This window comes from Leiobunum rupestre, chromosome 2 (assembly GCF_980474605.1).
Source record: "Leiobunum rupestre chromosome 2, qqLeiRupe1.1.hap1, whole genome shotgun sequence".
In the NCBI taxonomy this organism is placed as follows: domain Eukaryota; kingdom Metazoa; phylum Arthropoda; class Arachnida; order Opiliones; family Sclerosomatidae; genus Leiobunum; species Leiobunum rupestre.
In genome coordinates, this window is record NC_143385.1 from 8372234 (window position 1) to 8444322 (window position 72089).

At 36.7% G+C, this 72089-nt stretch overlaps 2 long non-coding RNA genes across 3 annotated transcripts; both read right to left on the bottom strand.

Moving 5' to 3' along the window:
• Window positions 1–10569: 10569 nt before the first annotated feature.
• Window positions 10570–11864, bottom strand: LOC149956013 (uncharacterized). Of its 2 annotated transcripts, XR_016478144.1 has the most exons (5): window positions 11605–11864; window positions 11181–11285; window positions 10981–11094; window positions 10771–10926; window positions 10570–10649 (listed from the first exon to the last, which is right to left on the bottom strand). It is a non-coding gene; the product is annotated as an uncharacterized LOC149956013 (long non-coding RNA). The 2 variants fall into 2 exon arrangements; XR_016478143.1 differs by having other exon boundaries at window positions 10578–10926.
• A 13587-nt stretch (window positions 11865–25451) lies between these two features.
• Window positions 25452–26028, bottom strand: LOC149956014 (uncharacterized). The gene is made up of 3 exons (XR_016478145.1): window positions 25875–26028; window positions 25751–25804; window positions 25452–25597 (listed from the first exon to the last, which is right to left on the bottom strand). It is a non-coding gene; the product is annotated as an uncharacterized LOC149956014 (long non-coding RNA).
• Window positions 26029–72089: the final 46061 nt, after the last annotated feature.

A 72089-nucleotide genomic window follows, 5' to 3' on the forward strand; every position in this document is an offset into this window, starting at 1 on the left:
CAGGGAATATTGAATCTGATTTACCAATTTCCCCGTCTAACAATCAAATTGATAAAACAAAGAAAACGCCATCAGAATCCAGTAGCGCCACATCCTCGACAGCATCGAAACCAACGGCTGAACAAACATCAGGAGTAGAAGACCTGAAAGCTCCTTCATCAGAGAGTAAAATTGACGAATCAGAATTTAGTACTGCCAGAAAGGATTTTCACTAAACCCCTCTTCGACATTTTCATACGGAGGGGGGTCTTTAACCAAAAAATTTGAAACCAACGGTTTTGGCTCGGATTGCAGCTTTGCGTATGGGATGGGTAAGAACTTAAAGTACAATTACTCTAGAGACGAAAGGCGTAGACGAAAGTTTGCAAAAGTTGACACTTTGACCCAAAACATTTGTGACTTTTTTCCCACTTTAAACAAGATAGACTTACTTCTACATGAAAATAGAGAACTTAAAAAAAACACTAGCTACTTCTTTAACCTCGTCTTTAACTCCTTCAGACTCGGAAATAGATATCACCTCGGGTAACACACAAACCTCGAAGTTCCAATGTGGAAGTCAAAGTAATATGAGCAATATGTTAAAACACTTGTGGGAAAATGCAAGGTCCAAGGTTAAACGACACACCGAAGTCATAAAAAAATTCAGTGTAGCACTATTTATACTGTCGGGATCTTTAGCGTATTCGCTTTTATCAATAAATCTGCCATCAACTTTGCCTTCATTCAGACAGGTTAGAAGATATTTAACCGAAGATAAAAAACCGATTCAAGAAGGTGAAATCAGGGTCAAGGAGCTTAAAGACCATATTGCGCTTTATAAAGTTCCACATAAATTTGTATCTATAAGCGAAGATGCCACTAGAATTATTACAAGAATCGAATATGACATAGTTACTAACTGCTGCGTCGGATTTGTACGGCCAGTGGACGAAAGCGGGTTTCCAGTTGTCAATTCCATGGAATTCAAAGAATTTGTTCAAGTTGAAGAAATGTTTCGAAATGAACCTAAAGTGAAATATGCATACGTGTACATGGCTCAGACGTTACATCCCAACGTCCCTCCCAATTGTTTAAGCGTTTTTGGAACGAACAACAAATTTACTAGTATGGAAGTACTTAAACGTTGGAAATGCATATCAGACACTTGCTCCTCCAATGGAATTAGTGTTATTGGCTATTCGAGTGATGGTGATCCGAGGCTGTTAAAAGCCATGATATGTCAAAACCAATTAGGACAAATTCAAAAGCTTCAAAAATCGGATTCTAGTCTAATTGCCGTACCATGGTTCCTACGCATTGTAACCCGGCCACCTGAATTAAAAGGCTTTAAAAGTCGCTCGATGAATTAGGCCTAGGGTGGTGCCTTGGGTAATAGCCTAGCTGATTATTATAGCCTAGCTGATTATTAATTACGATATAGCTAGTCCACTTTCTTTTCAAGACGCAGTTCATGTCGGTACAAAGTTAAGATGTCGTCTATTAAAACCTTCTATAGTTTTACCGATGGGAGACTTCATTTGTAATATGGCCCACTTGACGTTCCTGAAAGACAACTTACCAAAAGCCGTTCATGGCTTAAAAGAATCCGACCTCAACAACAAAGATAAACAAAACTTTTCCGCTGTTGAATCAATCTCGTCTTTGACCGTTGAAAACTTACTGAAACAAAATGTACTCGATAGCGATGCCACCTTAGTTTATCTAAAAATTATGAGGAATACAACGGAGCCTTTCTTGTCAAAAACAATGCCAATTTTGGAAAGAATAAAGTCTTTGTGGTTTTCAGTGTTTTTTTTACGTTTTTGGAGGTTATGGATAAAACGAAGTGGGACCTACACTGTGTCTGATAATTTCCTATCAAAAAAATGTTACCAGTGTATAGAAATAAATGCCCATGGGCTAATCGCGCTTTGTGTGTTACAGCGTAGTCACCATCACGAGCAAATTTGTTATCCCGAATTGTTAGGATCTCAGGCTTGCGAAAAGATTTTTCGAGCGGCTAGAAGCATGACCCCAAATTTTTCAACGATCACAAACTTTTCTTTACACGAATTTTTGAGAAGAATACATAGGCTAGATATACAATTACAGCTTGCCAAAGAAGAAGCTTTTTTACATCCGAGTCAGAAAAAGGACGGAAGGCGTTTTCAAACTGAAAATGCCCGAGCACTACAAGTTCCTGAGTGGAAAGAAATTGTCGAAGTCGTTGAAAACGCGAAAATCGAAGCTACAAAATACGTAGTAAAATTAGGAATGGCATCCGTTACAAGCGCATCAGATAAGGACCTTTTAGGAGAAACCTTTCCTTGTTCTACCAGTCCTATCGGTAATCAAGCGCTTACTAGAGAGGCAAGTGATACCGAAGATGAAAATACGGAGATTTTGGAAGAAGCCTATGAAACGTTTTTGAGAGACAACATGGATGAAAATACCATTATAGAAGATGTTATTGCTATTACACGCAATGAACTTTCCACCGAAAAAAAAGGCCCAAGTTTAAACGTCAAGTTGAAAGCCAAGGGTCGTTGCCAGTGTATGAGAGCGAAGAGGGTGACATAGTTTTAGATTGCAAATCCCCTTTCACGACGTTTCTAAAAGATGGTAAAAAAGTATTTATTCGGAAAACTACAGCATTATGGCTACTAAACAGTAACGAAAAGCTATCGAATGACCGCCTAGTGCGAGTAATGGAGCTTTCAACTGCAACTTCCACGCGAGTCTCTAACAACTCTAAAGATTCCTGGTCTCCTTTTAAAGCTGAAAGTTTGAATATTGGAGATTTGTGCGCATTTAAATATCAAACTACATTCGTGATCGGTAGAGTTTTGCAATTTTGCTATTTAGAAGGGAAAAATCAAAGAGAAAGGAGTTACCAAGGAAGCTACGTAAATATTCCCACTAAAAGGTCAATAGGAGTGTTATGCAATTGGTATGAGTTAGCAAAAGAAACCAGCAAAGATTCCATAAATTCAGAGACTAATTCTCATTTATATCTAAAGAGATCAGATTGGTTTACCCACGGGTATTGCGATATAAAGAAATATATCTGCACGATCCCCGATAGATTATTCTCAAATAACCGTCAAAAATTATCTATCGATAAAAACATTGTAACAAAAATAAAACAAATTAAATTAAAAGCTAAATAAATACTTAAATTACAGTATTCTAATGTGATTGTGATATACATTAAAGTATAAAGTGTTACTAGTTTTTGATGAATAAAAGTTTGAAAAAAGTTTGATGTATTTTTAACTTTAAATAATAGAGCCCAGTTCACACTATACAATTAATTTCGCCACTTAATTGAAACCAACTAATTGTAAGCAAGAAAATTGTATAGTGTGAACAGAAAAAGTTGGAACAATGGTTACAATTTATCTGTTCACACTATTCAATTTTCTTGCTTACAATTGGTTGGTTTCAATTAAGTGGCCCAATTAATTGTATTGTGTGAACTGGGTTTAATTGTAAAGTATCTGAGAGAGATTCACGCTCGGAAATTCATTACAGAAATAAATTTCCAAATTGTAAATATAGGATTCAACGACAGGATTCAGTTAAGTGACTTTAAGTAGAAGATTCACAGAATGCTTTTTCGTAAATTCCTAGCTTTAATATAGATGATTTTAAAAATCAAAATGGTCCTCGGAAATGATTTCTAAATAAGTAAATTACGAACTAAGTAAAGTTATACTACTTTTGAAACTAGAGAACGTTTCATCTCGGCTTTCATAAACCCAGAAAAGCTTTCGATATAAAGCCCAAAATAGCTTTAATATTCAAAAAGCTTCGGGGACTTAAATTCGATAACAAAGCCTTAGATATCTTTAAATCACTCCGTAAATCGCGTAAAATATCCCCAAAATCTCGAAATCACTCTTGAAATCGCGAAATCATTCCCGAAATTGCGAAATCACTCTTGAAATCGCGAAATCAGTCTTGAAATCGCGAAATCATTCCCGAAATCGCGAAATCATTCCCGAAATCGCGAAATCACTCTTGAAATCACGAAATCATTCCCGAAATCGCGAAATCATTCCCGAAATCGCGAAATCACTCTTGAAATCACGAAATCATTCCCGAAATCACGAAATCACTTTAAAGAACTCTAGCGATTTCAAGAATTCCGAAATCAATTCAAAATCTCGAAATCAATTCGAAATCACGAAATCTCTCCGCGATTTCGAAATCCCGTACACAATTTTGGTAAGTGTCCGACCCCTCGTTATTTTGTGTGTAATAATAAGTTCGTTTCTGTGCATTAGTTGCCTATTTCGGGTGCATTAATTGGGTATTTTGCGTGCATTTATTGATTATTTTGCGTGCATTAATTGTTTAATTTCTTTAATTATTTGATGAAAAAGTGCACATTTCACGATGGGTTTTCGTTTAATACTAGATAGAATGAAGTTTTGGGATACATTACATTTATTGATTATGTGTTATATTCATAAATAATTTTTCAATAGTGCATATCTTAACTATCATTCTCTTTAGGACTAGAATGCATAAGAGGGTTAAAGAGAATTTAATGAATATCAACAACATATTACTATGGAACAACTACTACCTCTTCAATGCAGTATTTCTTCAATAGATCTCCATTCTCTATAATTCTGCCCAATTATCTAACCAAATGTATGTGAAGGATATACGCCACGAAATTGTATTTTAAAATTTAAGATTTACTTATAGGTAATTTCATTAAATTAATGAATAGACCTCAGAAAAGAAGTTTTCAAAAATATATTTATAAATCACTTTTGAAATCAAATTAACCTTTGTTGATCTTTTGGGAAATTGAATAAAGATATCCCTTCCAGGCCTTGACAATTCTGAAACTTTAAAAAAGAACATTTTGCACCGTAATAAGAACGTGATTTTAATTTTTCTGGCTCTCCAGCCATCTCGCTATCAGACTTCCCTTAAGCCTTGGCGAACAGCCGCGAACTAGCTAAAAATTTTCAAGTGAATTTAAAGAGCAGACAGAAAAAAACTAGCGCCATCTGGCTGTCGTACATGACTAAATTATTAGCAGTGCTACCAGCCCACCTTTCAAGAAAACGGCTGAGTCGACCCTCCGGTTATTCCTCCATGATAACACCGAAAGATAAACTAAGCCTAAACATTAAAATTTTCAAAACGCGTTGCTTAGCAACGGAAAGCCGAATAGGGGGAAAGTGGTGGAGAATAGTATATACGAAATGTTAAGTTAAAAGGAACCACCTACCCAGGTAGCACCATCACGTAAATATACACTCAAACATATTATTGATATATACAGTGGTATGCACAGTACATCAAAAGTAACAATGACCAATTGTAATATTGTTACACCAAAACAAAAATAAAGTTCAAATGGAAGAGGTAGTCTTCCAAAGAAGCACCCGGCCGAAAAGTGCTCAAAACAGAGGCGGCGTTTCCTCTTTGAACCGCAATCGCGATGCGTTGCACCAGATACTCTACGGAGCGCGGCTCGGAAGAGATATCTCGAATCCCACGGCCTATGGCGTGAATTAACGACAAAGCATCGCGACCGAAAGCGCCAAGGGTTTCAATGGCCACTGGATGGAAGATGAATTTGCTGTCGAGATCCGAATACTTGGATCTCTTCTTTGTTTCAGCCTGGGTAGCGGCCCAGAGAGGGGCTGAAGATGAAGAGACCAAATAGGAAGGTGCTAGTGGGTCCGTGCAGGTAAAATCCCAAACGATGGCTTTACCACCCGACCACGGTACCATTGACATGCCATCGGGGCGTTTTCCGTCATGGCGAGAAAGTCCGGGTGGCTCCAGAAGGGAATGAACGCCTGCAGAAACCAGGGCACGTTTTAGAAGGTCATTTACGGCACCGTGGCGCGACAAGCGACCCGAACTTCGCTTACAACTCAAGCCGTGGGTGCCCAAAGAGTCCACCTGGCCACCGCAAACACACGTATGAGGGACGCCAATTTGGGCTCCCAAACGTAGACCGACAGCTATCCTAAAAGAGTCATCGTCTAGAAGAGTGCCCAAGGATGGCGACGGAAGGGTGTTGAGCCAAGCACCCGATTCTTTGGAGCTCACTGACAGTAAGCGAGCCTTGTCGCGGTCGCTAACAGCGCAATCCGACAAATGCTGCACGGACTTGTCGATGATCGGAGCCTCCCAAACGCGTTGGTAACCCCGCTGATCCGGAGATGGAAGGACTTCGCTTGTGGATAGGCCCCACTCGCTAAGGGCATCGCGAACTACCGAAACTGGTGGGTCGACAACAAGATTAGGGAGAATATCTTTCACCAAATCGGTCACACTGTGGATTGAAGAAAGAAACGCCGGAAGAGCGAGTTTGGAAGAGTGGCGAATGCCTAGGCCCCCTTTAGCGACAGGGAGAGATACCTGTTCCCACGAAAGCTCGTCCATCAAGGTATTGGTGACGTTTTGTAGTGCCAGCCTGAGGGTGTTATCAAACGAGGCTAGGCCTTCCTTGTGGAGCCAAACAGGAGCGCTTCTCAGGAGAAATAGCAACTTAGGGATGGCCAAAGAATTTTTCAATAAGAAAAAGCCGTGATGTGCCGAAACATGCTGGAGGTTCGAAGACATGACCTTCAAAGATTCTGTTTTAATGGCGAGGCATTGCGAGATCGCCACGGGTGGAGGGGCGCGCCCAAAAGGGTGTAATTGACCCGATCGACAACTTTTATACCTGGGGCAGCTAACTCGAACATAGATTTCAACTGATGATCTTCAAACTCTCCAGCATTGAGGATAAGGAGCTCACATTTGGAGGGGTTAAGCTCGAGGCCGAGAGCAATGGAGAGCTCGTTGAGGAGGCCCAGGTCCTTCAAAACAACCTCAGGGCTGTCACCCAGAGAGGAATCGTCCAGGTACCATACATTAAACTGAGAATCCATTTTTAAAGCCACTTGATGGACAATTAGACAAAATAGGGCGGCGCCTAAGGGATCGCCCTGTTGAACACCCGTCGCCGAAGATATTAGAGCGTCGCCGAAGGTAAGATGGGACGAAAACCGATAACATTGGCGGAGAAAAAGATGTAATTCCGGGAGCGACTTGAAGACAGCTTCGAGTAAGCGATCTCTACGCACCATATTGAAAGCGTTGCGAAAGTCGACTTTGAGTAATACTTTGGCATCGAGGTGGGAGTGGTTGACAAAACTCCAAGCGGCGTGGGCCGCGGCTTCGGCACCCCCGCGAGTACCGAAACCCAGCTGCACTGGGCGAAAGATGGGCCCGAGCGATGGCATGATATGCGAGCACCCTAACTTAGCGACAAGGCGACGGAACGTGTTACCCACAGCGATCGGGCGTATGCCCCCGTCTTTTTTCTTCAGGGCGCATAAGGAGGCGCCGTAGAGAATCGGGCAGATGGATGGAGGAACGCGGCCCGCGAGCATCAGGTTGCATAGGCTGGTTAAAGATGTGAGTAAGGACTCGCCAGCCGTTCCCGTACCGTTGGCGATTAAGTCCTTCAGGTGCTGAGGTTTAATGTTGTCGAGGCCGCCCGCTGAACCAGATGGAAAGGAGAGAATAGCGGATCGGACGGCAGACTCTGACACGTTAATATGCGGTATCGAAGTTAAATCGGAGGGTTCGAACTCAAAATCCTGGTGCGTTGCGGCGGGCGGGTGTTTACTTCGCAGGACAGCGAGAGACGCCGCGTCGTTGGGGGCAAAAGAATCGTCCGAAGAAATGACACGAACCGCACCTGTAACATCCCCGTCGGCGAGTTTAGATTCGACAATCTTGCCGATTTCATTCGGCTTTGAAGGTTTCTTCTTGGATTTTGTGGCCCGTCGTGAGATAGCGGGAAAGACCGAATGATTTGACGTTAGCTTTAACGGCAGTGGCAAGAGAGACTGGTGTTCCCTCACACCTGCCCGGGACCTGAAGACACATGGCAGAGAAACAAAAAAGACCCTTCCAGGCTTCCGCCGAATTATCACGAACTACCCTCCCGAGGGCATTGGAAAGGGCCCAAGCCACCGTTGACCTGGCCGCCTTCGGGATTCGACCAGTAGCGGCGCTAAGGGTGGGCTGAAGTGGGCTTTAGCCCCCCTGCATTTCTGAGAGGGGCCACATATTTATATTAAAAGGGCCACTTATTTATAATTAAGAGGCCACATATTTTAATTTATTACTTTTCATTATCTCTAGAAATCTTTTTTATTGCCAAAAAAGGTTTTTCTGTAAAATTTTTTTTTAAATCAATTTGTTTACTCAAAAAGGTAGTAGACCATAAACATATAGATTCGGGAGGAAGGTAGCGGAAATTGAGCGAAAACTGAAAAGAAAGGGGCTTATAGACGCATTCACATATTGCCTACAGGGAAATATGCAAAAAGGGCGAAATCCACCCGAGGTACCTTCCTATTTAATCATGTTTGAGGTAGATGGCGACACTATAAATTTATGAAAAATATACTTTTTTAAAAAGTTATTAATTAATGACTTAATTATTGTACTTTAAATTATTATTATAAATATATAATTTTTGTAATTTAAATTAACAATTAATTTAACAGTGGTTAACACTCTCCGCCATAGATGGCACTATAATACAATTTTAAACTATCCAATCCGGGAAGAGAATTTGGTATTTTAAATCTCGACAAAACCGTTCTCCACTAAAAACTGAAAACTTTCAACCAATCGTTGAAAATCAAAATTATGACGTCATGTTGCTATCAGAGTGCCATCTACTAACAAATAACGCCATCACCCCGTTACCTCGGAGGAGTTTTACCCCTTTAAAGTCGTTTTTGCCCGTTAAAAATTGTAAATCGGTCTATAAGAATTTAGAGAAATATCCCAGGCATGCCCGTGTCCCCTCCAGGTCAGATACAAGGTCAGTAGGGGGTCCAGAAAACGCGACGAGAGCCGCAACAATAAAACGACCTTGCTCTTCTCGCTTCCTGGAAAATTTTGGGTTTTTTCGATTTTACCACTTTTGTGAAATATGGTCAAACCAAGGGTCCCGCTAAGGGTCACAAAATTCTTAGGGGCCACAAAATAATTAGCCCACCTGTGAAAAAACCTTAGCGCCGCTACTGGATTCGACGTATAATGCGCCGGGTCGATTTGAGATTTAAAAGCAGACCAATGAGATCATCACACCCTTCAGACGGGGACGATGGGTCAGAAGGACCGTTCTCTTTCCCGAGAGAGGGCTTGACACAGGTTCGCGAATGAGCAAAATGTCTGTTTAGACTAGTAAACGACTGACCACACTGGGGGCAAAGGACTTTATCGTTTTGCGAAGGCATAGTGTAGACGGCACGAAAAAAAAAAAAAGTTTACTTAAGTTTAAAAACGTCGCGGATCCGGCTGCACCGTGTAAATGCCAAAAAGAAAGGAAATCATGACCGTTTACATAGGTCTAAACCATTTGTGGCAACGACGCGGGTCCGTATGCACCGAAAGCGAGAAAAATTCCGTAATACCGAAGGAAAAAGCAGCCAAGGCCCGAGGAAAAACACGAGGCACGAGATTGATGATAAAGCGCAAGTTTAAAAATACTGAAACAATTACAACGAGTCGTACGACGTAAGTAAGCCAGAGGCATCATACAACAAATTTCACGACAGGAGGATAAAAGAACAGGGGAAAATAACTGGAAAAATTACCGAAAAAGCGGAAGCAGCGCGCAAGCAATCTTATACCGACTTTTCTTTAGGTCAGTAAACGTTGATCATGTCACCAGCAAAGACTATATAACGCTTCGCTTACTAGACAGGCGTGTTCCTAGGAAAAACCTGTTAACACCTCTGTAGCACTGTAAAAGCTGGGGTAATATTTGGACCCGCGGCTAGAGGCGCCACTAGTAACACAGCTCAAGCTAGGGGAAATTTTGGGCCAGCGTCGAGATGGAGCCACAATCGGTATGTAAGTTGAGCCATAGAACACGCCTGTCTAGTAAGCGAAGCGTTATATAGTCTTTGGTCACCAGTTACACGGCCAACTTTGATTTCGCGCTGCCGCGCTATAGCGGCCATAACAAAATTTTCAAATCCCATGTAAATAAGCGAAAGAAAATTGTCCCGCTAGGGCGCTACGTCTCCTCACAAAATATGTAAATTTTATTACAGGCAAAGGCGGGGGACTCGAATTAAATCCGGAAAAAACGTTTTCTCTCGTAATAACATAATTTTTTCGAAAAAAACACGTTGGCATAAATGAAATGAAAATAACATGTTTTAGAATTATGTTCGGGTAAAATTGCCAGATAAACTAAACTAATTAAAGGAAATGTGTTTTTTAGTCAAAGAGGGGAGAATTTCAATATAAAGAGACGCGTAATTGATACAAGGCGCCATTTTTGAAAATCGGGCTTAGAAACATCTCGGTTAATTTTAGATTTATTGTTAATAATAATAATATGAAACCATACCGTCTTGTACCTCAAATACAAAAAATATGACAGATTTGTCTTTTCACGAGTTCCCAAGCTATGAAAATCTTCGGTTATTATGGTTCAAAATCATTAAATGAAAAGATTTTCAAATGAGTGAAAATGGTAAAGATGTAGTCTACATTTCAAGGACGACGATTATATTTCAGGTTTGTATCTTTATTTAAAAAAATATTTATCAGTCATGTTGAAAGTGCTAGTGCAAGTTCTTCAGGAAAAAATATTTCTGAGGTGGCTGAAGATGAAATCGAAAAAGAAATTGTAGAAATATAAAAACTCAATAAAAGTCACCATAAATAACTTGCAATCAAAAATTTGGCGTCAAAACCTAAAATTACAGGTTAATTAAAGGTTACCAAATTTCAAGGAAAAATGGTTTCCTCAAGCTCCCATCAAAGATGACCCTGAAGAGATACGTTGGAAAAATTAATGGTGAAACGGGAGTTACAAAAGCCATCTCCTTGGTGTGATACAAGACCTTCTAAATTGTCCGACAATCAAATTCCTGAAGACTATAAAAATATTTTAGATGCCCTTTTGATCACTCCTGAAACTCAATGTTCTACCTTAAAATTAGCCTGTGAAGCATACTTAGCTGGGTATGTTTTGAGGGAATTACAAAGAAGGAATTTTGTGGCTGCTGCGTGGTAAACATTTCCCAGCCATGTCACAGCTCTCCACTATTGGATTTGATTAAAAACCAAGATAGAGGAAATCTTAAATATCCAAGTCGTCCATTGATATTAATTGTATCAAGAATAGTCACCTTTGTGCAACATTTGCGGGTCTCAAGGTGTTTACGATGAACTTGAGAAATGCATTTTGCCAAAGCACGAACTCTGTCCACTATTTTATAGTTGTGATCCAGAACCTGCCAAATTAATTGCAGGAATAGTCTGTCAGAAAATAGTCCCTCCAGTTATGGATAACATAACGCGCACAATTTCTGCTAAGCATGAAAAAGTAAAAGAGCTTGTATATAAGCCAATATCTAGAAAAGGATACAAACTTCAGTAACATTTACTTTGTTATTCAAAGATTCACTTTACAACTATACTAAAAATATATCTATTTAATATCAAGAATAATTATCAACAACATTATTTTAAAGATGTAGGTAAATAATTACCTAATTTAAAATATTTGAATTATTGGTTTTATAAAAAATACTATTCATAATTACGCATTACCGTGATAAGGTGTTGACCACATCTGCCGGAGCAGAGCCGGAGATACACATTTTTTATTTTTATTGTCGTAGAATATAAATAGAGTATTAAAAATATTTCAAAGCTAAATTATAATTTAAATATAACTAAAATATTAATTTACTCTTTCGTTAATAAAATAAAAATATAAAACCTGGGAAAAAACGACTTTTTCTTTGAAGAATAACAGCTGATTGCACTGGAAGGCGGCAATAAAAAGAGAAAATATGTGAGGAGTTCTAGCGCTCCTTCTCCCTGGCGGGAAAAATCTTATTTTGCAAAAACACGGCGATTGTTATGGCCGCTATAGCGCGGCAGCGCGAAATCAAAGTTGGCCGTGCCAGTTAGCACGTGTTTCACCACGTAGTTTTTAAGTGTTAAATTACGCGTACATTTAGATAAAAAAAAGCGCCTATTAAGATCAAATAGCATTAAGATTGAAAACAACAACCGTGTTTATTATTAAAATTATACCGTATTAATCAGCGATTTTGCGTGTATTAAGAGTTATTTTTTGGTGTATTTAGCGGTTAGTTTCCGTGAATTCAGGTTTTATTTCGCGTATATTAATCGCAATTTTTTTGTGTGTCAATCGGTTTTTTTTTGGTTGGTCAATCAGTTATTTTGCGTGCATTAATTGCATATTTTATGTACATAATAGGTTATTTGGTGCGAATTCATTGGTTATTTTGTGTGTAATAATAAGTTCGTTTCTGTGCATTAGTTGCCTATTTCGGGTGCATTAATTGGGTATTTTGCGTGCATTTATTGATTATTTTGCGTGCATTAATTGTTTAATTTCTTTAATTATTTGATGAAAAAGTGCACATTTCACGATGGGTTTTCGTTTAATACTAGATAGAATGAAGTTTTGGGATACATTATGTAACCCTTCAGGTTCATTTTCCCCCGTATACTTTTTTTTTACTTTTACTGCGTTTTATTTACTTTTGTTATTACGTTTTCCCCGCACTCTTGACCCTCTAAATTTACAGTTTTTTTTAAGTATTCGTAAAGCCCCATACGTCAAATTTCTTAGAATTCCGAGCTCTATTTAATGAAACTAATCCCCGTGTTAAATATAAATTTAATTTAATGATAAACTAAAAACTTAAATAACTTTTGAACCATACATACAAATTAATTATTGTTTATACGCCTTATAGAACTCGATCAAACCCCACGATAAAATATAAAATTAAGATAATTAATTAAACCATTCTCTCAATATAAATTATAAACTAAATCCCTGACTTCGGCAACGTTAATATTAATCCCTCGCTAATGAAAATGTTTTTCTCTCGGTCACAAGACCGTGTTGCAATACATTCAGCGAACTTTCCCAGCCCAGATTTCCCTAAAACTTTCCGAACTAAACCAGTAAAGCTCCCTCAGCTTACAGCGATCCCATGAAGTCATTTCAAGTCCACAAGCTTCATATTAACTATCGGGTAGCAAGATCCCAAGAAAAGCGGACGTTTTCCAAGGTTGCCGCCATAGGGTCAAGAGGGCGCCCGGACGTTTCCGCTTGGAGACAGAAAATCGGGAACCTCGAGACTCTCTGGCATTTCCCCCCCCCCCCCGCAATCCCAAGCGAACTTTCGTAAATCGGACAACGTCACCACCGCATGACTAGACACGAGTCTTAAATACACCAATGACCTAAGTAAAATGAGAGGTCACCAGTTGCTTTTTGTTTCAACCCCACCCCCCAATAATCCGAACAGAACCAAGAGACAGAGCCCCAAAAAGACAGAAGTTGAGAGAGCTTGAGAGAACGGTACAGAACGGTACAGAACTGCACAGAACTCTGCTTCTCGGGCAAAAGAGAAGAACCATGTCGAAATAAATATAAAATAATGTGCGATGAAGTCGCGCTTAAATATTAATTAACCCTCAATGCAAACCACATGATCGGAACAACCCTCCATGATTGCCTAGATGACCCACAGCCAGGACATTCCGACCGGAAGAGTATAAGCCGAACAGTAATGAATCCGGGAAGCGTAATGCCCTCAGCACCCTCGAATCACCTGTTGATCACCCAATATCTAGACGTACCGAGGGAAGAAAACCAGATGACCGAGACCGAATCCCTAGCCTAGCCGGACATTTCAGACTGAAACCCGAAGTACCTACGCCCCCGTTAGCTTGAGAAGTAAAAGAATATAGGAAGAAACCCGCAATCCGGCCGCCAAACCGAAGACGAGTGAATAAAGAGAATAAATAAAAAGTGTGAATAAAGAAACGCATATACAAGCAGCCCCCAAAGACGTCCCGTTCTGTGAAGTGCGTGTGTCGGGCATCTTACGTAAACCGAGGAACGAGAAAACCCGGAAACGGAGAGACGACAACGTAGCGGAGGACACCGAAACCAAGTGATGAGTAGAATTTCCATCATAACCCCCCCCCCCCCCCCCATTGTAGAGTACCCAGGGTCGAAATACGAAGTAGCCAGTGAAAGTAAAGAAAAAGTTTTAGAAAGAAAGTTTAACCCCTCGCTATTGTTCGAGAAAAAGGTTTAAAGCAAGCCCCCTCGAGGTTGAGAGTTCATTTCGCTTCGTGTATTTATACAGTTCGGACTATATATTTCCGTTCGCATTGTACCCTCGTTGTATCCATTTTTGTTTAGTTTTATTTTGAGTTAACATTGCCATTGCTTAATTGTCGAATCTCTAATTTTAGTAGTTTAATTGTAGTGTTTATTATTTAGTATAAGTGTTTATTTGTTTCTGCCCCCTCCATCCTTTGAAACCAAGATGCCTGAGAGTAGGGATACCGGAACTGATCCCATAGAAAATAGTAAGAGATAGTTTCATTAACAAATTTAAGGTCAAAGAGTGTATTTTAGTGTTTAAATTCCCCTCGTATATTGGAAAAAGCTAAAAGAACCATAGTAGAGACGGCCTAACCATCATTAGAAGCGAAGTAAGATTATCCCCTCAGTTCCCCCCGCAATTTTGTTCATTTGTTTTTGTATTTTTGTGTTATTTATAAATTTGAGTGTTAAATAAAGATTTTGTGATTGATTAACGACAAAGGGTTTCCATTCTGAATTCGAATCTCCCCCTCATTTTTTTATTTTTTTCTTTCCCCTGTATGTAACCCCCTCTCTCAGATTTAATTCACTCCACGATAAGGCCACGACTCGCATTTTGTCGCCATCTTCCCCCCCGCCTTGGTGAATTAATATCTTTGAGCAAGGGCTAGGAATATTTCTGTGAACGATCGATCATCACGATTCAGTAAATTTCCATAAAACCTTACAATTACATTTATTGATTATGTGTTATACTCATAAATAATTTTTCAATAGTGCATATCTTAACTATCATTCTCTTTAGGACTAGAATGCATAAGAGGGTTAAAGAGAATTTAATGAATATCAACAACATATTACTATGGAACAACTACTATCTCTTCAATGCAGTATTTCTTCAATAGATCTCCATTCTCTATAATTCTGCCCAATTATCTAACAAAATGTATGTGAAGGATATACGCCACGAAATTGTATTTTAAAATTTAAGATTTACTTATAGGTAATTTCATTAAATTAATGAATAGACCTCAAGAAAAGAAGTTTTCAAAAATATATTTATAAATCACTTTTGAAATCTTGAAATGGAGACCTTTTCAGCGTTTGAAAGTCAAACAATCCTTCGGAAAACAGTACGCCATAAATAAAAAACCACTTTCTCGAAAAAAAAGCTTAATGCATGCAAAATAATAGATTAATGTATTCGAAATAATTTCTTCTTGCACGCAAAATAAGTGCTTATTATTATTGCTCGAAAAATAACGTCTTATTGTATGCCAAATATCCGCTTAATACACGAAAACGGAAAACTAACAGCATAATTTACGCCAAATAACCTATAAATACACGGAAAATATAGCTTAATACAAGGAAAATAACCAATAAGTTCACGCAAAATAACGAATAGGTTCACGAAAATAACGAATTAGTTCACGAAAATATCGATTTAATGTACGAAAGTAACTTATTAATGCACGGCAAATATCCCTAACTACGTGAAAAATAACCAATTACTGCACGAAAAATTGCAAATTAATGTTCTCGAAATAATCTCTTAATGCATGAAATTTAACCGCTAAATACACGCAAAATAACTCCTTACTACACGCCAAATACCAGCTTAATACCGTATGATTTAGTGTAATTTAAACTTAATAAGCGCATTGTATAATCGGTAAGTAAGCATAATTTAACTCTTAAAAATTCCTGGTGAAAGTTAAGAGAGTGTAAGGAAGGTTATAAAAATTTATACGCCCAAGGGAGGTCTTTTAAAAGGAACCATTCACTTGTCTACGCCACTGGTTATTTGTCGACTTTTTGTAACCTCAATTACCAATCTACTGATATATTTTGGAAATATATCCGGTATAGCAGGAGCACGTGTAAATTAGGAATATATCTACGTAAGCACAACGTAAAGCTTAACACTTTTCCAACCTAGTTATTTATCTACTATTAATATTCGAAAAAACTACCTGTCTGCGAATCTAGTTATATAATCACCATATCTATACGTAGGAAACACGTGTAGTGAAACACATGACCGAATAAGTGTCTTATATACTAACTTACCACGTTGAAATGACGTATATATTTTACTCAACACGGAATATAAACGATGAATACTAAATATCAACCTAATATACACGTGCTCGTGCTACCTGGGTATGGACTGCATTTGTAAAGGATGATAAAATTAGCGAATAAGTAGATTAGTCCATTAAGAAAAGGGATCAAAAAGCTAAACCCTAAACAAATTTGAAGAAATTTAAATACTTACAAAAGCTCGTACCGATAGGTCTTCGAGCAAATAAAGTTATGAAGTAGCACTTTGTTGCCTTGGTGAAAGTCTTTGACCTGTTTAGCTACTAATATATAGAAAGGTCTATTACCTCAGCAAAGCTTACAATTCTGTGTCCATAATCTGTCATAATTATAAAAATAAACTCCATCCATTTTGACCATTTCAATTTCTTCGGATAACACTAGTTAAAAAAAAAGATCCACAAATTGATTTGAATATGTTTGAAGTAGAATCGTGCTTCTTAGCTTTATTTATTCCCATTCAATAATAGTAAATAAACATTGTCTTGTAAAATATTATAATATTTGTGAGTTTGTTGTTACATTTCCAAAAACGTACATCAAAGGAAAGTGATATGTCCTTTAGATTTAATCATTTTTCTAGCCTTTGAGCGACAACTAAACTCAGTTAGCGATAACAAATAATTTTCGGAAGCTGAGGTAAAGCCTTTTAACTTGATTCAAGTGAAAATCAGCCGGTTATTCTTTACTGGCTGTTACCTGGACGTTACAAGCAACGTCAAGTTCGTTTGCGACGTCCACTTCATGATTAGGTTGATAATTTCTTTAGGTGTCGGAAAGGTTTAATTGTACAGAGTTCAAAGAACTATTGTGGAGCTACTTGATATAAAATTACAGCCATGCTAAACGCACTTGTGCATAAATCCTTAAGTGAGCTATTGCTTAAGAACTCGATGTCGGCAGTATGTAGCATAATTTTAGCGCTAAGAAAGATGTCTTTATAGTGCAATAATCGACGACTCACGCTAGGGTCGAAACAGGGAAACAAGGCCATTTTACCCAAATTTAACGCAATTTCTCGTTGTCCGTTCCCTGCAATCTGAGAAACGCGGACAAATTTTATGTAGATCAGAGTGAAACAGGCCATGGTCATGAGCATCAACTGACCGAAAGCGTTCATCTCAGTGTTGAGCACAAAATATATCACTGGAAATGTTATTCCGATTCGGAAACAAAAACACATGAAGAACACGTCGAAGGCGTGTACATGCGTAAAACGTTTAAAGTGATGCATGCACGACAAAAATTTAAACTTCAACTCTAGAAAGTCAAAAGTGTTCTGACGATTCACGGCTAAAGATATGCAATTACGCAATCCCATTAACTCGTTTAAATGATCACTGTACGCGTTTATGATGTTTAAAACGGCAAAAAATTTCACAAAAGACGTGATGTATATTATAGGGAGCATGACCTGATTAAGAACATCAAGGCATCCCAAGATCGTCTTACTTGGTTTATCGGCCAACACTTCCGAAATGTAGTTATTGTAGTCGACAGCGAATACGCGTGGGATGACGACGATCGAACTAACAATGTAGATGCACAAGCTCAGTAAAAGTAAAACATTGCTTTTGCGAAAGAGCCGAATAGTGAACCCCTTTTGACAAACGTGCCCGGTGTTCTTCTTAAATTGCAGCAAATGCAGGAAGAACATGTGGCACACGCAGTACGAATACACCACGAAAAACGAGCGAAGAACGACCAAGTGAAATGCTGGTTGGTAATTGAGCAATATCACCGTGAGAGTGAGCTGGACAGCCAAATTCACCAGAGATACAACTGAACTGAACACGGATATAGCGAACACAGGTTTCATCGTCTTTTTAATCCTTGGCAACTATAGAAGCTCAGACTTTTCCGTTCATATCATATTAACCTTATTTATTAAATACTCACTGCATAATAAAGACACTGCTACTTTTGAGTTTGAAAACCAGATAGATATTGACGTGAAGGCGAATAGTCTCACACACATTGGGTGTACTTCCATTCCCACCAGAGGACCTCGCGTGCTTAGCGTGAGGGGGATGACAGTGGGTGATAACGGAAGCACGCGACAACACGTACTGACAGCGCTTTGTTTGCGAAATGTGTTTTGTTGTCCTTTTACGTTCGGTGTTAAATATAATTGCTTATACACAAAAATACCTATGGGATATTTTCACATGGAACGAGGCAACCGTACTTTAATTACTCGTAAACCGTTAGGATTAAAATTGTAAATGATTAGTGCCCGTACTTGTGATGTCGCAGCATTCAACTAAACACGTCAAGCGATAATGTTAGATGACACATCGTTAAGAAAACCAATTGGAAATTTTACGTGCTTAAATCAAGTATCGGCTCGACGTTAAGTAGCTTATTTTCAACAGATGTCGCTAGCGTCAAAATTAAAACAAGATACTAAAGCTTAAAGTGGTAAGTCGGAAAATTCAATGTGGAAAATGTTTCGGAAAATTACAAACCTTCTTTCCAGAAAATTTTCTTGTGTACAATTTTCATTGGTTAGACTCTTTAGCGCCTGCTGCCGTCGGAAGGGGAAAATTCGGAAATTGTCTTTCCCCCTTTCCGTAAAACGTTCAGCGTTAACGTTCGTCCAATGAAATTTGTACACAACAATGTCTTAGCGTGTTTAAAGGCTAGCTGCGTTCTCTTTGTGTTTGTTGCTCCTAGGTGGCACCATGAATGTATTCCATTCTATCATGAGTCACGGTGCGTGAAGAAAGTCATAAAGCTAGCTAGTGCAGTTCGATATTCCTGGGATAAATTAATATCTTCATGGTCACGCTTTTATATTTTCTTTATTAAGACGCAACGAAAGAAAGTTCTAACATTAGACCGAGATCATCACGCTATTTGATTAAATAATAAATTTTTGAGCAGTTGTTTGGGAAAACATTTCCGCACCTCTTAAAATTTGATCTTTTGTAAAGCTTGAAATTTATCAAAAATCTTTATTAGAGTTTGATTTAATTGCCAATTATGATTATGAACGTTTTATTTATAATTAGGAGCTAGAAATCCTGGTTGTTAGATAAATTGTGAACTAGCACTAGCTCGTCAAAATCCTTTATACCTTTTTCCATCATTACAAATTAAATGGCGGTCAAAATGCATATACTCGATATTTAGGGTAAGCCTGGGATTATAGTTTTATATAGTAAGTGTATTTTACCTCTTACTATCACGCGAGCAGGCATAGTTACGTGACCGGAACCTTTGCGCTCTTAATTAGATATAGTTGGTCCTTAACGTAAACTGTTATTTTCATTGTCTTGATTAGATTCTTATTCGATTGGCAATATTTAGGCTATTTTATGGATAATTCGAATTACTCATAGCTGTGTAAATAAAGTAGTTTTTTTGTAGTTTGTAAATTGGATTTACGTATTACTCATTTCAATGTTAATTATCGAACGTTAATAGAAATTAATTTCTGTGTTTTATAAATTATTCGTAATCGCTATTTTTATTTTTTACGTAAATATAACAATACAATATTGCTATATATTTATTTGATATAGGTTTTTTTAAATTGAAATCAATGGTAATGTAATTTGTTTTTCAATATTCAAATCACGTCAGCCCTCTTGTTCACAAGATTAGGCTAAGCCAGCCAAAGGGCAAATAAAAATAGGGTAACAATTTTATTCAAGAGTCAAAATTTGTTCTCAAATCAGGTCCAATGATACCGCTTGCACAACCCAGTTTGCACTTGAATTTGTGAGCTTTCTAGAAACCTTCGTGCCTTATTTTCCGCTAGCCCCGAACTAACGTACAGGTCGATTTACTTTACTCTCACAAAGACTAGATAAATCACGGTGGCTCCTTCTTTTATTGAGGCCTTTACAATCGCAGAATCTTTTCTTAAAATCCCACTGCCTAAAGATAGATTCTTAGTCGTTTTAGTGGATTTAACACTATCCACGCGTTAATGGGCATGGAGATAGACAGTAGCTCCCAAGGTTCCTAGAACAAGCTACGCTTTCCATTAGGTTGGCGCATATCGCCCCTTTTCAAACGTGAAAACCTAAAAACTCTCGGTGAAAAAGGCGATACATCACCTTTCCCCTCTAAAAAGACGTCACTGGATGTCAGGAAACAAGTCGTCACATTCAATCTCTTACTGGATTATTCCTTTTGTTCAAACCGGATAAGTCAGGGATTTATTTGGCGAAAAATGTCCGGGATAAGTCAGGGATTTTCTTAGTCAACAAACTTGGCATCGCAGAGAAAATGAAGTCTCTTCTCTTGCGTGCTCATGTCTGGCACATTTTCCCGAGAGAGGAGAGAGACTGGTCTCAGTATGCTCTTTTTGAATATAATTCAGTTAATGATATTTAAAAAATATTGTTTCACTTTGTACTTTTACATATGAAACCATGAAATTGTGAAATTTAGCAGGAACATTACCAAAAAGGTCAGGGGTAATGAAAAAATTAATCAGGGATAACCTGGATAAGTAAGGGATTTGAAATCCGAAATTTCGTACGAACCTTGAACCGGTTTCACTCTCTAAATTCCGAAAGGGATAAGTCACCCTGGTATTAAAACCTATAGCCTCTTACACTTGACAGTGGAATTTTCGCCAGAGTAAGTTCTTTTCTGCTGAATTCCAAAGAGAACCAAGAAAAGTTTTGAAAGAGAAATGCAAAAGAGAAAACACATTCATTGTTCTTAAAGGCAGAGGGGAAATATGAAAAGTCAGAGGGCAACTAAAATAACGGGCGGGAGACAAATAGCGACCGTATAGCCATCTATGAAAGAGCTGAAGAACTAATATCTATTTGTTCTCGTTTGTCATGCAGTCATATTGAGCGCGTTTTCGTGAAAGTAATTTTGGATTGACAATTTAGGTTTGATCTTTGTAATGGGTAAAAACGTAAGCGTGTTGTATTGAGTGTTGTTCAGGAGAAAGATTGTCATTTGAAGACGTCAGTATTTACCGGATTCAACGTTATACAAAACCAGGGGGGGAACAAAACAATTGTCATTTGATAGGCAGCGCCTTTGGGCCAATAAACTAAGGCTAAAAGCAACTGTCGGCTCTATCATTGCCACCTGTATTATGAAAAGGCCCCTGTTATTAGGGATGGCTATAAATCCATCCGATTCTTCGAAAAACGCGACTTAACTGGAGAGCGGGGTGCCATCTACTTACAGCAAAGAAAGCTAAAATTAAAAACAGCCAAATGATAACGTCGTCAGAGAGCCATTGTAGAGAATTATATTTAGACAAGTTATACTCTAGTTAGTCGACTTTAACCTAAATTATATATCCCGTGTAAAAATATTGTTTAAAATTACTTTAATTTATGTTATTGACAAATTTACAAACGATCCAATCAACGCGCGGGGTACCTATAAGTATGGGCCTTTTCGGTAAAAATGTAGCTTAACTGTCTTGTTTTGATATCGGTACTAGCGACATCTGTTGAAAAAAGAGCTACTTCACTTCAATTCGACACTTTCTTTAAAGGGATAGTTCCCTAAAAAACTGTTAATACTAAACCAATTCGTGATTTAACATAAACTACAATATATAATTACTTAATTTATAGGTCTTTTTAAATAAAAAAGGTTAATTTTAAGAAAAACCGTTTTAAGAAATATAAGAGTAACGAGAACAATTTTATCCGGCGACACTGCACCTCATCTAATGACGTTATTAGATTAAAAATTTTCATTGGCTTTCACCGAAATAGTAAGAGAAATGGAGAATTTTTCCATGTTCGACTATCGGTTGTCTGTCTGCTACTCTGTTTATAGTGCAAAGGCTTAAGTGACGCTCGTTTGTAAATCAGCGTTTAAAATGTCAGATAGTAATCCGGAAATAAGCGATAATGATTCGGTTGAGGCATTTGCAATTGACGATGAAGATGGAGTTGGGCTTAGTGGAGAATCTGATAGTTCTGATTTAGGCAACGAAGCCGAGGAAGTATTTGGAATACAGCCATATCAATTTGGACCACTTGTCCCTGAAGAACAACAAGATAATCATGGTGATGAAAATCAGGGAATTGCACAAGTATTAGTCGATGTACAACATCGTTTGAACAATTCAAACTGGTGAGATTTTACATTTCTCAATATTATATAAAAATTAGAGTTACCTTAAAGTTTGTTACCCGAAATCTCCAGTTTTAATACTGTTGTAAATTTATAATTTGAGATTCTCAGAACGCTGATTTTTATTCTACATTTGCACTATTGAACTAATTCAGTCTACCAAACAGGTGTAATTGTGGAAACTGCTTCGTAATGCCTACGATTGAAGAAAGTTTTTGTTGTTGAGAATATCCACCAAAAATCCAAAAATGATGGCCAAGATTGGTGATAATCAATGCATTATTGAAGTGGAAACATTAGAAGATATTTTAAGGCGAAATATCTTGGAAATTTTACTAGATGAGTTTGCGGAAAATAATTTAGAACCAGATCCAAACAATGTAAACAAGTCAGTAACCATAATATATAATCTCAATGCGATGTAATAATTTAATATTTAAATGTATTGGTAGAACCTACAGATATATTGTATACAGACTATTTACACGATGGGTATACAGAAAATTAGGACGTAGAGTACGAAGACCCATACCTAGCTGCGTCGTAAACAGGGTTCGTTGAGAATTTCCATCAGATGTTTACCATGGATATAGAGAAGGCTATGTACCTTAATAGTTCAAATTTAAATACTCATAGTATTTCAATTTTACTCCCAACTACTTTGAAAATCAACTTCTGATATGATAGAGATACATGAGTGAACCAGACTCCATTTTAGTTGATTCAGAAATTTTATTTTGTGTGAAAACTAATATTGGTGAAAATACCAGAACGAAAGATTGTAATAAAGATGAGTTATTTTTGTTATACAATCAATCTGACCGATTTATTAAAAATGTGCAAATTTTAAATGAAAATAATATTTTATAATTTAAATAACAAAAATTTAGTATCTTTCAAAACTGAAGAGTCACCAGATCTATTTTGAGAATCTTCTTGCACCTTAGTAAGAATTAACAGCTTCTTGTTTGTCCGGATGTTTAAATTGAGAGGCTAATGGTTTTGGAACGGGTGGTTGGCTTTCAAATGATTCTCTGCGAGCTTCTTCATATGATTTGGAGGACTTTTCAATTAATTTAACAAATAGCTTGTCTACATATTCTTTGATAAAAATTTTAACTATTATTTAATTACTTTTAAAATGAGACGCCAATCTCACCATATGTCGGTACATCCATAATTGGTTTGAAAGAATATTCCCCCTTCTTGGCTTTAGGAAAATAAACATTCCATTTGAGACTGCCATCTGCTTTTGTAGCTTGAACTTTCTCAGAGTTTTCATTGTAATGTCACGCTGCTAATAACATTCTGCAATTTAGAAAAATAATTTAGTTTTGAGAGTTTCCACAGAAATTGATTTTCGATTACCTGGCCTGCATTCCGAGATACGAATAATGTGTGTTATTTGGCGCCAAATGAATAACTACTGAATTTGTAAGCTTCTACACTTGATGTTTGTGTTTCAGGTGATATTTGAAGTATATCCTTTTTGTAACCATTGACAATTTTTGACAATTTTTCAAAAACGGGAGTTCCTACAAAAAATTGTTTTTAATAATCAGTACCGGAAAATTAATTATCTCTATCCGTACCTGGAATAAGCCAATTTCTCTGTTTGCCATCTGTTTCAAGGTTACCGTGTATGCATTTGGGAAATGGTTCACCGTGTCCAGAATGATTATTTGTGACATGACGCAACACTGATAAATATTTCGCTTGTATCAATTGCGCAACTCCATCACTGGATGATCAATTTTCGGTTGACTTTCCCAAATATGACCCTGTCCTTTCACACACACTGTCTCTACTTTTACCATTGAGCCCACTGTACTGAGGGTAACAGTACACGGTAAAAGACATTGGCAGCAAAACTGAAAGAGCTGAAGTAACGCACTTTCAAATACCAAATATTTTTTCTCTGTATAAGAAGTTTTTGGGTCCACAGTAAAAGTTCTTGCTCTGTTAGTTTTAAGATATTTAAAAAAAATTAGTTTTTACATTCATCAGATTAATATAATATTAAACCTAATTCTTTAAATCATCATCTGCTACTTAAGAATGGGTGTAGCTAAGGTCCAATAAATTTTCACATTCCCCCTCATCCGGTTCTTCACTTAAAAACTGTTTAACTTCTTGGCTACAATTGACGCTTGATATGGGAGAGTAAAAATCTGTTTGACAACCTTTATAAATCATAGGTATGTTTACTTGACAAGCTATTGGTTTAATTTAACCAAAAATTAGTACCTATTTTATATGCTTACCCTAAAATAAATACTAACCTGTGTTTTTTAATCTTACGGCAACCTGACCCCTGTAGCACAAAACAGTCGGGCCGACGTCGACTAGGCAGAGTCGCATAGTCGGTTAAGTGTCGAGCTGTCAACTCCGATTCAAGGTCGGGAGTCTCCTGGAAAAACAGTCGAAATGTCCTACCTGAATTGCAGTCGGCCGACTGTTTATAGTGTGCTTTTTGCCGACCGCCGAAAGTGTGGCCTACCGACATCCTTATGTCTAGTTAATTACCTAAAAATAGTCCTATTAACCGACACCTTTTTGTTGGCCTATTCAGAGTCGGTCATTATAACTTTCCCCCCTCTTCTCCAATACCAATTCAAGAATGATACAGAATTTTTATACTAAAAAGTTGTTTATTTTTGTAATAAAATGTTTTGACCAAAATTTAATTATACTCGATTTGAAGTATTTATTTATCTGAAACTTCAGGTAGTGAAGTCTGGAAACAGTTACCAAACATTTCTGCAATTTTCCAAAGTTGACAGTTTTTTTCCAGACTACCTGGTTTAAGCCCTAAAATAGGGTAAGCTGAGAAGAAATAATTCACTTTGATTTATTTTAAATTGTAGAAATATATACCTTTGGTAAATTATTGATATATCTAAGTCAATATTTTTGGGTGACAAATCGAATATAAATTATAACTTGTTTCCCATTTTTATACTCATTTTTACAATTAACTAAAACATTATCACAATTACACAAGGTATGATTGTGTTTACAACTTGTTATAAAAATATGTTGAAAGATCATTTCTGATTAATTTATCAGATATACATTGAAAAAATCTTAAGGTTTTTTGAACAGTATGACTAGTGAGTATCAAACAAATATATTAAACAGTTTTTTTAAAGTCTCTCCGCTCTTCATCCGTCTCGGTCCATTTTGTCTATCACTGTCATGGAACTGGCAAGGGCCAGCTTGACACTCATTAGCATTCGTTCCAACCGCAATATTATCCTGCAAAGCATTATTGATAAACTCATTTGTTATTCTTCTTTTTTGTCTAGAGAAAATGTCATCTATAGCCTTGTAAGCCTTTCGCTTTCCCGCCATAACTAAGCCTTAGCTAACGTAGAACTACTTAAATTTTATAATTTTAATAAAAATTACCCTTCTTTTTCTTCCTTTCAAGTTTCCTTCCGGCTAGGTAGCGGTTTATGACAACTAAAATCACGGAAACTTTAAGAATTCTACTTTTCATACGACAAACCACAATAAATTATCAAACACTAACCAAAATGAATCCCATCCGCCGATCCGAACATGCACTTCTGTTTTTGGTTACGATAAAAATCATGACTTAGCGTCACTGTAGGTGGCATGGTTGTCGCAATTTTTTTTAAATTTAAACGGTTTAAATAAAAAGAAATTATTATTATTATCATAAATACTTAACACATTTTTTAAGTTTCATATGAAGTTAAATGCATTTAAGACTATCGTTCAAAATATTTTATTTAGATGACTATGCATGATTCCCGGGAAAATTTAAATGGGTATTTTTGATGGCTAAAAAATGGATAGTCGAATCACTAGTATATTGGAAGTTGTACTATATAAAAAAACGGACGTCATAAACTACGTAACCGACTCAAGGCCGACTGCATTTCTTGAACAATTTGAAACAGTCGGTTTTGCCGACTTAATTTCGGAATCTTTCTAAAAATTAAATAATCGTTAATTTTCCGACTCTAATCATTATTCTGTTTCGTAGTACTTTTAATAGTCGCAATCTCGACTACATTTTTCAAAAAAATCATATCGTCGGCTAAGAGTTGAAATGCCGACTGCGACTCCAAAACGACTGTTCGACCCGTAACCGACTCGTTTTCGGAGGCATTGTGCTACAGGGGGAGTTACTCTGTCCTTGTAAAATCCCATAATTTTAGGAGGAATTGTTTGAGTTTGAATATTTTTGTTATTATCCTATTTGTGAAAAGGTAGTGATTAACTCAATTTACTGGTGCTTATAGATATAATAGGTGGTCCTTATATGGGTAAAAAAATTTAGAATTTTTCAAATAATTGTTAGGGGTCGCTACCAAGGTTAGAATTTTAATAAAAAAATTAAAACACTGTATTAATCGCAAACTTTTATTCCTTGATATAAAACATTTGCATGCAAAATTAATGTTAATAATACAAACAAGGATGGACTTTTAATATTAAATTCTTTTATATTCAGGATATATAAGCGTTGATTTTTTGGTATTTGGATATTTTTCTCGGTACTCTTTTACCAACAAAAGTAAATACTGCTTTTGCTCTTCATCGACTGTCATCAATTTATTATATTCCTCCATTAAGGCAACGCCACGCTCAGCAATATCATTCACTACCCGTATAGAATGGACGATTTTCTTTGCAGCCTTAAAATCAGAGTCATCATCCCAAGTTTCAACATCTTTATTCAAAAACTGTAAACGCGTTCTATGCTTTTTTCGTTGATGTGTTCGACCTTAATGCTTTTCCTTTTTGGACAATCCTCTAAACCTTCGATTCTTAGTGCATCTACCATATTTGTTTTATCTTGAACTGAAAGTTCGTCGTCAAAAAATTCAAATGACACCAACTCTTCAGACAAGTACCATAAATGGTCAAGTATTTTTTTCATGGCGACTTTGGCTATTGTTTGGTTTATACTTTCAAAGGATGCAAGGTCTTTTAATAATTGTAAGTCGTTTCTCTTTGCCGAATATCCAACAGGGGCTTGAAACCAGAATTATATATATATGATGACTGTGAAAATACATATATCTTTCACTGCTTTCTCTTCTCTTTTCGTCATTTGAAACTGATGTTTAAATAGGAAAATCTTCAAGAAATACATAGCTTTAGCCATCCATCTAGCACGGTGAAGACCAGCAGGTCTCCTAAATGAAACTCCTTTTTCAGGAACTCCTCCCAAATAAATGATCGAACGATTCAGCAACTCTTTATAGTCATCTCGAGCTTGATATACTAGAAGTTGTTTTTGAGCAAAAGAAATCAGATCTGCAGCGAAATTTTCTACGATTTTTGAAAACGTGGTATCATAAGTTACGGTTTCATAGCCACTTTGATCAATTGTATGCCAGTTCTTCTTAAACCTTTTAAACATTTGGATATCAGGACCACTAGACGGACCGAGCGATTGACTCACTACAGTTTCTAACATAATTTCCATTATATGATGGTGACAAGCCAGCCAAAGCATGTCTTTACCATTTTTTTTCCAGAAGAACACAGGCTCCATTGATTTGATTGTGTTTGAAGTAGGATTGTGCTAAACAGCTTTATTGATACGTAGTATATAAGAATTATTTTGTACAATACTATATTATTTGTGAGTTGTTACAAATCCAAAAACTTTATATTTAATCATTTTTTGAGCCTTTGGGAGACACCTAATGTCAATTAGCGAGAGCGACTAAATTTCAGAAGCTGAGATGAAGCCTTTTAAATTGAGTTAAGTGAAAATCATCCCTTGAATGACAATCCTCGGCATCGTCATCTGGACGTTACAGAGCAGTACCAAGTTCTCTTGCGGCGTATGTGTCAACTTCATGACTAGTAGACAATATTTAAGGTGTCGAGAAGGTTTAAAGGATCTTCAAGTGCGCATTATTTCAAAAACTATCGTGGAGCTACTTGATATAAAATTACAACTATGCTAAACGCATTAGTGCATAAGTCTTTAAGTGAGTTATTGCTCAAGTACTCGATGTCGGCGGTATGTAGCATAACTTTAGCGCTAAGAATGCATTCTTTATAGCGCAATAATCGACGACTCTCGCTTCGATCGAAACCAGGAAACAAGGCAATTTTACCCAAATTCAAGCCAATTTCTCGTTGTCCGTTCCTAGCAATCTGAGAAATGCGGACAAATTTTATATAGATGAGAATGAAACAGATCATAATCATGAGCATCAACTGAGCGAAAACATTCATCTCTTTGTTCAGCACAAAATATATCACTGGAAAGGTTATTCCGATTCGAAGACACAAACACATGAAGAACACGTCGAAGGCGTGTACATCGGTAAAACGTTTAAAGTGACGCATGCACGACAAAAATTTAAACTTCATTTCTAGAAAGTCAAAAGTGTTCGGACGATTCACGGCTAAAGAGATGCAATTACGCAATCCCATTAATTCATTTAAATGATCACTGTAAACGTTTATGATTTTTAAAATTGCAAAAAATTTCACAGAACACGCAATATATACTATAGGGAGCATGGCCTGGTTAAGAACTTCAAGGCATCCCAAGATGGTCTTATTTGGTTTATCGGCCAACACTTCCGAAAAGTAGATATTGTAGTCGACAGCGAACATGCGTGGGAGGACGACGATCGAACTAAGAATGTAGACGCACAAGCTCAGTAAAAGTAAAACATTGCTTTTGCGAAAGAGACGAATAGTGAGCCCCTTTTGACAAACGTGCCCGGAGTTCTTCTTAAACTGCAGCAAATGCAGGAAGAACATGTGGCACACGCAGTACGAATACACCACGAAAAACGAGCGAAGAACGACCAAGTGAAATACTGGTTTATATTTAACCAATATCACCGTGAGAGTGAGCTGGACAGCCAAATTCACCAGAGATACAGCTGAACTGAACACGGATAAAGCGAACACAGGTTTCATCATCTTTTTCATCTTTGTGATGAGAAGCTTTCTATTTACCTTGGCAACTCAAGAGACCCAGATTTTTCCGTTCATATCATATTGACCTTATTTATTAAATATTCACCGCATAATAAAGACACTGTTACTTTTGAGTTTCGAAACCAGATAGATATTGACAGGCAAACCAGTAGTCGTGTACACATTAACTTACTGTAGCTGTATTGGCATTCCTTCCAGGAGACATCGCGTGCTTAGCTTGAGGGGGATGACAGTACTGATAATGTAGCACGCAACAACACTTGCTAACAGAGCGTTGTTTGCGAAATGTGGTTAAGTATCCGTTTACGTTCGTTGTTTTTATACCATTGCTTACACCACGGACATTACCAAGACGAGAGACTGCCTAGAATAAATGGCGCCTTAAATGTCTCTTTTGTCTGCGCATCCTTTTTCCCGTATTCAGAGCCAAAGGAGTCGTGTTTAGAAATCTTACAAATAAGAATTAATCCGCTTTAAAATCGTAACTGCGTGCTAACTTCTCTCTATTTAGTGGAAATCAACGAAAACTTTGTTGATTTAAAAAGGATTCCCCTAACAAAGATTGCGGGCGTTCCTACTTAACTCTCGGTTCCGCCATTTTGTTTGTTTACATCAACTTCTCTATTCATAACATATTTATATTTATTAAATAATTTGTTTCGATTTAGTTTTAATAATATTGATGTTGATTAATATAAAGGTTTACGTATTATTCACATATGAAATATTAAAAATTATTTAGTTGAATTATATTATTCTATAATTTTTAATAATATTATTAAATTAAATATTAAAATTCTATATATTAATTTAATTTTTTTTGATACATCGAAAAAAAAAGTAGTTTTATTGATCTATAGATGGACTTTACGACATATTGCTCAATTAAGCTCAACCCCCAAAAATCCCAAAAAGGTTGCGTCATGGAAACGTGGTGATATCTGTTTCATTGTTTTTAGTAGCTTTGATCCGTTCTTGGTGGCACCATGAATGTATTCCATTCTATCATGAGTCGCGGTGCGTGATGAAAGTCATAAACCTCCATTTCTGAGACTGGCAGGAGACTAGCTAGTGCAGTTCGATATTCGTGGGATAAATTATTATCTTCATGGTCACGCTTTTCTTTATTAAGACGCAACGAAAGAAAGTTCTAACATTAGACCGAAATCATCACGCTATTTGATTAAATAATAAATTTTTGAGCAGTTGTTTGGGAAAACATTTCCGCACCTCTTAAAATTTGATCTTTTGTAAAGCTTGAAATTTATCAAAAATATTTATTAGAGTTTGATTTAATTGCCAATTATAATTATGAACGTTTTATTTATAATTAGGAGCTAGAAATCCTGATTGTTAGATAAATTGTGAACTAGCACTAGCTAGTTTTAAGCGTATTTACTGCTTCGGCAAAATGGTTAATTTTGAAGGATCCTTTGTATCGTGAATTTTGTATAATTGTTTAAGCGTATTTACTTCTTCCGCGAAATTTGATACGTCTTGTCACGAGCTTATCCGGTTTGATGATAACTGCGTCGAAAGTTCGTAATTTATTTACGGGTTTTCTTATCGATTTAGATATACCGGTATATTCAGCCGTATTCTGTTTTAAGGTAAGTTGAACGTCATAACGTATAGAAAAATATACTAGCAAAATCAATCAGGCTTCGGAGCAAAAATAACCAATAGAAAAATATAATAACGCAATCAAGCAACAAATTAATTTAAATAATTAGAAATCAAGCAAAAGTCAATCCAAATATCCACACCAATAGCAAATGTATTAACAAGAAGCGAAAACCTTACCATTAACAAAGCACAAAAAGCTACTTGACTTAACGACAGCTCGCTTATCGATAAACGTCAAACCAACGCCACCGCATTAATATAACTATCAGCCGTATTCAGTTTTAAGGTAAGTTTAACGTCATCTTACCTAAGAGCTTTCATTGGATGGGACGATGACGTCCCCCGCGTTTCACCCCTCGAGACTAAGCGACCTGATTTACGGGATCAGAGTGAGTCGATTGACGTAAATCGCAACTTCCGTCATGATTTCCATAGACTATCAACAGTAACTCAAAAGTGAAATTTATTTAGTCTTTGCTGTTTTCCACCATTTTTCCCAAAATGCCTCTGCCCCTGTAGCACACGGGAGTCGGTTACGGGTCGGTCTTTGGTCGAAAAGTCTGTTTTAGGTCCATGACCAAAAACCGACCCAAAAAGTTTTAATCTTTTTCGAATAAAAAAATATATGTACGTTTTTCAGACTTTTCTTAGTCATGGTGGCGACCACTGTAACACACGGGAGTCGGTTAAGGGTCGGTCTTGGGTTGAAAAGTCGTTTTAGGTCCATGACCAAAAGCCGACCTAAAAAGTCTTAATCTTTAAAAAAAATATATGTACGTATTTCAGACTTTTCTTAGTAAGGGTGCCAACCGAAATTTATAGTGCAATTTCCGACTTAAAAAAGACCTTTCACTATTTTCTGATAATTGAGATTTTGGGCATCTTATCGGTTTCATGAACCCAAAATATTACCAAAAATACTGTGCTAACGTTTTGAATACGTATATAGATAAACGATTAAATCAATAAAATATACAGCAGTGCTAGCTTGTAATATTTTGTTTATTTTTAAATAAAATTTATTGAAAAAGTGATATGCATTGTCAAATTGCTTTACTTTAATCTTGTACAAGATTAAAGATAAAACGAGCTGGCGAACACCGTGATCGACAAAATGACTAAAAATCTTTATCTTCATACTTTTCAACTGACTTATTTTTCTTTAATTCTTAAACACCACTCGTTTGGTTCAAACACCATTAAGTACGTTTTGGGTCGAAAATAAGACTTACCCTGTAGCACGAAGAGTCGATTTAAAGTCGATCTTTGGTCGAAAAGTAGCTTATCGGTCCTGGTCCAAATACCGACTCTAAAAGTCCTAAACGTTTGTGAGATAATAGGTACCTTGTAAACACGTTTTTGATCGTTATGGCGACTCAACATTTTGGACCACTTGCCGACTCTAAAAGTCTTAGCATTTGAACTATTTAGAATCCGAACGCCGACCTTGAATTGTTATAGCTGTCATGACTTGAAAAAGACCTTACACATTTATAGCCCAACCGACGGCCGACTTATATCCGACATTTTATTTGCCAATTAATCGCTCAAAACTGTGAAACTTTTGCGATTTAATAAAACCAATTGAAATATTTTTAAAATAACATCTATTCTGTATTATACTTTTTCGAAAAAGATCATATATTCAACCTGAGAATGTTTCCTTATTAAACAATCTCTCAACTCAAGTAGGTTACATTCGTATAGCTAAATATGTTAGGGTTAGATATTTTTAATGAAGATTTGTAGTTTTACTAAGCCCCAAAAAACTATAGTACCCTATAGAATCAAAAGCTTTCCGACGGAAAGAATTAATTGCTTCACTCCCGTTCATGGGACATCACCAATTACATACATGCATATAGCTATTTATATAGCTATATTTATGACTTTACGTGGTCATTTGCAGTCATATAAAATATCAAAAAAGGAAGTCGGCCCGACTACCTGACGGTGTCGGGCCGACGTCGTTTCGACGTAATTATAGAGTACATTCTTAGTCGGGATGACGTCGGTAATTTTGGGTATTTATCTTGATCGTCGACGTCGGCCCGACCCTACTTTGCCATACCGGCCCACATTTAAAGTCGGCAGAAGTCGAACATACGACGTCGGGCCGACCCTAAATCAAGTAGGACATTTCGACCCTAAATAGTGCAGTGGGCCAACGTCCACCCGACTCCGCGAATGGGGTCTCCCGCCGACGTCGGCCCGACTCCGATTTGCTACAGGGGTGGCGGGAGCTATTGCTGTTATAGCTGCTGTTGCGGAATTAGGCTTAGCGGATAACGCAATTTATAGGAGGCAGCGACGGGCTCCGTTCGAACGGCCGAATAGAGAGTTTTTAGCACAATATCGGATGTCGAAATACGATATACGTAATTTGGGCGAAATATTAAAGCTTCATTTAGAATTGGACAAGCAGTATGTAGGCGCGTTCGTGATAACTGTTGAACAGGAAGTTCTAGCTGCTCTGATGTTTTATGACTCTGGTTCGTTTCAACGAGTAGTAGCAAGTAGCTACGAAAATGGGATAAGCCAACCATCTGTCAGTAGGGCAATAGGAAGAGTAACTGAAGCCATTATAGCTAGAATGCCGAACGTGTGTGCATTTCGAACACAACCAGAGTACGCTGAAGAAACCAAGGTACGTGCAAATGACTTTATTCAACATATAATACACTAATTCTCAGTTTTACTTTTCAGAGATCATTCTTGAGTAGGTGCGTGTTACTACACATTCTTGAAGCGTTGGACTGTACACATGTCAATATAAAAGCACCGAAGGAAAATGGTGTTGAGTACCTTGACCACAAGAACAATTATTCCATCAATGTACAAATAGTCTGCGATAATCATCTGAAAATTACCAACCTTGCTGCATCCATGACTCATTTATTTGGCGTCACTCGGGTATGTTCCGAGATTTCGTGCATAATAGAATGCCTGTGGGATATCTGCTTGGTGATAATGGGTATGGCTTGCAACCCCGTGTTATGACTCCATTTCTAAACCCTAACACTCCAAAAGAGGTAGAGACGAGTCAGGCCCACTTTTTTTCCCGGCCCGACCCGACCCGTAAAACGTAGAAATAAATTTTGCCCGATCCGACCCGACCCAAAATAATTAAATTAAAATTTTGCCCAACCCGACCCGACCCGTAATTTTTAAAATTTAATTTTGCCCGACCCGACCCGTAATTTTTAAAATTTAATTTTGCCCGACCCGACCCGACCCGTAAAATTGAAAATAATTTTTGCCCGACCCGACCCGATATATTAAAAAATCGATTTTGCCCGGCCCGGCCCGGAAACCCGACAAGACCCGAAAACCAGATAATTCCTGAAAACCCGACTCGACCAGGAAACCCGATAAGACCCGAAGAACCGCCGCAACCCATAGCATGAAGCTTTTTTTTATTTTATTATATAGTGTAGATGTAGATATGCAATACAAAATATACACGACGAGAAAATAGTAAGCGGGTTTGATGGGATTTTTAAATTGCTGTAGCATCGTTCAATCTCTTTTTTCTTCTTCGTGTATCTCGCTTTATATATAAAGAGAGTACGCAAATGCTTCACTCACTATAACTAGACGCCGAGCCGTTTTCGCCATTGAATTGGGAATAGTACCGCTAGAATGACATATAGGCGCGTTCGGTAGTCGTGGTTTCGCGAAACAAATTTTGAAATTTCGGATGGCGCCACCGATTATAATTTTAATAAAACATTTAATAAAACCGTAACAATCCAAACTTAGACGACATGACAAACTTTTTTTCACTTACCTCCCCCAAACGTACTCTCTTCGGTACGCCCCTGCAACTCAGATGACCGCCTTCACCTTGTTCGTTCAAAGCCGTATCAGCGGAAGGAACTACCTCAATGGACCGGATTGGCAACTTATGCAGGGTTCATACAAACATGGAAATCAGTGAAAACCTGGAAATATCAGTGAAATTTATTTTAAGCAAAAAAGTAGGGGAAATATCAGGGAAAATTAAAATTTTCCTGAAAAATTAGGGAAATCAGGGAAAACGATTATGAAAACTCCAAATTATATGCAATTTGTTTTAGTATTACTGAAATTATTACTTAGTATTGAATTCATACGTTCAATCTTGACTATATTATATTAGAAAGTGTAACAGTAATGCTTTTAACATTTTGGAGACCCGTATAGATTTAAAAAGTACACCTGGAAAATATTCAAAACTACTCTGGAAAACCTGGAAATATCAAGGAAAGTGGTTTTTGAAATATTGTATGAACCCTGTTATGTCATGGGCCACAGCATTAAACAAATCCAGGAAGTTGGTGGCTGCATAACCAGTGCGTTCCCTGGATAAAGATGTTTTGTCAATTAAGTACTGTACATTTGAAGTGCAGGGAAAAACTTCAACTTGAATACGTACTGAGTTGCGAAATCCCCAAACTGCGCAGAGACAATGGTACTCCTGTGAAAGACATTCATATATTACAAGGTGTTCAGATCTTTTGGAGTAAGATATTACTAATCATTGCTGTGCGTTATTCATTGAAATAATGGGTTTTGTGGGGGTATGTGTTAAATAATGTTTCTATATTAATTTCTCGCATGTTTGTTATTTTCTTTCATTTATTCGATTTCATTTTTGTTTGTATTTTGATTCTGGAATATTGTGCATGTACACTGTTTTTTTGACATCTGTTATGTTTTTGGTTGCTTTTTCAATGTCTTAACCTATTGTTTTTATTATTTTTTAATTTCGGTACTCATTCCTAAATTTTGAGCTACCTAAGTAGTTAGTTATTTCATTGGAACTATGTATTGCTAAGCATGAATTGCATTTTGGTAACCTTTTGTTAATTAGTATATTTGGTTTTTTTATTGTCGTACTCGTTACTTCCTGAAGGAACTGGTGTCTCTTGGGAAAGAGCGGAATCGATTCTCCCTGGTATCCCTTTATACGTGACCTTAGCTACGAAAGGGCTAGTGCGCTTCTCCGTTGGAGTCAATTTAGGCACATCCAATGAAATACTCCACCAGTTTATCGCAACTTCCGCTAACATTAGCAGCTTTTGTCCTGAATTCTTTTTTAAGGGTGCTCCGTTACCTCCTAATTTCTTCAGGCTGTCTGTTGTTATGTCCAACTTCATTAACACAGTTGGTGATGGTGTCCCGTAATTCAGATTGAGCGGATGACAGAGCCCCTCCTTTATGGTTTCTTAATGCAGCAAAACTATCATCCTCCATCTTCGATAAAAGTACTTCAATTTCTTCATGACTGTACGTTTTATTTTTTGTCTTAGGCCCCATAACAAATAGAAATAAAACATAATTTCTTTATTATCACAGCTTGAACTAAATCAGCAAAACTAATAAAAGAAGAAATTTGTATGTCATACCTGCTTTATATACAAAATATTATTCCATAAATAGAAAGAAGAACCATTGTTTTATTTTAAAAATTGTGTATTTCATGAATTTTTAGTTGTATTCCTATGATGTCATTGGATTAAATTAATGGCAAAAGGATGAATATTAGCACCAATATTGAATGTAAATTCTAAATCCTACTGCAACATTTGAAATTTCTAGTGTTTCGAGTTTTACGTAACAGGGGGGGGGGGGGGGGGTTGAAATAAAGGTTTACAAGTTTTTGGTGTATATAGCGGGGGGCCTTCACACCAGGCGCGCAATTTGAAAGTAAACAAAAGTATACGTTTGAGGGCACGTTGTAGATGGCAGTCAAATCAAGGTCAAATTTCGTTTGGAGGTCACGCTATAGATGGCAGTCAAATCAAGGTCAAATTACGTTTGGAGGTCACGCTGTAGATGCCAGTCAAATCAAGGTCAAATTACGTTTGGAGGTCACGCTGTAGATGCCAGTCAAATCAAGGTCAAATTACGTTTGGAGGTCACGATGTAGATGCCAGTCAAATCAAGGTCAAATTTCGTTTGTAGGTCACGCTATAGATGGCAGTCAAACCAAGGTCAAATTACGTTTGGAGGTCACGCTGTAGATGGCAGTCAAATCAAGGTCAAATTTCGTTTGGAGGTCACGCTATAGATGGCAGTCAAATCAGGGTCAAATTACGTTTGGAGGTCACGCTGTAGATGGCAGTCAAATCAAGGTCAAATTACGTTTGGAGGTCACGCTGTAGATGCCAGTCAAATCAAGGTCAAATTACGTTTGGAGGTCACGCTTTAGATGGCAGTCAAATCAAGGTCAAATTACGTTCGGAGATCATGCTGTAGATGGCAGTATTTGTTTATGGGTTATTTCTCCAAATAAATGGCACTTCATTATGTGCTTTGAGTTATGCTCAAATAGATGGCAATTAAATATTTTTTCCGGCAACCGCGTAACTCACTCTGATCCCGCTAATCAAGTCGCTTAGCCCAATGAAAGCTCTTAGGTAAGATGACGTTAAACTTACCTTAAAACAGAATACGGCTGATAGTTGTATTTAAGCGGTGGCGTTGGTTTGACGTTTATTGATATACGAGCTGTCGTTTAGTCAAGTGGCTTTTTGTGCTTTGTTAATGGTAAGGTTTTCGCTTCTTTTTAATATATTTTTCATTGGTGTGGATATTTGGATTGACTTTTGCTTAATTTCTAATTAATTGAATTAATTTGTTGCTTGATTGCGTTATTATATTTTTCTATTGGTTATTTTTGCTCTGAAGCCTGATTGATTTTGCTAATAAATTTTTCTATACGTTATTTTTGCTTTGAAGCCTGATCGATTGGGTGATTATTCCCAGCAAACACAAATCGTCCCTGGGACGTCCAAGCATGGTCCATAGAGCCCAGCTTGGTCCCGTCCAAAATTCGTCCTACGGGACGAATAACGGACGTCCCATTTTAGTCCTCGTAGTACCAATTTCGCGACATCCGATATTCAGCCCAATCGACGTCGCATGGATCTCCACTATTCGTCCGAAATGTTTCGTCCATCAATGTTATCTAGAGGCGCGTTTATCAGCAATTAATTTTAATTTGTTTCACCTGTATTTGTAATTGAGCTGATAATGATTAATGAACCACAAAATATTAATTTTATTATGAATAATATTATTTAAATTTACGAGTTTATTTAACTAGAATTAATGAAATTACGTGTTAAATCAAAACTACTTAATTATTTAATTAATTTTATCATTCTGTTCTTAATTTTTATATATTTTTATATTATTATTTTCTTAATTTTTATTTCCATTATTTTCATTTGATGAATTATTTCTACAATCACAGCGAATTACTGCGAAAAAGCTGATCTAAGTTGGCCGCGCTAAAGTCCTTTTAAAATATCTAGTAGCTCAGTTTGTAGTTTCTTTTGTACGACGCCATTACTCGATAGTTTGGAATAGGTCATCATAAAGTCCATAATGCGTTCTACACAAACGTTAAAGATTATAACATAGTAATATCTAGTATCGCTGATAATATATCATAAGAGTAAGTATTTTATTAAAAAACTCTTTGATTTTTTTAATGATTTTAATTCGATTTTTTAAATGTGTATTTTACAGAGGTAGGAAGAAAATATGTTTGATCAAAGTCTATTTTGACTCGTTACCTTCATCCAAGTAAGATTTGGATAAATATTAAAATTAAGCTTCGAGAAACAGCAATTTCTAGAGTACATTTTTCATCCGATAGTCTTAAATTTTTTTAAGGAATAGTATTAAATGGCTTAGTTTTATTTTGCTTCTGATATAAAAATTAATTTTGTTTTTTTTTACATTTGTTTAAGGAAGGTTTTTTTAATTTTTTAATAGTTTAGTTCGAAATTTATTTTGTTATATAAAAATTAAATAACTATATAAGTTTTGTAATTTATATGTTAACTGCTAATACTTAAGTTTCCAACTTTCGAAAACATATCGTAAAAATTTAATAACCTTATATAATAAATTTAAATTCTTAATTTTTATGCAGAGTTCGTGTTATTACAATCAAATTGTACACTTGTTGCAGGATTTTTTTGATTATCTTGTATTTTAATGTTTTGAATAAAATTTTAATATCAAGTTTGGCTTTTTAAATTATTTGTTCAGAATACGATATCCAATGAACGTCCTAGTTTCATCCCTATTGAGCCATGATTGAACCAAAATAAAGGCCTAAAGACATCTCTAGGTTTTATAGAAAGACATCCAGGGGACCGCCGTAATCGCCGTCGGACGTCCGAAAACTCGTCCCTGGGACGTAACACCAGAGATCCTGGCAGATATAGAGATGCGAAACTCCCTATACCCTAAGCAAACCAGTTTTTTTCAAATTTTTGCCGATCGCAGCGACGCCTGTACGTGGGGAGTAATCGCAGAGATCCTAGGATTGTTACCGTTGTTTACAATTTTTGCGTCTCTCGGCTTGAAACGGGCGCTTCCTTCCGGCCGAAGGGCGGCGCTGATGCTTTTTTTTGTCAGGTTTTCGGCGGAGTTTCGCATCTCTATAACTGCCAGGATCTCTGGTACTACGGCTCTAGACAAACCAGACATTTGGTCGTCCTTTAACGTCCAACCGACGTCAACCCCGGATTTTGGGATGTCTTACGGACGAAGGCAAGATCCAAGTGTGACGTCTATCGGATGTCCAAAGGACGTTTTTGTGTTTGCTGGGTTTTTATACTTTTCAATTGGTAAGTTTTGCGTTGAAGCCTGATCGACTGGGTAATAATTATATATTTTTCTATTGGTTATTTTTTATTTGAAGCCTGATCGACTGGGTTATAATTATATATTTCCTATTGGTTATTTTTGCTTTGAAGCCTGATCGACTGGGTTATAATTATTTATTTTTCTATTGGTAATTTTTGCTTTGAAGCCTGATCGACTGGGTTATAATTATATATTTTTCTATTGGTTATTTTTTTCTCTGAAACCTGATCGATTGGGCTAATATAATATATTTTTCTATTCGTTATTTTTGCTTTGAAGCCTGATCGATTAGGTTAATATTATTTATTTTTCTATTCGTTATTTTGGCTCTGAAACCTGATCTATTGGGTTATTATTATATATTTTTCTAGTGGTTATTTTTGTTCTAAAGCCTGATCGACTGGGTTATTATTATGTATATTTTTGTGCTCCGAAGCTTGGTCGATTGGGATTTTTAATATTTATTTTTTATTGTGTTGAGCTTATGGGCGGTATTGCTGCGTTGAAATTCTTCTTCTTGTTGTAAAACGGTTTAAAGTTGTTTTTTTTTGTATTGTTTTTTATTTCGTTGACGCTCACCGTCACGACGTTTTTAACTCAGTTTGATTGGATATTTCGTTATTGTAATGTTTATGTGTAGGGTGTGAATGTTGAGTTTGTGTTCTGACGGTTGCGTGTGTGGAGTCTGTTGAGTCTGTTGTGTTTGTGTTTGTTGTGTTTATACGGGCGTTTTCTCTTCAACTTCTTCTTATTGACTTTTGGGTATTCGTCTTAGTGTCAATTTGCGATTTATTGGCGCCGGGCGGGAATCGAACCCGGGTCTGGTGCAGGGACGTCATTTCAGGATTTTTCAGGGGGGGGGGGCAGAACTTGAGTGTCCAATGGTCTAATGGCGGGAGCCCCAGGGGCCAGCGCACCGAAACTGGTATTTTTAAAGGGCAAAAACTTGTTTAACTTATACTTCATTTTCAGCTTCAATTGCGCTTTCGCCGGAACTGTGGAACACCAAAGATTTCGGTCATAAATAAAAATTCGCACCAAGAATATGTATTTATATTTAGCAAAAATTTAATATGTTGAGATTACGTTGAGCACCTTTACCCCGTGTAGGTTCTAATTCGGAACGATATTAAAACTTTTCACGAATTTTGTCATAAGTGAACTATAAATATGACTTGAAATAAGTTTCAAGGTTTATTTAAAAGCTAGTTTCATAACTTTTCATCCATTGGTTCGTTCAGAATGTATGTTTAAAGTAGACGAAAATTTTAAGGCGCTGAATCTTGCACAGTCTTAAGCCTCGGTTTAATATACTGCGTATTTTGAAACGGAAAAACCCGATTACTATCGTTAAAGCTTGGTTAAATGATGGTGAACGCTCCTTGTAATAAGAAACAAATAACGAAATACGTTCTAAGCTTATTTAACGCCAAAAATTCCACGTATTTCATTATTTGTTTCGTATTATAAATATCATATTATTAATCCAAGATTTAACGATAGTAATCGGGTTTTTCCGTTTCACAATACGCAGTAGATTAAACCGAGGCTTAAGACTGGGAAAGATTCACCGCCTTCAAATTTTCGTCTACTTTAAAGAATAATTCTGAACGAACCAATGGATGAAAAGTTAACAAAACTAGCTTTTAAATAAACCTTCAAACTTATTTCAAGTTATATTTATAATTCACTGATGACCAAATCCGCGAAAAGTATTAATATCGTTCCGAATTACAACCTACTTTCTAAAATATCATTTTGCTCTCTAATACGCGCGTTGACAACGCAAACTTATTATATTATTAATGTTAATAATTTTAATTAATATTATTTTTGAATGTTATAAAGCAATAAACGGTTTTTAAAGATGATTTTATATTACATTTAAGTTCATATAAACGGGAAAATTTGTATGTTGAATATTTCTTATATCATTTGGTAGGTTGATTCGCTCGCGTTCTACATGTCGAACAGTCTCATCGGTGTCGTGTTTTATTTTCAAAGCATTGATACTGGTCTTTTGGATTTATTCCTTACGGCAGTCAATATGAACTTAAATTGAAGTGACCCATTATTCCGACTTTCCCATCATTTTGTCTCACACAACCTTCACAATAGCTTCATTTTCAAGAGATTTATTGCAGAAATAACAATAGTTAGCTGGGTGGTAAATTTTAAACGTGGTTACATGAAGAGCGGCGGATGCGTTTTAAGTCAACGAAGGCGCAAAATTGTAAGACGCGTTTCGGGTACAACGTTAAAACCGCGAATACGACACAACGATTGCTCGTATGGGAAATAGCCGGACCCTAATGTTCCTACTTGGGTTTATAGCCGTACATACAATACTAACGTAGATATTCGCGATAAACCATTACTGTGCACCGGTTTCCCCCATAACCATTGCTCCTAAAACAACTATTTCAAACAGTAACCTGTGAAAAGATATGTTTTTGTTTGAGTAATTACTCCTAAAATATATAATTTCGGAATTTTGAACCATTCTTCATTTCTTATTTAAAAAAACTAGCTTTCTATGATTTGAAAGAAACGCGTTTTCTAGTGCGTTCTTAGCGATTGGAAATTATGGTAAAAAGAAAACTATTTCTAACACTAACCTGTGAAAAGATATGTTTTCTTTTGAGTATGTACTCTTACACGATTTGATTACGCAGTTTTGAGCCATTCTTCAACTTTAATTAAACATAAGTTACTTTAAAGATTTAAAAAAAAACGCGTTAGCGTCGAGCTAAAGTCGGCCATTTAATTTTAGGCGAAATAGAGTGTTAGTTCACCTGTTTGGCACCGATGGCGTAACCTTCGTTGCCAGCGAAACGAAAAGCATGGGCCAAAGGCAGGGTTTTTTAAAAGTTCTAATCGGACCCCACGACAAAATTTCAAAAATCGTTCTAGTTTGTTATCCGATTTCTATGGTTACAGTTTCCTTTTACAGCACAGTCCTACTAAAAACGCAACAATCCGCAGAAAACTTCCCAGTTTAAAATAAAAAAGAAACAAAATCAATGGCCAGACCGTCGCTGGTTTAGTCACCGAAGCTTAAATATTTTAATTATCGCGAATTCTACTGCATTCCGCTTGGGTCGTTTTATCTCTAGTTCCCGTAGTGATATATATTATTTGGTTTTACGTGGCACGATTCAACGAAATACAACCCTAAATCATTTTAAGTGTTAAAATAAATACTTACAACTTACGAGAAGTTACTTCTTTTATTTTCTAACTTCTGAGAAACTCGGAAAACGCCTCAGCAGTGCTACACTACACCGACTACTGAAAATACGGGAACGACTCATAATAACGAAAATCACAACTCCGAATACAAAATTCCCATAAATTCCCATATCGCCGAATTCCCATTTCTCCGAATTCCCATAACTCCGAATTCCCATTACGTAGAATTCTCATATCTTCGAACCAAAACCGCGAATAGAAAATTCCCATAACTTCGCATTCCCATAACTTCGAGTTTGTTTTCGTTGTAAAGCTCTCTTGCGGAAGTGAATAGGAGAAAGCGTGTTGATTTCAAATAAATGATGAAAAAAGGACTATAATTAACGGAAATAATGGAAAGATTCAATAGGCCATATCATAAGTAACATAATAACAGTAAGTATGACAATTAACGAGATTTACAACGGAACTGATCTTCATAGCTATTGCGCAATCCAGATGTTTTATCAGCACAGAGCCCCCTAGTGTCTAAAACACGCGAGACTTCCGCCTAAGCCAAACTATCTGGTTTCCGATAGATCGGCGGAATATTACACTTAATTGATAAAATAAAAAATAAAATTCGGCGGCACGAGCCCAAATGAAATATGTTTTTTGGCACGCGGGCTTCAAATCAAAGGCAAAGTTCCTCACGACTCCAGAACGGGCTCTCCGTTTTTTTTTATTATATTCTTAAAGAAAATTATTCACCAAGGACGGTAACTTCAAGAGAGTATCTTTGTCGCAAAAAGGTTCTGTAAGGAAATTAGAATTAAAGCAATAGAAAGTGTCCTACTTATTGTAGTTATGGCACCTATGGCTATATCTAGTTATATATTTGAAACTCAGGTATTATAAATATCATACGTCTATAATATTATTCAATAAGTATATCACTTTGGAAAATATTTTACTAACGTCTCGTAAGAGCTAATCACAGAGTGACGTCATCATGGTACGAAAATCGCCCGGCTAGACACGATAAGGAGCAGACGCAAAACGTCACCGAAGTCCATTATAAAGTCTCTCGTATCTAGCTCTCAGTAAAAGTTTTTCATGTAAAAGGAAGTGACAGACTTATGTAAAATATTATAAACTTATGTAAATATGTACTGGTGAAATAACATCACCCGAGTTCAACTGATAAATTACCTATACTTGAAAATTATAATTAATGATTATTTGTAATTTAAGATTAAATCTTGTCACATCAGGGCCGTGCCGAGCTTTCGTGGGGCTTGAACTTTTCCCGTGGGCACCTTCAGCTTGCGGGCCCCCTAACAGTCCCTCATGGGCCCTTTTCAACGGGACAATGCGGATTTTGCCCCACCCCCCACTTTCCCCTTGTCTGCACGGCCCTGTGTCCCATATCAACTCAATCTAATAATCACCCCGATAATCAACCCCGATCATTGCCAATTTATTTGTTGAGAATTTGGAAGACGTTTTATGGACGATATTTTCTTTGTGTGGTCAGGCAATAGACAAAATTTCGACGCTTTTCACCAATATATTAATAATATTAATTAGAAAATTAAATTTACTTTAGAATTAGAAAACTCTGGTTGATTATCGTTTTTAGATATTAATATTGAGAAAAAACAAAATGGCTTATGTTTCACGATGTACCAAAAACCAACTCATCCAAAAACGTTTCTAAATTTTAATTCCAATCATCCTCACCAGGTGAAAACATCAGTGATAAAGGGTCTAAAAAGCCACATTGAGAAAATATCTGATAATCCCATTTTAGATAAACAAATTATAACTAATCAATGAACAAGCTCGGACTATCCTAAAAGTTTGGTGACTTCTATTCTGAACCAAAATATAGTTCAAAATTTAAAACCAGTTGATTCTGAAAAATTAAAAACATTGGTTCTCCCATACATTAAGAACACGACGGAAAAATTAAAACGTATTTTAAAACCATTTGGTATTAATCTAGTTTCGAAAACCACTATCACATTAGGAAAACAACTTTCAAAATTAAAACCAAAAATTTCCGAAGAAAATTTACGAGGTGTAATTTATGAAATTCCCTGCTCGTGTTCTAATGTATACATCGGAGAAACCAAACGTTCAATTACCGATAGAATTAAAGAACATAAAATTTGTAAAAAGAACTGTGATTTGACAAATGGTATTGCGAAGCATATTTGGGAAAATTCTTAGAAGGCATATTTATTCGAAAAAAGTGTACTTTAAATTTAGATAGAGGCTGTTCAGAAATAACTAACTGGGGTTTACTTAATAGGTGGTTTTTTTTCGCCTGTCCCAGGACAAAAAGTGTAAACTTTTTACCCTAAAATGTTTTATTCGCCTGTTCTCGGGGTAAGATTTACCCTGTTCCGAATTTTGTTCGCTTGTTCCAGAGCTCAAACGTTGATCTGCTTACACTTTTTACTCCTCCTCGAAAGGAGGTCTAGAGGGAGTAATCTTGCTTATATAAAAAATTCATCTGCTTAAATTTCATTTCACGAAAACATAACGGGTTTTGAAGCTTTTAATAACGAATATCCAATTGTTAAATGCTATTTAATGACTATAAAAGTTGCTTGATGACCACTAAGGTGGTGTCTTGGGTATTAGCCTAGCTGATTATTATTATTATTATTATTATTATTAAATAAATAAGCCCGGACAGACCCACAGACATACAGACAGACCCACAGACAGACGCGGTGATTGTAATACAACTCCAGGGTACAAAGTACCCTCGGAGAGGTAAAAACCATTTAATATGTTTTTGCTTAATTAATTAATAGACCTTCATTCAAAAAAATGCTATTTGCAAATTTGTTACTATCTAGTTTATACCAATTAAAGTGTTATTGCACAGTAGTTTTAAAAAATCATGACTGATGACGCGTCTATATCTAAAACATATTCAAGCTAGAAAGGTTTGTTGATTTAATAATAATAATATTTCGCAAAATAAAACTCTGCGGGCAACCACAGAGGCCTATACGTGGTGGTTAGATTCCATTAAAAATTAGATTAAAGATTTGAAAGCTCTACAAGAAAGGTTTAAATAGATAAAACCAAATTAAAAAAAATTAAATTTAACATAAGAAATTAAGAATTTTGCGGAAGCCAAATGCCAAAAAAGAATTCCGATACGCAAGAACGAAATAGCGGAATTGAATTCTGAGTGACATTCTCCCTGATTCCAGCCCAGCACCGTAACCAGGATTTGATTTCGGAGGGAGCACACAATGGGAATCAAAAAAAGCCATACGTTTCGGGGGAGGTGGACTTGCCCCTTGGCCCACCCATCTGGCTATACCACTGCATGCTCCTCTCTATTTGAACTCTGTTTGAACCCAAAAACGAACCTTTTTCTATTTGTCTAGGCAAAAACCTAACTTTCCCCCCTACCCCTCTAAGACCGAGGGGTAAGACAGTCTCATATAATCGGTACACCGAGTTCGTGCATTTAGCACTGTTAAAGGTACATATTTTCAAGAGTTCGCGAGTTCCATTTAGCACTGTCAAAGGTACGGCAGTGTACACCGAGTTCACAGAGTGTCTTACCCCTCGTCTAAGACGAAGCACTTAATTACATACGTTCCTGATTTCCATACGTGACAAGTCACAACGTAACTAAAACCAAAAAAAGAAATGCCATAGCACCCACTTAAAGGAAGAAACAACTGGACCATGATTATCCAAATTATAGTTCGACTATTCAAATTTGTTTAATGCTGGGAAAAGGGTGGGGCTACTACCACTCTGCTGAGCGCCTGACACGTAGTCACAGAGTGGATAAGAGATTGGTTATGTAAGGTTACAAGGTAGTCGTTTTGGTACGGTTTTACCTCAATAGATCACCGTAAAACGAAATAGAGGCTACGCGGTACCGTATTTCGACTTACTCGAATTCGTTTTTTAGTGTTTTTCGAAAGAGTATTTCATATTACAGCAAACCGGAAGCTGTCAAACATGCATTGAAACCGGGTAAATCGATATTGTTTCCACATATTACAATTAAAGATTTTGTAAAATTGCGATGTTTAAATCGGGCGTCGAATTCGTGAGGCTACCGGCGAGCCGCGATCGGTGGAATTTCTCACGCAAAGAATTGCTATTGCGGTTCAAAGAGGGAACGCAGCATCAGTTCTTAACTCATTCCCCCCTGGTGCTTCGCTCGCCGATTACCTGGCAACCTTGTGCTAATTTCTTTTATTTTATTTTGGTTCACCATAAACATTCTATGTAACTTTGTTTAAGTGCTTAAAGTGAATAAATCTATTACTAATAGTACGAAGCGCTCTTCAATCACACGTTTAAAGAAGAGGAAAAAATTCGCCACTTTGGAAAATGACGACCAAAGTTATAAACAAGGAAACAAAAATATATTTTTGTAATATGAATCGTGTACCCGTGTGTTTTCTCAGATTGTTTATTGTTAGTTTTTATTTTAGTTTAAAGAGTGTAATTTAATATTTGTAATATTTTTGGAAATACTACTGAAATTAAATACTATTATAAATAATTATAATTGAAAAAAAAGCAATTCCAAAATTCTTGGTTATTTTTATTTGTAACGAGATGGCGTTGGGAGCCCAAAATGAATTAAAATGACAAGATAATTAATTCGAGGAATTTCAGTAATATAAAATATTTGATATAAAAAGCAGATAAAATGTTCAAACTGAAAATAAAATTAACAGAAAAATATTTATCTAAAATATATGCGGAAGCGAGATTTGAACTGACGCCCGGTAGATTGACAGAGCGCGTCTTTAACAATTACACCGGCCTCTTCGCTGAGTGCAATGGCCAAAAAGAAAAATATGTATAAATGTAAAAGCATCCAAGTCTTAGCGATAAATTGACAACGAAATAGCCAGAAATAACCGAATTACAATTACATACAGGTCAAATCGCTAATTATTTTATTGCACAAACTCAATTTGCAACTAGATTTTGTATTATTTATGAATTATCTTTAATTTTGACTAGAAACTAAACCCGTTTTGCCTGAATGCTCGTATTTTCTCAACGACGTTCGGCCATCTTTTTATATTTCATTTCTAGCCGGGAAGCCGAAAAGCGCATGCGCGCAGTCGTGAAACGAATATACTTCAACCGGTGTTGCTACGTCAATTTGCCGTTGTATAGGGCTCTTGATGATCTACACAACGCAAACTAAGAGGAATTTACCCCGCTTGGCTACGTTTTTTCGCGTTCCCAATCATACCCGATCACACACACACACACACACACACACACACACACACACACACACACACACACACACACACACACACACACACACACACACACATGGACGACACCAGCCTATAATGACTCGTTTACTATAAATAGTACACGATTCATAAAAAGCTACATATTCAGATACTGCGTAATCCAATAAGTAACATAATACAATTCCTATTCTCCTAATGATAAATTACTTAATGATAGTCTGTCTCGGCAATGACCATATAGATCATTAATAATAATAATAATAATAATATTTATTTCGCAACACAAAGTTTGCAGGCAACCACAGAGGCAAAGCCTATACAGGGTGGTTACCAAAACAGTACAAACAATTAAAATAAATAATTTAAAAACAAATACACAATATAAATTATACCAGATATTAATTAAATTATAAATAAATAAATTAAGAATTTTGAATAAGCCAATCCGAAAAGAAGACCGAAAATGTTGAATTGAAAGAGAAGTGGCATTCTACCGGATGTCAGCTGGCAAAAGATTCCAAGTCCGTGCACTTCTGAAGAAGAATGAATTTTCTAAAGCCAAGCATCTAGCAAACTTTAGATTATACGTAGGGCAGGTCTTCCGGGTGCATAATGTCATTTTGTCATCTGTATTAAAGGTCGGTGACTTGACAATTTTCAAGAGTGTTACCATATCCGAAACACTTCTACGAACGGAGAGTGGCCAAAGGTGAAGATTTCGTAAGCGTTGGCTATAAGGAATATGACCAGGCAAATACGACCAAGGCTACTTAAGGTAGTAACTCGGGAAATTACGCTGTACGCGTTCCAGTGCTGCAATATCCTTATTGAGATAAGGATTCCAAACTGGAGACGCATAGTCCAGCACTGGCAAGCACATCGAACGAAAGAATGTGGTAGATGCAGGCGTAAAACCAGTGGTTCTACGAATAAGACCACAAAAGCGGCGAGCTCGATTGCTAGCGTAATTAATGTGGGAGGTCCACTTTAGATCTCTTGAAACGACGACACCGAGAATCTTCATAGAGTACACACGGTTAAGTGGAACGCCATTAATATTATATCATGGGACTTCCTCCTTGTAATTACCATGACGTTGCATTTTTTAATATTGAGGGAAATGTTGTTGGCCACACCCCAATTGAAAATACTAGTGATGTTATCTTGCAAGTTCAAAAGATCCGTGGAAGATCTAATTGCGAGAGATATATAGCTGTCATCCACATACTGATATAGATAACATTTTGAAGTCAACACAGATGGCAGATCAGACACAAAGACGTTGAAAAGTAATGGTCCCAAAATCGAGCCTTGAGGAACTCCAGAACGCACTGGAAGGTACGTGCTGAATTCACCACGATAGGTCACTCGTTGAAAGCGATTGGATAAAAAATCCCGAAGCCAAAGCAATACCTCACCAGTGATCCCGATTCTTTGAAGTTTAAAAATAAGCCGCTTGTGGCAAACGGAGCCAAAGCTTTTGACCAGTCAAACGACACCACGTGAATGTCAGTTGGGTTACGCTCATCGAGAAAGGAAGACCACTCGTGGAAAGACTTCAGAAGCCGGTGCGTGCAAGAGCGACCCTTCGAAATCCATACTGCGAGGTAGGTATTAAGGAACTGTCTCGTAATCAATCGATTCCAGTAATTTTCCAACGACAGACGTGAGTGATATAGGTCGATAATTTGAAAGATCGTTGCGCTTGCCCGACCCTTTGAAGACCGGCATAACATTAGCAAGCTTCCAACCAGAAGGCAGAGAAGACATTGATAGTGATAACTTAAACATTTTCACCATCGGGTCAATTATGGCAGGAGACATCAATTTAAGAAGCCTAGGATGTAATACCATCCGGCCCACAGGCCGATCCATTCTTCAAACGTTTCAAGGCGTTTTTTCTGGTGTCGAAACGGATGGTAGTCTTAGTTCTCAAAGTGTTGTTAAAATCCCGATACTTCTTCCAATCAAAATCTCTTCCCAACCATTTGGCCTTCCTAAAAAGAGAATTCTTCACGTGGCTCGCGTGAACAAGACCAGCCGTAATCCAGGGCGGACGCTTCTTTCCATGAATGGTTATACTCGGAACATTGTCCCTAACTCATGCCCAAAAGAGATCAAGCCAAAGTTCCCAAGTCACATCAATATCACTTGAAGAAAAAACAATGTCCCAAGGAGCGTAGTACAAAGTGCCTGCAAGATCATTTTTAGACCGATCTTTGTAATTTAGAATAGTTCGATGAATTATCTGAACAAAATACCGAAGGTAAGTTCAGGCTTCCAGCAACCGCAAAGTGATCACAACCTGGTAGGCTGTCTCTAGAGTGAATCTCAGTGAGGAAACGTTCGTCATTTATGAAAACCAAGTCAAGGAAGTTATTTCCGCGTGTGGGATTTGTTATACCGTCTGTTGAAGTCCAAGGCCAAACACAGTATCGCAAAAAATTTGCTCCTGGGCTGTACAAAGGGACGGATTCGACCAGTCAACATGTAGCTTAAAATCTCCCATTAAGATGAAAACATCGTGCGGTGGAAGAGTCTCGTGTAAGAAACCAAGAAGGTCACTTACATCCTAAGGACTGACAAATCTCCGCGAGTTAAATCGGAACATATTTTAAACTTTATTTTTGTTTCTGAAGGTAGTTTTGTTCGAATTTGAGACCCAAACCTTCCCAAACGTGCTTTGGCTCGTATATACAGCCGTAAAAATAATCTTTAGACGAATTTCCGGTTAGGAATCCTCCCACGACAGACCATCATTAATATCATTAACCGACGTCTTTCAGTTTCATAATAATGGTTATTATGTTAGTTATGATATTATATATTAAATAGTATATTTTATTTTTAATAATAAAAATATTTTGGTACGCCCTTAAAGCAAAGAGTGTTTATGTAGTATCAGGGGATTTTAGCGTATTTTACAATTGTTCTCTTTCTGTAAAATGAATAGCATCGCTCTTCGATTAGGAAAGCCCCAAAATTTGTCATAATTTAGAAAAAAGGCTCCGTTGAAAATTCGTAGTTTTTAGGTTTGGCCCGAGGGGAAGTTCACTCCCATGATTAAATCTGCACTCTTGGTTGATTAAATCTGATTAAATTTGATGTCTGTAGCTTTGGCTGTATTGAATTTAATCCGATTAAATTTAATGTCTGTAGCTTTGGCTGTATTAAATTAAATCCAATTAAATTTTTAACCTTGATTACTTCTGCACTCTAAGAAGGAGTGAACTGCCCTTCGGTTTGGCCTCGGGTTTGCCCCGTTGGGCGCATTTCATTTCGCCGTCTAGCTTACCTGCAAAAAGTTCCGATTCCTCGTCTGCTTTTATTTTTTGTTGACGTGCTTCGGTAAAGCTAAATTGTATCCAAAAAATTCCAAATTCGATTTCAAAGAACAAAATGAGCAGAAATGTTTAAAAAAATTAAGACTCGATGCAATGAAGTGAATAAACGACTACAGGCCAGATCTTATTTTCAAGGAGTCGGATTCTACCTAACCTAACGTACATAATCTCAGAATGTTATAGAATTTTAGGAACGTGTGAAAAGTATGGGAGACGTCACACTGATACTACTCTTTTTCCCATTTTCTGTATTTCTGCTTGAAATACTTTAACACAGTAATAAATAATCTAAACTACTAACGCCCCCTTTCAAGTGAAAATGGACTGCAATTTCTTGAAAACAATATAATAACTTACGAAAGTTAGTTCCGCCATTTAGATCCCCAGATTTAATTTTCATAAACCATGGTACGGATACTAACAAGGAGAGTACCCGAGGTGTTTTTTTTATTTTGTTCAAAGTCGGGCTTAATGTAGACCAATATGAAAATTGAAATTTACCAAAATGAAACGGTGCACTATCCATTGGTTTTGCCATGGCAACCGAAAATGTTTTTGACCACTTAATGCTACAAGAAATGATGAAGATATGTTTAAAAACAGGTACAATCGAACACATTTTTACTTAGTTGACATTTGCATCAGGCAATACAACTAAATAGAATGAATGAATAATAATAATAATAAATAATATATCTGAAATTTCTATGGCATTTTTTGGGGCAGTAAAAAATTCAAGTAGAAACGTTTAAAACGAAGATGGCGCGACTAAAGAATATCAATATGACGTCTTGCAACGTCACATATGCTTTTGGTAGTAAACATTAATCGAATACAATGATGTTTAAAAATAAATTATAAATAAATTAAAAAAAGAAAAAAACATTTTCAGAACCTGTTTGAGGATTAAATGTCAATTATCTAATGTAAATTCCGTCATCACTCTTTATCTATTCATTCCAAGGCGCTGCTGTTGGTCTCATTCGATTCAGCACTTACAAGGAGAGTACCCGAGGTGTTTATTGCCGATTTAGTTCAAAATCGGCCGTAATGTAGACCTATATGAGATATGAAATTTCCCAAAAGGAGACGTTGCACTACCCATTCGATTTGCCATGGCAACCGAAAATGTTTTTGACCACTTACAACCAAAATAAGATTTTTCCCTTATTTTACCCAAAAATATTTACAACTTTAACCCAAAAATGTTAAAATTTACCCAAAAATGTTCCAATTTACCTAAACGTTGTCGAAATTACCTATTTCGTGATTTTAATTTTTTTTTAATTTTCGTAGGTAAAACCGAAAACATTCCATGCTTTTTAAAATTGAGATTTTTTGTTTAAAGTGGTCAAAACATTTTCAGCTTCCATGGCAAATCGAAAGGGAAGTGCAACGTCTCCTTTTGGGAAATTTCATATCTCAGATAGGTCTACATTATATCAAAGATAATTTAAACTCGTTGTTAAGAAACTGTTTAAAACTATGTGGAATGTTAAAATTAAGAATTAAAAGTTTCAAAACTAAATGTCAAAAAGATAAAAATTAAAGGTTTTCTTAAAAAGTATTTTGTATTTTTAAACTTGTCTTTCTGTCGTTAATGATGTATTCGTACACGTTTTCAAGTTCGACAAGCCCTTGTAATGGCTGCCGGGATGAGACCCGGGACCCCCGCATTGTTCGCGGATGCTCCTTTTCTAGAAGGCCCAAGACACGTGTTAAGTGTCATCTCTTGGGGGGAGCGGAAAGCAGACGAGCGGGGTTTAAACGGTATCTTTGGCTTTTCGGACGCCAAAGCGTTCACCTTGTAAAAAATAAAAGTCCTCAAAAATAAAGCTATTTTTCTCGGTTTTAAATATACTTTGTTTCACTAGTTATTTCACCAATTCGATCAAACGATAGTTTAGTGGATTGTTTCAGTCCGATTGCTAAAATCAAACGCTCTCCTAAAATTAAAATTGTTACGAGAAGAAATAAACCGAAATTCTTCACTCGTACCCTAGATTCGAATATTAAGAGCTTTCCCATTGACGGTTTTGTTACGAAGCGTTTACCCTTTTCCGGCACGTGACTTCAGAAAAATCGGGCTCCATCGGTTGCGGTAAGGCGCAAACCATGGAGCGGGAAGTGGGTAAACGCTATCGTACACGCGCGAGAGAGTGATTTCGAATCTAGGGTACGAGTTTAAATTATCTTTGATTATATACGCCCGACTTTGAACAAAATCGGCAATTAACACATCGGGGACTCTCCTTGTAAGTGCCCAGTTTGTACCCTTATTAGAGCCTCTTATATTGGGATAATTACTTAGGTGGGGAATGAACTAGTGGCGACATGGAACCTAATCATCGCCGATTAAGTTCTATTTCGTCACTAGTTCAATTCGCCACGTAATTATTCTAATTGTACTGCTCTAGCTTGTACCAAAATATTTTTATTGTTAAAAACTTGTTATTAAAATAAGCTGATTACCACTCAACTGAAAAAAATATATGATTTAATATAATATCATAATTAACATAATAATCATAAGCATCACTGAACGACGTCGGTTAATGATATTAATGATGATCTGTCGCGGGGTGATTGCGTAATCGGTGGATTAGAAACTGCAAATTCGTCGAAAAAATGACACCTACGTATTATGTACCAGCCAAAGCACTTCCTTCAAACACCAGGGTAATGTTTAAAATTTGTCCCGATTTAATTTGCAAAAATCTGTTCGTCCATAGGATGAATGGTAATTGCCGAGACAAACTATCATTAACTAACGTAGCATTGGGAGAATAGGACGTGTCATACTTATAGTTATTATGTATTAATATAAAATTGCAATTATAATTATAAACTAAAATTATGTTACGTTTTTTTAAGGCTAATATAATTCTCAATAATAATATGGTAGATAACTATACTATACGTTCTAAAGTATTACTCGTTATATTAAAATGTAGCTTTTTTCGCTCGACTTTTTCATAATTTAGGTTGCCATTTAAAAAAATGGCGATTTTTTTCTATTCTTTAAACGTGTGATAGACAATAATTCGTAGAAGAGCACTTCATACTATTTAAACAGTGAAATTTTAACAAATTATTTAATTATAGTATGTGGAATTTTGGATTTCAAGAAATTTATCGATTGACCCTGTTTCAATGCATGTTTCCCACCTTCCGGTTTGCCTGTACTATAAAGGTACGATTGTCAGGAGCCACGGCAGTCTGCCCGCGCGATTTTAAAAAGTCGTAGTTTTTAGGGTTTTGATATTGGTGTTTTTTATTTAAAATTATTTATCTACCGCAATTTATATTGTCTTAAGTAACATATTCTACTTACAAAACGTTGACATTTTTTGCAAGAATTTTTTTTTTGAAAGCTGTTTTACTCAGTAACCGCGGAAGTACTCCATGACTAGCTCCTCCTAGGCTCCTACGACTAAAGCATAAATAACCCTACATTACCATGCAAAATGGGGGTGCATTTGGCCCTACCTGCCCCCCAATTCCGCGGCTCCTGCTTTTATTTAATTGTGTACTGTAGCTGACATGGATATTGAAAGCTTAATATGCGTTTTTATATTAAAAATTCATTCTTCTGTCCCCTTCTGACAGAGGACGTAAAACACAATGACATCTACATTATAGAATTTGTATTGTAACAATAAAATATGCTACCAAACAATTTTCTTATACTGTAATAAAACATCATATTTAATTACGACCAAAAATTAAAATAAAGGGAAAACTTCAGTCAAGATTATTTAATTTCAATAATCTTGCTTTAGCCACAAGCGGGCGTGACACGTAGGAGGTTTAACTCTGCATAGTGTAACTAAATACATTTCGGAGAAATGGGACTTCGGTGATATGAGCTTTCGGAGTAAAAGCAAGAATATGTCAATTCGGTGAAAAGGGAATTCGGTGATATGGGAATTCGGAGAAAGGGGAATTCGGTGATATGGGAATTCGGAGAAATGGGAATTCGGAGAAATGGGAATTCGGAGAAATGGGAATTCGGAGAAACGAGAATTCGGAGATGTGAGGTCACTAAATACATTTCGGAGAAATGGGACTTCGGAGATATGAACTTTCGGAGTAAAAGCAATTCGGAATTATATCAATTCGGAGAAAAGAGAATTCGGTGATATGGGAATTCGGAGAAAGGAGAATTCGGCGTTGTGAGGTCGACCCGAAAATACCGCCGTTTTGGTTACAGTTTCCTCTTAAAAACCCAACAATCCCAACTTCTCAGTTTAAAATTTAAACCAAATTGGTGGTCAGACCGTCGTGCATAGTTTAAAAATTAAATGGATATCGCAGAACTACTTAAGAAAAAAATAATAGCTTTCAAGCCGAAACAATGTTTGGATGAAACTAAACAGGACCTTTTTAATGAAGTTCTATGCAATTTTTTTCGTGACCTTTTTGACTCGTAAAAATTCAGGGGGGGGGGGGGGGGACGTCTCGATAAATTAATACCACTAGGGACAATTCTTCCGAGGAGAGGTATATTTTGGCATGCCAACTTGTTCTAATTAGAATTTATTGTGGTCTTGGTAAAGTAATTTTGAACTTTTTAAATTACTAACTTAATCTAAAGAAGAATAAACTTTTGTCTTTGTGTTTTCTATTTTCCACCCTTTACATACATTTTTGACAATCTCGAATCAAATAAAATTTCGATGTAACGGCAACGGGAATCAATTCTCGTAAATTTTTCGTGCGGGTCTTGGTGAAATACATAAACTTGAAATTAAATTCTTAGTTTTCGGCCCGTTTTCTTTATTTTTGCATTGAAAAAAGAATCGCCGCTATAACGGTTTTAATAATTTATTCTTATTATAATAAACAATATTCTACCGGTCGGGATTGAACCGGGATTACGTTTGTAGGACGGCGCTCTAAATTGCGGAGGTATCTCTTAAAGTGCCGTGTTCAGTAGTTAATTCGCCCAAGGGCAAACTCTTCCGAGGATAGGTATATTTTTTACTTGCCAATTTGCTATTTGATTACACTCGTAACCCCCTGTCTGAAAAGGGTATGATTTAGTTTTTGAAGTCTGGCTTACGTGGCAAGGCCAATCAAATAAAATATTATAAGTTAGTTAATCGAGACTTTTCTTATTTTTAAATGTTTTTCTGAATTTTTTTTTATATCGGTATCGGCCAATATCGCTTAAGCCGATATTGGTCGATACCGATGTAAGAAAATTAGACCTATATATCGGTGCATCCCTAGTTTCAATCCATTTCTGTTTGGATCACGTAATTTTTATCAAATGAAAATAAAGTTAAAATAAATATGACACATTTTGGATTGTTATTTTCTTTCAAATCGAATCTTAATTTTGGAATCATTTTGATACACCGTTTTCGTAAGGGTGAAAACCAAAGATTATAGGCCTCTTTTTCATTTGAAAAATACGACCCGAATTCAGTTGGTCTCGCCTCAGACTAATCAAATTCTACAGTTTAGCGCGGGAAATTACTAAAATTCCAACGATATTGCGTCTTTTTAATACTTCTCCAAATGAATTTTTTTTACTATTGGATAGTGTTCTTACGGGGTCAAAATTAAGTTGGGGTCGGGGTCGGCGAAACATAACAACCCCGACTTGTCCCCGTACGAACATAGCGATTTCCGGGAGCGCTCGTGATGAGATTTTGTCCTCCACTGACAAATAAAGATCAGCTCGTGATTAGATTTTGTCCTCCACTGACAAATAAAGATCAGCTCGTGATGAGATTTTGCGGGAAATCTGGCTAGCGACTGTTATATCGAAAAGAGAAACTAAGCCTAAACATAGGTGGTCTCTTCTAACTTAACTTATCGTATATACTATTCTCCACCACACTCCCCCCTTTTCGGCTTTCCGTTGCTATGCAACGCGTTTTGAAATTTTTAATGTTTAGGCTTAGTTTCTCTTTTCGATATAACAGTCGCCAGCCAGATTTCCCGCACGGTACTGATGAGTTCCAAATAGAACGAAACCGGTCTACCGTTGGAATTTCTGGCTATTTTATTTAGTTTTTATGTAGTTTATTACTCGAAGATCTATTTGATCCGAGATTCGCTCGGAGACCTATCGGTACGAGTTATTAGTAAGTTTTTTAATTTCTTCAAATTTGTTTAGGATTTAGATATATTATCCCTTTCAATTATGGACTAATCTACTTTTTCGCGTATTTTATCATCCTTCTCACAGTCCATAGGTGGTCTCTTCTAACTTAAAAAAAAATCGTGCGGCTTATTTGTTTTTGAAGTCGTCTTCCGATAGTTCCGACGAAGATATTGAAGAAATGGCGCCAAAAATAAGCAATATTATTGAAGATGTTGCGCATTCATACTCGGGAAACGAGGTAAGGCCAAGGCATCGTGCAACTTGTACTTTTCTAGTATTGTTATTTTTCTTGTTTTTACAGTGCAGTAGAAATTTTCGCCTTCAAAGATCCACCTTATTGAAGAATTTGAAAATTCGACATATTTCCCAAAGAATAATATACACGGTGGTAGTCGAGTAATTACGACCGAGAAACACATTCTTTCTTTTTAAGATAGTTAATTTTTATTGGCTTATTACCACCTACTGGTAGCTCTAGAATGAAGTTTTTCATCAGGTTTGCTGGAAACAAAAGTTGCTTACGAGATGTCACTAGCCGCTTTGGGATTGGAGAAACTACGTTGTTGAGATTAATCGATCGAGTTGCCGGGAGTATTGGCGTACTCCTGTAATCCCAAGCGTCTGGGAGGCAGATTGTGGATGGCCGTTTGAGGAAGACCACCAATCCCCCAACGGGTGGTCGGAATACTTCCGCCCACGGGTGTACTCACCCCTGTCCCCACGTATCCCCCCGTTGGCGTGGCCTCTACACTTATTTCGCCCTGCTTATTCAAATGGACGAGAGGAGTGAATTGTCCCACACGTCAAAATCGACTAAAACCAAAATCGATCGAGTTATGGACTATTTTGCATTTGTGGCGCAAGCCGTGATTAAATTCCCGAGAAGTCCTGAAGAAAAAGAAGCAGCAGCAAAAGCATTTGAAACTGTATGAAATCTAGTATTGTATACAGGCCTGAAAAAGTTATTTTTTTTTTAAACCTATATTATCTAGAAAGTTGGAAATTTTATGGTGCCTTATACATGCCGGGAACACTCGCTGACAAAATTTCATCGATTTCGGAAATAAGTTTAACGTTTTTCCAAAACTTCACCGCTAGGTGCTGGAATTAATTTTTCAATGGGAAACTTGTAGAACGTTATCGAAAACATAAGAATATCGCTAGTTCGAAATAATTAAACGAATTTTTCACTGAAAAACACGGCTAGCTAAATGTTTATTCCTTTAATTTTTATTATTTTTGTTGTAATTGTACTATGATAATTTTCCATTTCTACAACATTTATTAAAATTGGCAACTATCCCATGAGCTGTACTGTACACTTCACAGATATTTCGTCAAACGCACCTTTTTTCAGGGGTTATACCTTTGTCACTTTAATGCAATGACTTTCTGCAGTATGGTATTGTAGAACCTAGATTTCGAGGTGTTGGTCAGCGTAATTACGACTTGGAGAACACGGTGTTGGTGTACTTTGTCGCGTACCGCGTAAAAGTGGTTCCGCGGCAAGTGCTGATTTGGGGTGTAATAAAACATGTGTATGGAAAATATTACGTGCACATAAGTACCATCTTTACAGAGCTACGCTCCAATAAGGTTTAGTAGATGGAGTCGCTCAAAGACGGCTGGACTTCCGCAACTGGATGCTGAATTCTGTGGATAACGACCCTCAATTTATCGTCTTATTCTCTGATGAAGCTTCGTTCTCGAGAGATGAGCCTTACACTCACCAGAATCATCACTTTTGGCAAGAAGAAAATCCACACTGGGGTTTGAACACCGTCATCAATTTCAGTTTGAACGCTTGAACGTTTGGTTTGGTTTAGTAGGAAACCGTCTTATTGGTCCTGCGTTTCTGCCACAAAATCTAAATAGGCAGAATTATTTACATTTCCTACAAAATGAACAGAGCAGCTCGACGAACTTCCATTAGCCCAACGAGCCAGGTTGTGGTTTCAACAAGATGGAGCCCCGCCTCATTACCACAGAGACGTGCGCGCGGTTCTTGACAACGAATTTCAGGTGGATAGCGAGAAACGGACCGATACTTTGGCCACCAAGGTCACCAGACCTTAAGCCTTTGGATTTCCTTTTTTTGGGCTACATTAAGGATACGGTCTACGACACTCCCGTTGAAACGCGAGAAGAACTTCGTCAACGAATTATAAGCGCCTGCCGGGAAATCACCCCAGAAATGATTCAACATGCTTTTGACAACTTGATTGTTCGCGCTCAAGCTTGTATCGCAGTTGATGGTGTAATATTTGAACCATTCTTATAATTTTCGTCGCATTTTGTTAAATAAATTGATTTTTCTTATTCTTTTTGGAAATTATTTATTGTACGTATTTGGAAAAACGACATCTTCTTTAATTATTGTCTCTTCCCAACCTTTAACTTAAACAATAGATGTTTAAATAAAATCTGTTCAGCGATTTGCCAAGAAGTAGTAATAGAGAGAGCCAGGACCTACTTGTAAAAGCGTTCTATTTTGAAGCGCGCGTTGCTTACTGTTTCAATATAGTAGGGCTCGTTCAATTTCGCACGCGCCTCCTCAAAGAATAAAAATGCACGCGCGTTATCAACTTTAGCCTTACAAATAAAACTAACAAACATGTGACTATTTAATTCAGTGACTCGCGGGCATGAGCGTGGGGAGGGGGTTAAAAAGATAGCGGCATTTATTGAAGCACCTATTATCCGACTTTTCCCAACAAATTAAAATTTAATTTATGACACTATGCCAATACATTTTTAGCTTTTTCAAGTCGTGTTTTTCAGTGAAAAATTCGTTTATTTTTTCGAACTGACGATATACTTATGTTTTCGATGACGCTCTACAAGTTTCCCATTGACAAATTAATTCCAGCACCTAGCGGTGAAAAATTAAGTTTTGGAAAAACGTCAAAATAATTTCCGAAATCGATGAAATTTTGTCAGCTAGTGTTCCCCGGCATCTTTAACGCACCATAAAATTTCAACTTTCTAGAAAACATAGCAAAAAAACACCCTGTATAATAATGAAATATATATTTCCATTCTTTACAGGTAACTGGATTCTCAGGTGTTTATTAAATCAACGTACGTTAATAGGCATCAAGGCGAAGATTTATTGACGTTTTTACTGGAACACGTGTCCTAATTGAATATGCGTTTGGAATTCTCAAGCAAAGGTTTCGCCAACTAACCTGAACGGACTATCACACAGTTGATAAGACAACAAGATTTATTTTGGCTTGCTGTGTTTTGCATAATTTATGTTTTGATATAAGTGATGAATGGGATTATATTCCCGAAGCAGAAGTAGATGAAAAAATGGAAATAGCCAATGTCAATGGGCCCAGAGAAAGCTGCTTTAAGAAGATTATAGTCCAGGAGACAGATAGACTTTTTTGACGTAACCGTCGGATTCGATCCGGCAAAGGTATTTTGAGTGATTCTGGTATTTTCACGAATCTGCCGGATGCCGGGGCGAGAAAGTTGGGCATTTTAAGTTATGACGTCATCGAGATGGCCGCCGGTACCATAACACTAAACGGGATTTACCCCCAGAACGCCTTGTCCGAATATTACGTTTAAGGTGTCATTTGATAGATATTGGACTTTGTCATGTCATAGTCGTTATGAATTGCCAATATCTATCACCAGGGGACAATGTGATTTTTTTAAGCCCTTAATGTTGATTCTTGCAAATAATATAGGCTTGTAATATCTCATTTAAAAGTATTTTACTGCCCCTTAGTCATTTCGATGTGGTTAAGTTAATATCTGCTACTAGGGGGCGCTGTGATAATTTTCAAGCCCTTAACGCTGATTTTTACAAACAATACTTAGGCTTTTAATATTTTATTTAAATGGAAGCTTCAAAGAAATCGGTAAAAAATGGGGACCGACAACTTTACGATACGGAAACGCTTTATGCGCGGCTACTTATCATGCCTAATAAGTGATAGGTCAAATTGGAAGATTTATTTAAGTACGAACTGTCGGCAGTCCCGACCTCTTTGTTTGACGAATATGGAGATATGAGAAAAGGTACGAAATCGACATTAGTTTTCAAGCTAACAATTTTTACAAGCGAGAAATTCAATGAGATTGATGTGGAACTGGTTGATGGTAACGAAGCTCTTTACCATCTCTTTGATTTTCATGACCAAAACTTGGTACTGTTTCTGACCTTCCTTCTAAGATATGTCAATATATGAACGGTAATTTTTTTGTAATTTTCGATAAATATAAGAAAGGGTCAAAAAAATCTCACGAAAGAGCTCGACGCAATGGAAACGCATCTTCAAAGCAACTTATTTGGACAAAGGACACGGTACTTCCCCCTAAAGAAATGATCGTGAAAAGTGATGATTAAATACGGCAGTTAATTAGAGCCATCTTTAATTCTTACAACGAAACTAGAGTTTGCCTTATTGGAGAGGAACAATGTTTATTCCAACACGAAGAGGCCGAAGTCACAATTATAGCTATCTTCTTAAACTCAACAACGAACGAGGAACTCATTTTCAAGTTAAATCGGAGGATACCGGTATTTTCATTCTGTTCATTTATTTGGTTTGGAAATACAAAATAAGCTTCACAGTGTCGACGAAGATGTTTGACGGACGAATAATTGATATAAAGAAGACCATTTCAAAATTGGGAGATATGAGAGGCTCTATTTTGCTCTTCCAGGCTTTGACCGGGTGTGATTCCGTTTCTTACCCGCTTTTGGACAGGGAAGGTTGGTACCTTAAAATCTTTTTTCAGATCGAAACTAGATCTTTCCCCGATTCGCGACGAGATGGCCTCGGAAGAAAATTACACAAAAGCGGGTAAAGCTTTCAAGGTAAATTTGTATGGTGGAAGCCAATGGACTGAGATGACCACGTTACGATACCAAATTTTTAGTAGGAGGAAAGACCCACCGAAGATTAAATCTCTTCCACCAACGAATAAAGCTACAGTTTACCACATAAAACGGGCTCACCTTCAAGTGTTGACTTGGTGTGCCGCGGATAAGCTTGAGCCCACAAAATTAGAAATTAGCAAATTTGGGGGGCACTGGGATAAGGCGGTCCCGGTACCAAATTTTGGTACATCAGCTGAAGTGCCCTAAAATTTAGTTTTGAATTAAATAAATCATTAGGTTACCTATATTTTGCTTTCAAAGCAAATTGCTTAATTTAGCTAAATTAAGCAATTTGCTTTGAAAGCAAAATATTTATTTGATGAAAGTTGTTGCTTGCTCTGGCCTGTCGTGTACGTCTTATTGCAAATGTGAAGCGGGTGATAACTGTAAAAATAAATACTCAGTTAATCCAGTTGTTGTAGAATTTGACGATGATAAGACGAAAACTGATAAATACATGTATGTCATTTGAATAATTATTTTTCTTCATATGTAATGTGTTGAATTTCAACCTATAACAGCTCACCCTAGTGGAATATATTAATAAATTAGGGGTTCTTTAGTATTGTGCCGACCAAGGGATCGCGAATTTCTTTCAAATAAGATATTGCAAGCCTACATATTATTTGTACCATAAGTGGATGTGGATCTCTAAGTAGCCGAATTCCGGGTCTCGGTCGGGTACCTTTGTCTGGTTTTCGTGACATCAGAGCTTGTAAATTTTCGGTGGAGGCCCCACCGAGTGGTCAAGACGGCAACTTAAGGTGCGGAGCAGAGACCATCTATCTAGAAAAATTAGATTCGCAGAGGCATGGTATAGGTTTTTTAGGGGAAGGACTCAAGGAGCCAGCCCCAAAATTTATCTGTCTTGGACGCCCGAGACACGTTTCAGACGTGAAACGTACCGTAAGAAATGTAAGAAACGTTAGGTTCGGCAGGAGAACTTCAGAGTGAGGTTGAGGTGATACACAGTATAGGACGGTTGTAAAGTGCTGCCAGACCGACCCCGACAAAAGACTCTGGACATAGGTAGCATAGAGTTTTGTATACTTAGAGAGAATGATCCACTTATGTTTGTTACGGGCTTAAAATTATCACAGCGCCCCCTAGTGGCAGTTATGAATAATTTATTAATTTAATAGCATCGAAATAACTTAGCGGGCGTGAAATGCTTTTAAATGAGATATTACAAGCCCATATTATTTACAAAAATCAACATTAAGGGACTAAAAAATATCACACTGCCCCCTGGTGATAGATATTGGTAATTCATTACGACTATGATATTAAAAAGTCCAATATCTAACAAATGACACCTTAAACGTAATATTCGGACAAGGCGTTTACTGTTATGATACCCAACTTTATCGCTCTGGCACCCGGTAGATTCGTGATCAGCACACTCGTAAATACCAGAATCATTCAAAATACCTTTGCCGGACCGCATCCGACGGTTCACCCCTCTGTCTCCTGGACTATATTAGGTGATATTAAACGCAACGCTATTTGTGAAATTTTGCAAGAATAAAAGATTTATTTGTCAATATTTTTATTAAAATAGGCTACTTAGAAAACAATTCTTTTAAAAGGTCAATTTTTTCTCTGTGGCGTCTCTAAGGTTATGAATTGCTAACAATGTTTCAGCAGCACAATTTCCTTTCATGTAAATTTTCTTCAGTTTTTGGTGTTATTGTCACTTTTCCGACACCTCTCATGACTTCTGGCATAAGGCTATCATCATTCGCTACTATCTTTGCCACTTCCTCTTGAAATTCGACAACCCTACGTAAGGATCCAGATTTGTGATTGTTCTCCATTGTGTTTATCTTCCTTTTCATCACTGTTTGATACCTAATTTCACATTTTGGACTGTTGGTTTCACATTGCAGAATTTCATTTAAGTCGATGGAAATCTGTGCCCAAATGCTTTTTTTTGTTTGAAACGCTTCATTGGTATTTATCTATTGGTAGATATTCGGCATATTTGTCAAGAAGGAGCTTCGTAGCTTCATCAGGAAATGTATCTGTTTTATGACAATTGAAAATCAGTTATACTTCAATATTAACAGAAATAATGTTTTATACTTTAATCATCTGTCACATTTTCCAAACTGGGGCTGTTGCTACAAGTCTTGTTTGTCACATCAATCAGACTTTCTTGGGAACTGCTACTACAAAACGCCTAACTGGATATTTCACCAATAAATCCAAGGGATTTTGATAAGCTTTCATCGAGTTCAGTTAATGTTTCTTCTCCTATGGTATTAATGAAAAATATACTATATAAATGCAAACAAACAATTGAAAAGTCTAGTAGTAAGAGCTTGATTCAGTTAACTTGGCCTAAGCTTAACACTTTCTTTCAACAAACTTTCTATAGGAAAAAATAACATTAGCGATTTTCCGGGTTAAAAAAATTATTAATAAACTTACCATCAATTATCACATGGCACAATATTGTTCCGTTGTTTCGTATATAAGATCCATCTTCATTTACAAATAGCTTTTGATAAACTACATTTGTCGCCATGACTTGGTGCGTAAAAATGTACGTTTTTTTTATTCGGGATTGTAACGTGTGGGACAAATTCAGTCCGCTCGTCCACCTGATTATTCAGGGCGAGATATGTCTAACCACCACGCCAACGGGGGGATACGTGGTGACACCCGTGGGGGAAGTATTCTGACCACCCGGTGGTCGTCCTCACACGGCCATCCACAAACTCTGCCTCTCAGACGCTTGGGATTACAGGAGTACGCCACTACTCCCGTCAAATGTACGTGTTTCACTGGAAATGCAAGTTCATGAATTGATCTAAAAACCGAGACGTGTTTAACTGGAAAACCCGCTCGACCAAGGAAAATGAAAGTCTCGACACGAGCAGTAACGTCAAATCCGATTTAGGATCAAACTCAGAGCTTCTCAGTGGAAATCGCTATAATATTGGAGCAAACAAGTTGGCAAGCCAGAATATACCTCTCCTCGGAAGCATTGTCCCTAGTGGTATTAATTTCTTGAGATGACCCTCTAAGTTATATCTCCCCAATTCAGAGTTATTTACTAATAACGTAATCCTGGTTCAATTCCGCCCGATATAAAATTTTAATTTGAATTATAATAATTGAAACGAAACAACCGAGATTAATTTGTTCAGAATATTATAAATTAAGTAGTTACAACAGTGAGTTAGACGCACTAGAACAACGCACAATTGAATTTAACCCTATTTACAGAACAATTTTAACAGTTAAATGTAATACGAAGCAAACTTTAATAAAAGAAATATCTACAGAGGGTATTTGTATTTTTATCGCTTACGATATAACAACACAGAAAACCTTCTTTAAACCACTTCACACGAAAAAATGAAAATTAAAGCCAACAATACCGCCCAAAAGCTCAACACAATCAAAATTAAAATACAACTAGCGGTATTAATTTCTCGAGATGACCCTCAAAGTTATATCTCCCCAATTCAGAGTTATTTACTAATAACGTAATCCCGGTTCAATCCCGCCCGGTATAAAATTTTAATTTGAATTAAAATAATTGAGACGAAACAACCGAGATTAATTTATTCAGAATATTATAAATTAAGTAGTTACAACAGTGAGTTAGACGTACTAAAACAATGCACAATTGACTTTAACCCTATTTACGGTACAAGTTTAGCAGTTAAATATAATACGAAGCCAATTTTAATGAAAGAAATCTCTACAGAGGGTATTTGTATTTTTGTCGCTTACGAAATACTTGCCGCATAGTTAACGCTCATTTTATTTCAACGTTCGCCCGATCAAAATACCGTAGATATCTGGTAGTGGACGACTCGTAGACTGTCGGAACCATCCTGTTGACGTTGTGACACATACCGCATGAAAAAGACCAAAACCGTCCAATTTCCAAAATCATATAATGACTCGCACACCCAGGATATCAATGACTGCATTAGGAATCGTAGATATCCAAATATCCACACCACCAAAAAACTTATTAACAAGAAGCGAAAAACTTACCATTCACAAAGCACAGAAAGCCACTTGACTAAACGTATATCAATAAATGACCGTAGAGGGAATAGTTAGGGTTCTTTATAAATAAACACAAACGAACCCAATTGATGAACTGCATTAAACATCTTAATCAGCCGAGAAAACGTTTAAAATAAATTACGACCGAGATGAAAACCAGACCAACTCGATATGTTGTTAATAAATGAATTATTAAGCTTGAAAACCAATACGCTAAACCTAATAGATAAGAATATACGACTGAAAAAACTAAATAAATTACAAAAAACTAACGGTTTCTACCCTTTATCTTATCTGCTGACTGCGCTAAAACAAGATTTGACCATTAAATGTTTTGAAAATGCGACGTATACACTTTGAAGGTTCCGTCAAAAATTATCCTTTCCCAAACGTAAAGGTTCTCAAAACATTAATACACAAAAAATAAGTAAAAAGGTTCCTCCAAAAAATGAACCATTTTGCGGAAGAAGTAAATAATTTTAAAAGAATAAAAGATAAAACAAATATACAACCGCAAAAATAAAACGTCAAATAATAGAAGAAAAAAATCTTTAACTCCATTCATTAAAAAAACCCTGAACAAAAGTACCAAATTGAAATAAAACAACTTATTATATTAAACAAGATTAAGTCTTTATAATTTTTTCGTAAAAAAACCACATTAGGCCTTCACAATTTCATTCGTAAAAAAATTCAAGACTTTGTTAACTATTATGCTTACAATGAGTGTCTTATTTGCAGTATAGCTTGAAGTTATCGTTGGTTCTGTGGTAGAGCGCTCGACTGCCTAACCGAACGACCCGGGTTCGAAACCTGGGTGACGCATTTGTTTTTAATCAAATGAGAAATCGCTAAATTAGAATTTCTTCGATGCAATAATTTAAATCTTCCACGAAATCTTGCTCTATTTCAATTAAACCAAAATTTCATGCTCTATTAAATACGCTTTCGATAAAGCTGAAGGTCTAATTTTCAATGAAACGTAATAAGTGTCGGTGGTTCTGTGGTAGAACGTCCGCCTGTCAAACAAGCGGTCTCGGGTTCGAAACCCGCCCGATGCGATCGCAAATTGATACTAAGACGAATACCGTGAACAATTGGTGGAAACCCTGCCATTGGATGTTGAGAGGTAGCATTACACTCAGCACTCGGTCCGTCCCAAAAGTCAATAAGAAAGAGTTGGAGAGATACCACCCGTACATACACACCACAAACTCAACACCCACATACGTCATAACAATAACACTACATTACCACCCTACACATAAACATTACACTAGCGAAATATCCAAACCACTGAATTAAACCTGTCGTGACGGCGAGCGTTGACGAAAAAAAACCACCAAACCAACCCCGACTGCAAATTAATCCGTTAACGCTCACCGTCCCACGGTGGTTTTGCAAACACGGTTTTTCGACTTTGTTCCCTAATTACTAGCAACTGCGAACGCAGAGATCTCGAGAAACTGCGTACGCAGTGATTACACTTTGCACCGAAAATGCGAACGCGTTCGCAGACCTGACAGACCCACAGACCCACAGACCCACAGACAGACCCACCCACAGACCCACAGACAGACACGGTCGTTGTATAACCCCTCCTAGGGGACTTTGTCCCCTCGGAGAGGTAAAAAGTGACGAAAATGATCGAGCGCAGCTTTCTTTTTTGTTATTTAATATAATGAAATAAAGAATTGTATTATCATTTACAGACCTTGTCAATTTGGCGCTACAGGCGGGCAACCGTTTTCGCTGGGCGTCGCTAGTACCCGAAGGCTTGATATCCGAGATCGAACCGGGTTAAATTATCCATTTGAGAGTATTGTTAATTTGACCATCTGAGAGTGCTGTTAATTTAATAATCTGAGAGTGCTGTTAATTTAATAATCTGAAAGTGCTGTTAATTTAATAATCTGAAAGTGCTGTTAATTTAATAATCTGAGAGTGCCGTTAATTTAATCATCTGAGAGTGCTGTAAATTTAATAATCTGAGAGTGCTGTCAATTTAATCATCTGAAAGTGCTGTTAATTTAATAATCTGAAAGTGCTGTTAATTTAATAATCTGAGAGTGCTGTTAATTTAATCATCTGAGAGTGCTGTTAATTTAATCATCTGAGAGTGCTGTAAATTTAATAATCTGAGAGTGCTGTCAATTTAATCATCTGAGAGTGCTGTTAATTTAATCATCTGAGAGTGCTGTCAATTTAATCATCTGGGAGTGCTGTTAATTTAATCATCTGAGAGTGCTGTTAATTTATTAATCCAAGGCCCGGTGCAGACACGTTATTAAGAATCACCAATAGCGATTCCTCGCTAAATTAACAGAAAGGGGCGTAGTTTCGGTAAATGGCCAACTTCGCGCCAAATCGGTGTACAGAGACATCTCGATCGCAAAAATAACAGGAAAGCGTTCTGTTTATTTTGTGAGAGGTCTAGGGCAGTCGCTAGCCGCTAGCCGCCTAAAAGCTCGCAAAAACAATGGCGGATTGTAGTACGCGAAGAGCTCGGGAAATAAATTGAGAAGTATACGCTTTTTACCTTCTTTAATAAGATAAATAATATAACACGATAGGTCAGACTCATTATCGCTTTCCGAACAATGTTATTGTCAAATTATTGTCACAGCCAAGGCCTAACTACAATCACGATTTACGAAACACTAAAATAAGCCAGCCACTCAGTAAATTTACAGTTAAGAATAAATTATGATAGGGAATCTTATACATAACTACTTGGGGTGTATTCTAAGCCTTGGTGTATTTATAGATCCTTTTTCCGGTAGTGTATGCAGCGGGTTTTGATTAATGACATGTTGAATTGGTTCAATGTAAAGATTTTTAGCTATCAACCAGCGTTTATACCGATTCAAACAGTTTCCATCTACCCAGAAGAAACCATTCCTCAGGTAGAATAGGAGTGGCAATGAAAGACGTATTGGAATATTCCAGTCCATTTGGCAATAAATTGGCATGCATAAAGAGTTTAAAAAGCCAATATGATGTATTACTCTAAAAATGTTTGTCAGTTAATTGTACAGCTTATATTATCTGTTACGATTTATACCTTGTTTAGCAGTGTAAATGCCAGATAATTAGGTAGAACAACAATTTATATCAAATAGCACGGATTTTACGTGTGATCAATATCGGATATTTAGCTAGAAATTGCTTTAGACAATTACAAAATGTTTTTACACTCGTGAAAATGGTGAAATAGCTTTTTCTCAATTTATTTATTGATTTATTTTATAACTAGATTTTAATATCAGCTAAGTTTTGAAATAAATATTTTCCCAAAAACAAAATGATATGGTTTATTTTCTAATGTTTTCTTTTTGGAAAATGTCGGCTTGTAATAGTAATTATTTATTTTCATTCGTTATTTTATAGGTGTACAAGCATATAATAAAAATATATTTTTGAAATAACAAAACCATTAAATTGTGTAATAAATGCAACGAATCTAATAAATAATAAGAGTTTAAATGAGAGAAAATTATATAATCAGAAGAAACTAATTTTCATGCACTATTTTATTGCTTTAAAAAATATTTTATTGCTTCAAATCATCAACTTAAATGTAAAGGTTACTAATGTTTTAAAGGTTGTTGAAATAAATCATATGAGCTTAGACAAATTTTAAAAATGTTTTATTTTTCAATCAACTAAAGTTCAAACCGATCTACATTGCATGCAGTTATTTAAGTTAATTTGTAACCGTTAAATATTCATTTCATTAGTTCAGGAAAATTCGATTTAATAAAAACTAATGTGAAATGAAAATATTTACTGAAATCATATAAATTAGGTTGATTAAAAATCAAACCCGACAGTATTCAAATTAGGTAATGTCCGGTTTTATACGCTTGTTTATACAACTTCACAAATGTCGCTCTAGCGTTTCTTAACGTAATTGGAAGCGAACGAAGCTGCTCAATGAAATTTCGATCATGTTGAATATTGGCTATAATTGCCATTGACTCTCTGAAATTGTTACATTCCTCTTCAAGACTCTGAGCCGCCTTCTGAATTTCCATTTCGAAGTTATCATCTATTTTAGACTGCAAAAAGTACTCCATCGGTATTTTACATTTGACCAATTCCAATTCGCCTTCCCGCCTCTGCACATGGAAGTACTTGTCGTCACCGTAATGACTGACGCTGGCTTCAAGTTGGCCATTACGAATTGCGTATTGGTATTGGAAATTCTGTACTAAGCAGAATTTGGCAGATATGTCTTGCCGTTTAAAATGTCCACCGACGTACAAGGCGACGATGTACTCGTGAATCCCAACGATACTGCGTGCTTTCTTATCCTCATTTTCGAATTCGACTTCGATGTAGTTGTCCATCTTGCAAGTGTAAATCGCTTCTTTGCCTTTTGACAGAGTGACTCTTCCGGTGCTGGGCTCTTCGTTGTCTCGCATCACGATTATCGGTTTCTTATTCAAAAATGACATCTCGAAGGCGACGTAACCGACTCTATCCTGAACCGCGAACTTCAGTATGAGGCAATTATGTTCGTTGAAATTTTCGTAGTAGTGATAGTTATTCGCCTCGTCTTCGTTTATTTTACGTTTGAAATCCAAATAGTCGAAAGTGTTAGAAGCGACGTAGAACGCGTTTTTAGCTTCCGCATATTTGGGGCTTAGTTCCTCGGGCAAAATTTTAAGTAGTTTAAGAGTCCTACCGATGCAGTCTGGACGATTGTCGTCCGGAGTTTCTTTCTCGCGATAGTTCATGTAGAAATCGAGTAAATTTAAAGATTGGCATTTAAATTCTCGGTAGAAATTAATGAAGAAGGATAATCTGTCGTGATTTTGATGTAAAGTCACTTTATCCATGACGGGTTGACATTCTCGTACGAACTCGAACAAATCCTCGAAAGTTTGGAAATTGACTGTTTTAATTTCCCTTTCCCACGAGTCAAACGGGATGCTGATTGGGATTTCATCCATTTTACTATTTAATTGATGGTGCTTCAAAAAAAGACGTTTCGCCGCGACTAGTTGATAATAACTCAGCCTGAACCGGTATAGTACTGTGCAAAAAAAACCATTCTTATATCTTATCTTCAAGTCATAAGTGAAGCAGATAACCCGCGTAATGAGAAAGCCTCCGTTTCATGGTCTTTGATTTGATAAATTTTATATCAGCTCGATAAAACAAGTCTGGAGGAAAAGCAATTACTCTATCGTGTATGGATAATAAAGGGTACTTCTGTTATGTCTGCGTTAATCTTTAAGTTGAGACTCAGTTGCATTATTATTCAGTGGCGGATAGGGGTAATAAGGAAACTGAAACGGGCTAAACACGGCTGGAAAATTCAATGAAATGTATTTAAATTTTCGTCGTAAAATGTCCCACTTTCACCGTCAGAATTAGAGTCTCCCCTGAAGTGTTTAGACGTTGTTTTGTATTTTTCTTTATTCGTATTTTATCTTTTTTTTGCCATGATGGTGCGGTTAAATTTCTAATGGAAGAAAACATTTTCCTTCTGAACCGTGAATCAAAACATGAAAGGTAAACAGAATCTAAAAATAATTTATTTTTACGGTTTATTTATACCTTTCTGTGACACTTATGCATACGTGTGTTCCGCCTTTAAATAATAGCATTTTTTAAATCTATAATAACTGCCAAAGTAATCGAATAATGCAAATACTCCAAAAAGTTAAAA